The sequence below is a fragment of the Lepus europaeus genome, chromosome 19, assembly GCF_033115175.1.
Source record: "Lepus europaeus isolate LE1 chromosome 19, mLepTim1.pri, whole genome shotgun sequence".
NCBI lineage: Eukaryota > Metazoa > Chordata > Mammalia > Lagomorpha > Leporidae > Lepus > Lepus europaeus.
The window spans coordinates 5,648,110-5,711,072 of NC_084845.1; the positions used below are offsets into that span (position 1 = coordinate 5,648,110).

General features: G+C 60.0%; 6 protein-coding genes across 6 annotated transcripts; all 6 read left to right on the top strand.

Annotated features, from left to right (window-relative positions):
* The first annotated feature begins 8,603 nt into the window (after positions 1 to 8,603).
* Positions 8,604 to 16,678, top strand: KLK13 (kallikrein related peptidase 13). The gene is made up of 5 exons (XM_062176739.1): positions 8,604 to 8,655; positions 12,875 to 13,064; positions 13,330 to 13,598; positions 14,571 to 14,707; positions 15,702 to 16,678. The coding sequence occupies exons 1-5, from the start codon at positions 8,604 to 8,606 to the stop codon at positions 15,888 to 15,890; spliced, it is 837 nt and encodes a 278-aa protein (XP_062032723.1). The 3' UTR covers positions 15,891 to 16,678.
* A 15,559-nt stretch (positions 16,679 to 32,237) lies between these two features.
* On the top strand, positions 32,238 to 36,095 carry KLK12 (kallikrein related peptidase 12). Its single transcript, XM_062176847.1, is given in 6 exon segments — positions 32,238 to 32,278; positions 32,833 to 32,985; positions 33,451 to 33,545; positions 33,548 to 33,709; positions 34,207 to 34,340; positions 35,940 to 36,095. Coding segments are annotated over 6 exon segments (741 nt in total).
* A 2,210-nt stretch (positions 36,096 to 38,305) lies between these two features.
* KLK11 (kallikrein related peptidase 11) lies at positions 38,306 to 40,349 on the top strand. The gene is made up of 5 exons (XM_062176698.1): positions 38,306 to 38,342; positions 38,562 to 38,718; positions 39,204 to 39,469; positions 39,922 to 40,049; positions 40,197 to 40,349. Exons 1-5 carry the CDS (start codon positions 38,306 to 38,308, stop codon positions 40,347 to 40,349), a joined length of 741 nt encoding a protein of 246 aa, XP_062032682.1.
* A 2,233-nt stretch (positions 40,350 to 42,582) lies between these two features.
* KLK10 (kallikrein related peptidase 10) lies at positions 42,583 to 45,202 on the top strand. The gene is given in 8 exon segments (XM_062175903.1): positions 42,583 to 42,624; positions 42,626 to 42,674; positions 43,405 to 43,445; positions 43,447 to 43,586; positions 44,310 to 44,584; positions 44,682 to 44,815; positions 45,051 to 45,165; positions 45,168 to 45,202. Coding segments are annotated over 8 exon segments (831 nt in total).
* Positions 45,203 to 48,493: 3,291 nt separating this feature from the next.
* On the top strand, positions 48,494 to 52,429 carry LOC133748414 (kallikrein-9). The gene is made up of 5 exons (XM_062177200.1): positions 48,494 to 48,536; positions 48,623 to 48,779; positions 50,592 to 50,857; positions 51,856 to 51,992; positions 52,277 to 52,429. Exons 1-5 carry the CDS (start codon positions 48,494 to 48,496, stop codon positions 52,427 to 52,429), a joined length of 756 nt encoding a protein of 251 aa, XP_062033184.1.
* Positions 52,430 to 53,875: 1,446 nt separating this feature from the next.
* On the top strand, positions 53,876 to 58,139 carry LOC133747575 (kallikrein-8-like). Its single transcript, XM_062175904.1, has 5 exons — positions 53,876 to 53,945; positions 54,299 to 54,458; positions 54,815 to 55,077; positions 56,900 to 57,033; positions 57,978 to 58,139. The coding sequence occupies exons 1-5, from the start codon at positions 53,876 to 53,878 to the stop codon at positions 58,137 to 58,139; spliced, it is 789 nt and encodes a 262-aa protein (XP_062031888.1).
* The last annotated feature ends 4,824 nt before the right edge of the window (positions 58,140 to 62,963 follow it).

Consider the following 62,963-nt stretch of genomic DNA (forward strand, 5'->3'; position numbering starts at 1 on the left):
AGCCACAGCGCGCCGGCCGCGATGGCCATTGGAGGGTGAACCAACGGCAAAAGGAAGACCTTTCTCTCTGTCTCTACCTCTCTCACTGTCCACTCTGCCTGTCATAAATAAATAAATAAATAAATAAATAAATAAATAAGAAAATACTATCCTTTCGGGGCCAGCACTGTGGCATAGCAGGTAAAGACGCTGCCTGCAGTGCCAGCATCCCATATGGGCTCCAGTTATGTCCTGGCTGCTCCACTTCCAATCCAGCTCTCTGCTATGGCCTGGGAAAGCAGTAGAAGATGGCCCAAATCCTTGGGCCCCTGCACCCACGTGGGAAAACTGGAAGAAGCTCCTGACTCCTGGCTTCGGATCAGCACAGGTCCAGTTCTTGCAGCCAATTGGGGAGTGAACCATCAGATGGAGGACCTCTCTCTCTCTCTCTGCCTCTCCTTCTCTCTCTATGTAACTCTGACTTTCAAATAAATGAATAAATCTTTAAAAAAAGAAAGAAAATACTATCTTTTCACCACTGTGTGTTATTAGCATCTTTGGTGAAAATAATTTGACCATAAATGCATGAACTTATTTCTAGATTCTCCATTCTATTCTATTGGCCTATTTGTCTGTTTTTTAATACCAATGTCATTACTCTAGAATTTGTAGAATATTTTGAAATCAGGCAGTGTGATGCCTTGATCTTTTGTGATTCTATATGCATTTAGTGATCAGTTTTTCTGTTTCTGTGAAAAAAAATGCCATTGGAATTTTGACAGAGATTACACTAAATCTGTAGATTGCTTTTGGTAGTATGTACATTTTCAACAATACTAATTCTTCCAATTCATGAACATGGGGCACTTTTCCATTGATCTGTTTCATTTTTGGCTACTTTGATCAATGTTTTACAGTTTTCAATGTACCACTTTTTTACCTCATTGGTTACATTTACTCCTATGTATTGTATTGCTTCTGATGCTGTTGTAAATGGGATTGCTTTCTTAACTTTTTTCTGATAGTTCATTGCTAATATGTAGAAACACAACTGGCTTTTGTATGTTGATATTTTTGGTGGACTCTTCAGGGTTTTCTGTAGATTAGATCTACAGAGACCATTTTACTTCCTCCTTTCCAATTTGGGTGCTTTTTACTTCTTCTTCCTGGTTGATTGATCTGGCCAAGACTTCCAGCACCACGTTGAGTAGAAGAGCTAAGACCAGGGACAGGCACTGGGACACCCACTTCCCTTAGAGAGTCCCACGTTTCTGCTCCAATTCATCCAGGAGGCAACAGATGATGTCCCAAGTGCTTGGGTTCCTGCCATGCATGTGGGAGACGCAGATGGAGTTCCTGGTTCCTGGCTCCATCCTGGCCCAGCCCCAGCTGCTGCAGGTATTTGGGGAGTGAACCAGCAGATGGAAGACTTCTCTCTTTCTTTCTCTCTCTCTCTATCTCTCTCTCTCCCCTCCCTCCCTCTCTTCCTCTCTGTCATTCTGCCTTTCGCATAAAAATAAATACATCTTGAAAAAATACGTGAGAGTGGCCATCCTTGTCACAATTGTTCCTGAGCTTCAAGCAACAGCTTCCAAGTTTCTACCCTTGAGTCTTGGCTGTGGGCTGTCAAGTGTTTCCCTGGTTGTGTGGATGTATGTTCCTTCTATGCCTAGTTTGCTGAGAGCCTTTTTCATGAAAGAATGTGTGCTTTGTCCAATAGTTTTTCTCCATCTGTTGAAATGATCATATGGTTTGTTTCCTTCAACTTGTTAAGGTGGTGTACCCTACAGATTGATTTGCATATGTTGGACCATTCTTGTATCCCAGGGATACTTGGCCACTGTGCACGGTCCTTTTAATATGCTTGTGGATTCAGTTTGCGACTGTTTTGTCGAGGCCATTTTCATTTCTGTCCACCAGGAATATTGGTAGATTATTTTTTCGTTCTCCTAACGCCCGTCTTGGTTTGTGGAGGCTGCGCCTTCTGGGGAGGTGAGACACATTGTATCTCTCATGCATGGCAGCCACACAAGCAGCATGGGAGAAAGGAAACAAAAGAAACCCAGCATCTGGATGGCATCAGACTCCCAGTGAGGTGACACAGACCACACTGAAATTCCCAGCCAGCATCCTTCCTCTGCCTGCAGTGCCAGCATCCCATATGGGCCCCGGTTTGAGTCCCAGCTGTTCCACTTCCGATCTAGCCCTCTGCTGTGGCCTGGGAAAGCAGTAGAAGATGGCCCAAGTCTTTGGGCCCCTGCCCCTGCGTGGGAGACCCTGAGGAGGCTCCTGGCTCCTGGCTTCGGATCAGCATAGCTCTGGCCGCTGTGGACATTTGGGGAGTGAACCAGTGGATAGAAGACCTTTCTTTCTATCTTTCCCTCTCTCTGTCCTTAACTCTACCTCTCAAATAAATAAATAAAATCTTTTTTTTAAAAATTGAGTTAGATGAAAAGATTGGTTTAGTCTGATGTCCAGTCCATAGATCCAGCTGTGGAGTTGTGTTCTGCATTGTATTGATTCTAGGATGTACATTCTCTGCCTGATTTTGACATCTCTAAGGCATCCTGTGACTGACTAAGCATCATGTCATAATTTAACTAGCAGCTTCTCTTTCTTTCTTCCTGGTACACAGGATAATCATGTAGGTACAACCAACAGCACTGTGTATCCCACAAAATAAGGTATGAAGGAAGGTAGGTGCAGGTGAGGGGTCAGATATAGTGCTCATTGGACGGTGGGGGCTTACCAAGTGCACTTCCAACAATCAATCCACATCACCCTCCCAGACATGCCCTGTCCAGCGTGGTGGTCACCAGTTCTAGCACATGTGGCCACTGAAGAATGGGAGCTGGTGAGAGACGGCTCCTCCGTTGGAATGCAGAGCTGACAGGGTTTGGTTACAGCACAGATGTGTGGGGTGAGACAAGGAGACCGAGGGCATGATGCAGATCTTCGGCCAGCGTGGCCCTCTGCTGAGAAGCCAGACACCTCGCCAGCTGTGCTCCTGGACGTGAGAGTGGCCGGGAGCAGGAGTGTGGTCCTGAACATGGAGATGTAGAGAAGCAGTTGGATCTTAAGCCTCAAGTTCGTGAGCATGAGACATGAAACTGGCTGGAGACATGAACTTGGGAGTCGTCAGCACGTAGATGGTTTTAAAGACACTGGACCAGATGAGGCCACAGAGGGAGGGAGTGTAGACAGAGGAGAGAGAAGGTCCAGGGGCTGAGCCCTGGGGTGCTCTGCTGTGTAGACGCTGGGAGACGAGGAGGAACCTGCACCAGCAGCCCAGGAGGCAGGAGGAAAACCAGGAGGGCACAGCATCCCAGGAGCTCAGGAAAGAAACCCTTTGGAGGCACAGAGAGAGACCCATGGTTAAAGGCTGCTCACCACCCAAGCAAGGAGCCGCCACTGGGTCCAGCAACATGGAGACCGCCAGTACCCTGGACAGGGGCCGAGAAAGGCTTTGTGGAGGGGGCTCCAAAGAGAGCAGGAGAGGAGTCGTACACAGGGTGGGAAGCGGGCTGTGAGAGCAGGAAGCAGGGCAGGGCAGCAGGGGACGGGTCAGGAGGCGCCAGGGTCAGTTTTTCACTCTTTGAAGGACTGGTGGGGGGGAATTTGTAACGTTCATGGGAGTGTTCCTTGGTGATGCCGGCAGGAGAAGCTGCTGGCCCGAGGGGTGTCCTTGGGAGAAGGGCCGGGAGCCGGGCACAAGCTGAGGGCCCGTCTCCGTGGCAGGCGTGGCAAAGGATGTGAGCATGGGTACAGGTAGGTGGCGAGACTGCCGCTTCTCCTGGGCAAACTCCCGGCTCTGCGTGAATCACACGTGCAGGAGAGCAAAGCCCTGGCCCTCTCGACTACCTGCCTCTCCCCTACCTGCCTCTCCCCCGCCCCACTCCCCCACCGCGGCCCGGCACCTCTGCCTCTCTCTCCCGCCCACTGGGTCTGTGGATCCCTGCCTGTCGTCCTCGGCGCCCCCTCCGTCCTCGGCGCCCCCTCCCTCCGTGTTTGCACAGGGCCCCTCCTCCGGGCCTGGGCGTGGGACCGACTTTCCCAGCCAAGGGCTTCCAACCAGAACTTCCAGTTTTTGCTTGACAAAGAATCCCATTTCGAAGCAAGGGTGGGGCCGCCTGAACCTGGGGCTGCCTCCATCTCATCTCGGGCTCTGCTTACTTAGGCAGCACACCTGTGACCTCCAGGCTCTCCTAATCACCTCCCAACATGAATCCCAGGAACCCTGCTCCGCGAGGGGCCTTGCTCTCTCCACAGTGCCCCTGCACACACTGGCACGGTGAGGCACAGGGCGGCCGGCGCAAGCGTCCCTCATCCTTTCTCCTCTCCCCACAGGGAGAGACCTGGCTCTGTGACAGGGCACAGCTGGACCGGCTCCAGCTGGTGTCCGGCTTTCAGCTGTGGGCTGCTTGTTGCATCATTAGGCGTGTGAGGGGGTGGAAGGTACCCAGCCCTTGGTGGGTCCATAACCTCACTTCCCTGAGAGTCAGCTAGCCCCGGACCTGGCCAATCATAACCCCCAATATCAACAGTAACCCAGCACTCGCCCCTCGGCAAATGCCTAACCGAGCCACCCCCACTCCTCTCCAGCCCTGCCCAAGACTTTTCTGGAAACAGGGACCCAGGCCACACAAGGGCACAGGTACCCCGACTTCCCACACAGCCCTGTCACCTCACCTAACCTGGTATCCTCCCTTCTGCCACCCCACCTGAACCCAACACCGCACAAAAAAGAACGAACTCAGCACCCACTGCGGGCCCTGCCCTGCCGGGAGGAGGAGGGACGCCAGCAGGGTGGAGAAGGCCAGTGGCCTCCCCACCACCTCGAGAGGCACTCGGAGCCGTGGCCCAGCGCCGCCCCACCCCCCACCAAAACCTCCTGCAACATGGGCTGAGTCCAGCCGCAGCCCGGATCCAACCAGCTCCCCATCCAGGATCTCAGGGTTGGACCCACGTCCAGCCCCAACCCCGTCCTCTCAACACTACCAAGGCTCTCGTCAGACCATTCATACATCTAACCATCCACTCCACCGGACTCCTGTATCAACCATCCTCTTCATCTGTAGCCCCCACAGGTGTCTTCAACGGACATTGAAGTATCTCGCCTGATTTGAGGAGGTCTCTGTGCACGGTTCATCAACCCATAACCGTGCGCGTGAACTTTGTTAGGCGGAAGTACAATTATTTTCTCTCTTCCTATTTCCCTGTGTGGTGAGACCCTGAAGCATCGTTTGTAAACTGATCCCAGCATTTCTGTCTATCTGTATGTGGTTCTTTTGCACATTTTTATTTTATTCTATTGTTTGAAAGGCAGAGAGACCCTCCCGCCACTGGTTCACTGTTACCCGCAATAGCCGAGGCTGCACCGGGACAAAGCCAGGGGCCAGGAAGTCCACCTGGATCTCCCCACATGGGCGGCAGCGGCCCCAGCGGTGGAGTCTGCGTGTGCTGCCTTCCTGGGGTGCAGGTGAACAGGAAGTTGGATCAGAAGCAGAGCCAGGCCTGGGACCAGGCGCTCCAACGTGGCAGGCAGGGCGTCCCAGCAGGCATGCCGATGGGCGCGCCAAACGCCCACCCCTGCCTCTCACCGGTCCGTTACGTGTGGATGAGTCCAAAGAGGATCTTTGGGGATTCTCAGTCAGACCTTCTTCAAAGGGAATCTAACTTAGCTCCCCAGCAGAGGCCACAGCAGCTCGGACACGAACCCTCACCCCATCCGCCTGCACCCCGTTTTCTCAGGGACACGGCTCTTCGCTGTCTCTCTCCTGGTCCTCGTATCGCTGGCTTTCTTCTGAATTCTGACCCCACCTCTGTCCTTCCTAATCCCTAATACTGCCCCTCCACCCCCTGGGATTAGCTCACGGCCCCACCCAGCCACAGTTCCAGGAGACGCCTACTCATTCCCAAAACACCACCCCTTCCTCCTTCCTCTTCCCCTCACCCCCCACCCCCCGTCCCAGCCCCGGGGCCTCTGCCTCTCCGCCTAAGTCTGGGCGGACTCAGTCACCCCAGCCGGCTCGGGGCTTGCACTGATCCAAGGTCACGTTCTGCCAGGCCCAAGCCCTGCAAGATCCCAGAGCAGTCAGCACCCAGCTGCCGGCTGTTGACTCCTGCATTGTGCCTGATGGGCGTGAGTGTGTGTGAGTGTGTGTCAATGTGAGTGTGTGTCTGTGTGTGAGTGTGTCAGTGTGTGAGTGTGTCCGTGTGTGGGAGTGTGTGTGTGTGTCCGTCAGTGTGTGTGAGTGTGTCTGTGTGTGAGTGTGTGTCAGTGTGTGTGTGCGTGTGTGTGTGTGTGGGTCAGTGTGTTAGTGTGTGTGTCTGTGTGTGAGTGTGTGTGTGTCAGTGTGTGTGAGTGTGTGTCCGTGTGTGAGTGTGTCAGTGTGTGTCTGAGTGTGTGTGTGAGTGTATCAGTGTGTGAGTGTGTCCGTGAGTGTGTCCGTGTGTGTGTCTATGTGTGTCAGTGTGTCTGTGTGTGTGAGTGTGTGTCAATGTGAGTGTGTGTGAGTGTGTGTGAGTGTGTGTCAGTGTGTGTGAGTCTGTCTGTGTGTGGGAGTGTGTGCGTCTGTCAGTGTGTGTGAGTGTGTGTGTCAGTGTGTGTGTGTCTGTGTGTCCGTGTGTGTGAGTGTGGGTCAGTGTGTTAGTGTGTGTGTCTGTGTGTGAGTGTGTCTGTGTGAGTGTGTGTGAGTGTGGGTCAGTGTGTTAGTGTGTGTGTCAGTGTGTGTGAGTGTGTCAGTGTGTCTGTGTGTGTGTCAGTGTGTGTGTCAGTGTGTCCGTGTGTGTGTCAGTGTGTGAGTGTGTGTCAATGTGAGTGTGTGTGAGTGTGTGTCTGTGTGTGTCAGTGTGTGTGAGTGTGTGTGTGTGTCCGTCAGTGTGTGTGAGTGTGTCTGTGTGTGAGTGTGTGTGTCAGTGTGTGTGTGTGTGTCAGTGTGTGTGAGTGTGTGTCTGTGTGTGAGTGTGTCAGAGTGTGTGAGTGTGTGTCTGTGTGTGTGTATGTCTGTGTGTGGGAGTGTGTGTGTGTCCGTCAGTGTGTGTGAGTGTGTCTGTGTGTGTGCGTGTGTGTCAGTGTGTGTGTGAGTGTGTGTCTGTGTGTCCGTGTGTGTGAGTGTGGGTCAGTGTGTTAGTGTGTGTGTCAGTGTGTGTGTGAGTGTGAGTGTGTCAGTGTGTGTGTGTGTCAGTGTGTCCGTGTGTGTGAGTGTGGGTCAGTGTGTTAGTGTGTGTCAGTGTGTGTGTGAGTGTGAGTGTGTCAGTGTGTGTGTGTGTGTCAGTGTGTCTGTGTGTGTGTCAGTGTGTGTCTGAGTGTGTGTGTCAGTGTGTGAGTGTGTCCGTGTGTGTCCGTGTGTGTGAGCGTGTGTGTCAGTGTGTGTCTGAGTGTGTGTGTGAGTGTATCAGTGTGTGAGTGTGTCCGTGTGTGTGTCCGTGTGTGTGTCTGTGTGTGTCAGTGTGTCTGTGTGTGTGTCCGTGTGTGTCAGTGTGAGTGTGTGTGTCAGTGTGTCTGTGTGTGTGAGTGTGTGTCAGTGTGTGTGCCAGTGTGAGTGTGTCCGTGTGTGTGTTAGGGGAACAGTGCTGCAGTCCCTGTGTCTCAGAAGAGAAGGCTGGGCCCTGGGTGTCTTCTTGAGTCTGATGTGAGATAAGCTCGGGATGAGGCTGGAGGCCGGATTGGGGTTGAGGGTTAGGCTTGGAGGTGGGGAGACACCCGCTGTGCTTCAGGTCTGGAAGGGACCTGGGAACAGGGTGGGACTGAGGTGCACCAGGTGAAGTTAGGCGGTGCATGGAAACCGGCGAGCGGCCGGGGGAGACCCGGGGCTGCAGCTGGGGAAGGGGGCAGGCTTCCCCCTTCGCCTTCCAGGTCGGGTCCAGCCGCCTGCAGGTTCACAGTGGGTTCCCCTCTGGCGTGGGCGGAGCCAGATCTGGGTCCCGGCCTGTCCTCCACGCTCCGCCCCCAGCCGAGGGCCAAGCCCAGGCTGGGGGGTGCCTGTCGCCAGCCTGCTGAGCCACAGGGGGTGGAGAGGGGGAGGCCAGCCACCGGGAAATGCGGAGCGCACTGGGGGAGGCGTTCAGGGGTTAAAAGCATGGGTCGGGGCTGAGGTCCTAGGCAGCTGGCGGCAGAAGCGCTTCGCCCCGCCCCGGGCCCCTCTCTCAGGTAGGGTCGCCTGGGGTAGGGGCGGGATAGGAGGGAGAGGAGAGAGGGAGATGGGGAGCGGGTGAAGCGTTGAGGCGGGGGATGCAGGGGCCCGCGGGAGGCCCCGAGCCGCAGGGCCCTGGAGCCACGAAGCACGCAGGCCATTGAGAACTTCAGAGTGGACCTAGCGCCCGAGGCAGGCCGGAGAGGGGAGAAGGGACCCCCGAGAGGGCAGGGGGCCGCAGAGCGACCCGAGGACGTCGGCCCAGGAGGGCCCGGCGTGGGGCGGCCTCCCGGGGCTGCAGGACTGGGAGGCTGAGCCCAAGGCGGGTGCGCGCCGCCCCCGGGGGTGCAACTGGGGCAGGGGCGCCTCCCAGCCGGAGCGCGCAGGGGAAGCACAGGGTCTCGGACTGGGGACTCCGGGCCCTCCCTCAGCAGCCCCCTCCTCCTCTCCGCAGGCCCCTCCCGCCTGCCCCCCCGACCTGGAGCTGTCATGTGGCCCCTGGCCGCTGTCATCGCCTCCCTGACCGTGGCCTTGTCAGGAGGTAAGAATGCGCGGGGGCGGAGGCGCGGTGGCCGCTGGCGACAATGGCGGGAGGGGTCTGCGGTGGGGGGGAGGAGGGGGCGTGGGAGCCGCGAGCTCCGCCCCCCACCGCCCACCCCTGGGCCGGGGCCGGCGGGGACACTCGGAGCGCATCCTGCTTGTCCCTGCGTGACCTGGATCCGTGGCCTCGGTTCGGGGGGTGGGCAGACCCCTGCCCAGCTCTCCCCGCGGCTCAGAACCTCGGAGGCGTCAGAAGGGCGCAGGTTCAAATCCTGAGGCTGCTGCTTTTTCGAGCCAGTAACAGCCTCCTCCTGCCTCAGTTGTCTTCATGTGTAAAATGGGCTGCTCCAAGCCCTTGTCATCTAGGGTTGCTGTGGGTATGAAAGCAAGGCGAGGCCGGCGCCGCGACTCACTAGGCTAATCCTCCGCCTGCGGCGCCGGCACCCCGGGTTCTAGTCCCGGTCGGGGCGCGGAATTCTGTCCTGGTTGCCCCTCTTCCAGGCCAGCTCTCTGCTGTGGCCCAGGAAGGCAGTGGAGGATGGCCCAAGTGCTTGGACCCTGCACCCCATGGGAGACCAGGAGAAGCACCTGGCTCCTGGCTTCGGATCGGCACAGCACGCGGCCGTAGCGGCCATTTGGGGGTGAACCAATGGAAGAAGACCTTTCTCTCTGTCTCTCTCACTGTCTAACTCTGCCTATCAAAAAAAAAAAAAAAAAAAAAAAAGCAAGGCGCTGTAGGAGGGGCCTGAACCCTGGTCCTCAATTACTTTAATAGCATCCTGTCTTCATTCTTGGCCCCTTCCAGAACCTTCTTACGGGTCTCGCCCACCCACAGAGGGCCCTCTCCTCATTAGGCCTCCTTCCTTGGGAAACCCTGCCTCATTCATCCATTGCACAAACAGCTGTGGAGCACGGGGCACCGCGCAGGCTGCTGTGCAGGCCGAGACACGGGCCCTGCGCCGACGCCCAGAGCCCAGCGGGGACGTTCTTCAATCACCTGCGTAATTAGTTCATCATTAATTACGACCCTGAGGCGACTCGAAGACCTCAGGGAGCCCAGCGGCGAAGACCTCCCAAGCCCCCCTCCCCCCAAGGAGGAGGGTCCTGGGCGCCCGCGCCGGCCTTGGCCTGGGGGTGTGCTGGCTCCTGGCCTTGGCAGCACTCCCAGGACTTAGCCCCATGCCCTTCCCCGTGCCACGCCCTGGGCTCGGAGCTCCACAGGCTGCGGCTTGTGGAGCCCTCAGCAGCCGAAGGCGGTAGGTGCGCTGTCACCGTGCCCGTTTCACGCCTGACAAGCCCAAGATCCAGGGACACAGGCTGCTTCCCTGGAGATAGCAGCCATGCCGGAGTGGAGCGCCTAATCGGGGCTGGCCACCCCACCTGTGCGTCCTGCATCGGACACGCTGAAATCCCGCTTGGTAATCTTTGGTTGCACGCACTTAAAATCCAGTTTTTTAAAAACTGAAATAAAAGCCCATTGAGGCCAGCGCTGCGGCTCACTTGGCTAATCCTCTGCCTGTGGCGCCAGCACCCCGGGTTCTAGCACTGGTTGGGGCGCCAGATTCTGTCCCGGTTGCTCCTCTTCCAGGCCAGCTCTCTGCTGTGGCCCGGGAAGGCAGTGGAGGATGGCCCAAGTGCTTGGGCCCTGCATCCCATGGGAGACCAGGAGAAGCACCTGGCTCCTGGCTTCAGACTGGCGCAGCACTGGCCGTAGCAGCCATTTGGGGGGTGAATCAAGGGACGGAAGACCATTCTCTCTGTCTCTCTGTCTCTCTCTCACTGTCTAACTCGCCCATTGAAAAGTTTATATGACTGTCCTGAGCGGAAAATGCCCTCCTTTGCCATAAATCAAAGGTAAGGACAAAGAAAGAAATTCTGCAACGTAAGAATGAGCAGGCTTCAGGTTGGACACCTGAGGTGGTATGGACCCGTTCCAGCCTCCCTAGGGTTGGAATTCCAGTTGGGGTTCAGCTCAGCAAACGGGAGGCTGCCCGCTGAAGGTGTCCACTCTTGGCCTTGAGGGTGAGGTGTCTGCTTCCTGCGCTGGCTGGGATGGCACAAGCCAAAGTTGCAGGACCTCACTGGGTGAACTGGCGTCTTTTTCTGCTTGACGGCTGGGGCAGCCGGGGCTGTTTACTTGCTCGACAGCACGCAGTCTCGAATGCGCCACTTTCACGGTGGGACTCTGCCACGCTGCTGGCTGCCGGGCCCCCAGGGCCTGCTCCAGACAGTGTTCACTTGCTGTGGACCTACTGTGCGCCAGGAGCTGTTGGCTCTTAGAGACATGGTGCGGAGCACAGCAGCTCCAGTCCCTGTTGTCCGCGGAGCTCACGGCCAAAGCGGGGAGATAAATGCAAAGAGCTGTGGGGTCACTCTGATGGATGCCTGGGCCACTCTGGGGAGGGGACACTTGAGCCCAGCTCTCAGAGTCCAGAAGGACCCAGGGTAGCAGCTACTGACCACCTGGGGCTACTGAGTGTTTGAAATGTGTCTGCCATGACTGAAGAACAGGACCTATCATTTAATTGTAATTTAATGTGAATTTAATGAGCCGTGGGTGGTTAGTGACCTCCGTATTGAACAGAGCAGACATGGTGAGTGAGAGGGCCAGACCTGTTTGTAGAACAGGTGCAGGGGGCAGGAGCAGGGAGTGAAGAGGAGGGAGGTAGGAGGAAGGGTCAGAGGGGACGGTAAGGGTGGGATGACGCACTCCTGCAAACCTTGGAAAAGCTTTGGATTTTACAGGAATGGCATCATCTGACGCTGCTGAATCTTTGTTCAAAGATTCCTCAGGTTGGAGCCGGCGCCGTGGCTCACTTGGTTAATCCTCCGCCTGCAGCACCGGAATCCCATACAGGCCCCAGGTTCTTGTCCTGGGTGCTCCTCTTCCAGTCCAGCTCTCTGCTGTGGCCCGGGAAGGCAGTGGAGGATGGATCAAGTCCTTGGGCACCTGCACCTGCATGGGAGACCAGAGGAAGCACTTGGCTCCTGGCGCAGCGCCAGCCATAAAGGCCATTTGGGGGGTGAACAAATGGAAGGAAGACCTTTCTCTCTGACTCTCCCACTCACTGTCTGTAGCTCTACCTGTCAAATAAAAAAAAAAGATTCCTCAGGCTGCTTTGAGAGAGATGGATTAGAGGGATGTGGAAGTGCACACATTTACGGTGCTGGCATCATTCAGCTAAAGATGGGGCTAAGGGGTGGGGCAGGGGAGCTGTGGAGAACTGGATGTTCAGGAGAGAAAAACACAACATGTTGGTCGTGAATAGCAATGGAAAGAGGGGAAAGTACTGGTGACCCCTGGGAAGGAGCAGTTTTGGCTGAGACAGATCTGATTGGGGATGGATACAACATGTAAGATGTGTGTGAGGCTCTCAGTCAGGGGGGTTGAGTACCCAGCTTAAAGGAAGAGTTGGGCTAGAGATGAGAATCTGGAAGTGGGTCATCTAGGGTGGTACTGAACCCAGGGAAGCGCCCAGTAAATCTATGCTGAAAGGATGGATGGATGATCGATGGATGTATGGACGGATGGATGGGTGGGTGGGTGGATGGATGGAGGGGGGATGGATGGATGAATGGATGGATTGGTACTGCCTGGATGGATGGATGGGTGGGTGGATGGATGGATGGATGGATACTGCCTGGATGGATGGATGGGTGGATGGATGGATACTGCCTGGGTGGATGGATGGATGGGTGGGTGGATGGGTGGATGGATGGATACTGCCTGGGTGGGTGGATGGACTGATGGGTGAATGGATGGGTTGGTGGGTGGATGGATGAATGGATGGATACTGCCTGGGTGGGTGGATGATGGATGAATAGATGAGTGGATGTATCAATGGACACAGCCTGGACAGATTGATCTATGGATGCTGCTGGAGTGGATATGAGGTCATTCTCATGTCCACTTTCTGAAATCCATCCCCTTGACAGAATGACAGAGAAAATTCAAGTGGAGAGAAGTATGGGCTTCTGCCTTCCTATCAGAAACCTCATTCTGTCATCTCGTCTCTTGATCCCCAGTAGAGGATTTGGTACCCTTCTTCCTGACCCATCTCCACTGGACAGAAAATGACAACTCCCAGAAGCCAACAAGCAAATCCTCAGTTCCTGGTCACCCAGATCAATGTCTGGCCCTTCCCCCCGGCTCAGGAGCCACAACTCCAGGCCTCCTCCTCTCCCTGGGGCCCGCCTCTCTAACTACTTTTCTTCACCAGGCATCTCCCGGGAGCATCCCAAGATCCTCAATGGCACCAACGGGACCAACAGGCCTCTCCCAGGTGGCTACACCTGCCTCCCCTTCTCTCAGCCCTGGCAGGCAGCACTACTAGTGCGAGGGCGGCTACTCTGTGGGGGAGTCCTGGTGCACCCCAAATGGGTCCTCACGGCTGCACACTGTCGGAAAGAGTATGTGGGAGCCAGGGGTGCTTGGGGTAGGCATGCAAACAGGACTGGGGATGGGGGCGGGGAGGCGTTGGATTTGAGGATGGGGTTGGAGTTAGGGCTGGGGATGGGCATGGGGGTGAGAGTGGGGGTTGGGTTTGGGGACAGAGTTGAGGGAGAAGGGCGTTTGGATGGGATTGGGGTTGAGGATGTGGAGGAAGCTGGGGTTGGGACGGGGCCAGAGATGGGCTTGCTCTCTGCCCTAACCACCCCCTTCCTGCACCCGCAGTGGGTACAGAGTTTACCTGGGCAAGCATGCCCTGGGGCGTGTGGAGACCGGCGAGCAGGTGAGGGAGGTGGTCCGCTCTATCCCCCACCCCGAATACCAGGTCAGCCCCACCCACCTGAACCATGACCACGACATCATGCTGCTGGAGCTGGAGGTGCCGGTCCAGCCCACGGGCCACATCCGCGTCCTGCCTCTCTCCCACGACAACTGCCTGCCCGCTGGCACCTGTTGCCTGGTGTCTGGCTGGGGCACCACCACCAGCCCCCAGGGTACGTACTGCTCAGGCACGGCAGGAGGAGCTGGGAGGCAGGGCTGGAGGGCAGCTCCTTTATTATGGAAGTGTACATTGATATCTACCCACAACATCAACATACATTGTCTACAGCATGCCCTATAGTTTACATATACTACATACTATATGACCTGTGTGTTGTGCTGTATGTCATAGCCTATATAGTCTATGATTATAGAAATATGTGTTTCACATATATTTATGATTCTATGTTACATATACAGTTGTATGTGTGTGTAATTGTATAATTACACATCCATGTATAATTGTATGACATAAATATATTTTATCAATATTTTATCAATATCAGTGTCTATATTATGCTATGTAATTTAAGTTGTCATTATGTTATATATTTCATGTCTATAAATGTATAGGCACTTATATACTTTTATATAGTGTATATACTGTATATTTACATAGTATGAATATATTTTACAAAATGTAAAATATTTTGTAAATTGTACAATGCTTCTACTGTATTAATGACTATTTGTGGAATGTGTAGGATGTATAGAATGTGACTGTGGAATGTGCAGACTACAAATAGGCCTTTGTGTATGGCTTCCATCTCAGGGGCCGTGGCCCATCAGCGGGAGTCCCTGGTCTCTCCTGCCTCCCCCTCCCCGGGAGTCCCTGGTCTCTCCTGCCTCCTCCTCCCCATGTCTCTCTCCCCACCTTGCCCTGGTCACCACCTCTCCAATGCCCCCCTGCCACCTTCCTTCTCAGCACGGTCTCCTCCTCTACTGCCCAGTTCCCCATCCTGCTCATTGCCTCTCCCCTCTGCCTCTGCCCTGTATCTCTCTGTCTCTCCCATCCCTCCTCCCCCCCTTCTCTCCCCATCTCTACTCCCTACCAGCTCTCGGCCCACCCAACCCCCTGTTTCACCCCCACCCCGTCCATCCGATCTAGGCCAGCTGTCCTTAGACCATCATCTCTCTCCTCCCAGTGAGCTACCCCAAAACCCTGCAGTGTGCCAACATCCAGCTTCGCTCAGACGAGGAGTGCCGTCAGGTCTACCCGGGCAAGATCACCCCCAACATGCTGTGCGCTGGCACCCAAGAGGGCGGGAAGGACTCCTGTGAGGTGAGACTGACGGGCTGTTGGCTCGCCATGGCCAGGATGGAGCTGAGGGAAAATGCCGGGGTGCAGCAAGGATTGCTTCAGCCTTGAGGGAACAACCCCTGCGAGGTGCGCTGGCTCCCAGCATGGGAGGATGGAGACAGTTAGGAGCTTCCCGGGCAATGGCAAAATGGCCCCGGGGGGCCTCAGGCCACCCTCTGAGCAGCCTGTTGGGAAGAAAGCACATCTCCTTTCCAGGGTCTCACACAAGTATCCTGAGCGTGGTTTTCACTAAGTCACACGTCCTGGATGGTCACTCTGGCCCTAGCTGTGGGCTTCTCTGATGGACCAAGTCAAAACCACATGGCTCTGCACGTGAACTGAGGGCTGGGGGCTGGGGGCAGGGCCCCGCTGCCTGGATTGAGGGTAGGTGGGGGTCATTACCAAAATAAGGGCAGGAAACCACCCAACCCCTGTCGCACAGAGGAGACTTTGAAGATAGGGTTTTGGTTCAAGTGGGAAGGAGTTTGCTAACGAATGCATGAGCTCGGGTTTTGATGACTGCTTTGGGCCCCAGGAGGGAGACAAGCAGGTATATTGCACACCCTGTCCAGGTGTGAATGGGTTAACTCAGTAGTAAGGTGGCACAGAGGACCCAGAACACAGGAACAAGGTCAGCTGAGGAGGGCAGGGTGCAAGGAAGAATTTGGCGCCAGGAAACCAAGAACCAAATTAATGAGCCCAAGGAGCACAGAGAGACACAGACACGGCAGTCCGTCCCCCCCTTTGCTGTGTCTCAGTCTCTGTCTCTGTGTCGCATTTTTCTGTCTCTCTGGTTTGTCATCTGACCTCTGTGCCCTACTGTCTCTCTGTCACTCTCTCCCACACAGCGCCTGACCTCAGCTGTCCCACTCTCAGCGTCTGCCTCCCTTCGCCTCGCACTCTCTCCTGCCATCTCCCTGTCTCGGCCTCTGTTTGATTCTGTCATGAGCCCCTCTTCCCTGTCTCTCCAACTCAGGGTGACTCCGGGGGCCCCCTGGTCTGCAACGGAACCCTCCACGGCATCATCTCCTGGGGAGACTTCCCGTGTGGGCAGCCCAACCGGCCCGGCGTCTACACCCGCGTCCCACAGTATGTGCAGTGGATCCGAGACACCATCCGAAAACACAAAGCCCAGGGGCAGAAATGGACGAAGGGCACAGATTGAAGCTGGGTTCGCTTGCCCACCTCCTTCCTTCCACCACGCCCTCCTCGCTTTGTTGGCCCCTTCTTCTCCGCCCACCCATCCCACCGTGCTGTTTCAACCAGTGATTGATGTGCTCAAAGATGTCCAATCCTGACAGATAGTCCATGTTTCAGAAGCATTCAATCTCTTCCAGCCTTGGAACCAAACCTCCCCGTCACCTGAATGCCCCAACCCAGACAATGTCCCAGGCATCCCAGCAAGGCGAGGATGACCTCCACAAACCCAGAGAGCTTGCCGAAGGTTCTTAGCAACACCCATCAGCCCATGGCAACCACATCCTGTCTTGTGAATGGCTCTACCTTGATGACATTCCATCAAATATTCATTCGTTGCCAATATTCCAGATCCTTCTGTGCTTTGCACCAAGAAAGTTCTGGATGCCCATGTTGCATCCTAACAGTATCCTCTGATGCCCAGAGCCTCTGCCCTGATGGTGTTCTGTGCATCTCTGAGTCACCCCTCACAGCTAACGTAAGATCTTCAGAGTGGTTCATTCCCATAATGTTCTGGGTTTCAGGGATGTCCCTACCCCAACCTACGTCCACATCCCTGCCGATACCCCCTCTCTGCCAACATCTGAATCTCCATGCTCACTAATGAACACTGGCACTCCACTCCAGGTGGTCATGGGTCCAGGCCACCAAGGGGCCTCCACACTGGACCACAGTAATACCCCAAATATTCTGTGTCTCCTGGAACATCTTATATAATGTCCCTACTAGAGTGAACCAGTGGATAAGAGAGTGCTGTCTTTTCTCTGTCTCTCTTTGCCTTTCAAATAAAATAAATGCAAAAAGAAGTGTAAAGGTGAATAAAGAAATGGGCTCTCAGGTAGTGTTAACAGAAAACATGAAGCAAGGATGAAGAGTGCTGGGTGCAGGGCAGTGATCGAGTTGGTATTTTATTTGGCTGGGGCTGGGCTAGTCGAAGCCAGGAGCCAGGACCTCCATCCAGGTGGCAGAGTCCCAAGCACTTGGGCCACCATCTGCTGTCTTCCCAGGTGGATTGCAGGAAGCTGGAGCAGAAGAGGAGTAGCTGAGACTCGAACAAGCACTCTGATGTGGGATGTGGCTGCCCCTAGCAGTGACTTAGCCCTCTGCACCACAACCCCCACCCCTAGAGCTGCTGTGTCAAACAGGATGGTCAGGGGAGGGGACCTAACTGAGTGACTTTTAAGGGGAGAATGAAAGGATGGAGGGAAGGAGGCAGGCACAGAGCTAAGCAGAGTAGCGCAGGTGCGAAGGCTTTGAGGTAGGCACTCGCTTGCTGTGTCTGAGGGTCAGTGGGTGGGGTAGGGGGTGAGGGTGCAGAGGTGAGGGAAGAGGGGAAAGACCAGACTGCATGGGGCCTTGTGGTCCACAGTCAAGGTTTTGCTTTGACTCTGAGTCAGCCCGGAGCCCCTGGGGGGCTCTGAGCAGAGGGGGAACTTGAGCTGACGTGGGTGTGAACAAGATTCCTCTGGCTGCTGTGGGTGAAGAGCACAGGGCGGCAACAGACGAGGCAGGAGGTGATGGTTCCTGGACCAGGGCGGTGGCCTGGGAGGAGCGGAGAGGCAGTCACACTCGGGGTTTGTTTGACCAGGTTCTTGGACAGGGTCTGCCAACGTCCAGTGGGAAAATGTGAGAAAAAAGGAATGTCCCAAGTGACGCCAGTGATTTGGCCTGAGCTATGGGAAAGGGCGAGTGGCCATTTATTGAAATGGGAGCAACTTTGTGGGAGAAGATGAGCAGCCTTTGCTTTGGAAGGTCCATCAGACAGCAGTGTGGACGTAAACTCTGCTCCCGGGGAGTTTATAGGAAATTCGCAAAAGCACATACCCAAGACTGCTGGTGGTGACGATTCCTGCGTGATATGATCACAACAAACGTGTGCCTCGCCATGAAGGACATGAACAGGGCTGTGTGTCAGAGAACCAAGGGCGATCGGGGATGGCTTCTTGGAGGAGGTGGAGTGTTTGGAAAAAACAGGGAAATACAAGGGTGCTTCAAAAAGTTCATGGAGAAATGGAATTAGAAGATGACTTTATGTTGGAGCAAAAAAAAAAAAAAGTGACATCCATCCATAGGAGGGAACTTTCCAAAAGTTCATGGAATTGTACACTATGAAAAATAAAAAACTATGCGTGGATTTCAATTTTTGGCACCAAAATAAATTGTATCTTTTAATTCCATTTCTCCATGAACTCTTTGAAGTGCCCTTGTAGCTTTGAAAAAGGAGAGCCAGTAGGGCGTAGATCTTGAGTTTAAACCATTCCGGGACCGGAGGGGGACAGCTCCAGCACAGAGAGGTGCAAGTTCTCCCTTCAACAAAAGCTCTTGCAAACACAGCTGAGTTTGTACTGAGGAAGAATTCTTGGGAGGGCTGACACTTGCAGTCCCACCCCAACCTCAGGGAGGGGAGGGAGGCTGAAGGCTAAATGGACCCCCAATGGCCAACTGCTCAATCAATCAAGCTTGCATGATGAGGGTTCTATGAAAACCCAAACGAACAGGGCTCAGACAGCTTTTGGACCATGGGACTTCCAGGAAGATGAACAAGAACACATCTAATGTGGCAGGTGGCGCCCCCCCCCCCTCGGGGGACGATCACGCCTCAGCCCTTCCCGATCTCTCCTGGTGTGCCCCTTCATCTGGCTGGTGATTTATATCTTTTCAAATATCCTTTGTGACGAATCAATAAACATGTTCCCCAAAGTCCTGGGAGTCACTAGCAAATCAGTCGAACCTAAGGAAGGGGTTGTAGGAACCCGGGGTTTGGGGTCACAGAAGTCCCGTGTTGGCTGTTGTTGGACCACAGCGACAGCCTGGGCTGAACTTGGGTTTTGTATGCCGGAGGACTCAGCTGCAGCCACACACACAGAGCCTTGTTAGGCTGTGCGAAGCGGTTTGTGGGGTGGGAGGGGTCCTCAGAGTGGTTAAGAACCAGGTCTGGGGCCGGCGCCGTGGCTCAACAGGCTAATCCTCTGCCTTGCGGCACCGGCACACCGGGTTCTAGTCCCGGTAGGGGCACCGGATTCTATCCCGGTTGCCCCTCTTCCAGGCCAGCTCTCTGCTGTGGCCCGGGAAGGCAGTGGAGGATGGCCCAAGAGCTTGGGCCCTGCACCCCATGGGAGACCAGGAGAAGCACCTGGCTCCTGGCTTCGGATCAGCGAGATGCTCTGGCCGCAGCAGCCATTGGAGGGTGAGCCAACGGCAAAAAGGAAGACCTTTCTCTCTGTCTCTCTCTCACTATCCACTCTGCCTGTCAAAAAAAAAAAAAAAAAAAAAAAAAAGAACCAGGTCTGGGATCCTTCATTACTCTGGCTCCTGCATGGCAGGTGGAGACAGGAGAGTGGGAGTGGCGGAAGGCGGAGAGGAGCCCGGAGGCCAGCTGTGTATCCAGGTGGGCTGGCAGAGGCGAGGAGGTGGGGACAGATGAAGCAGACTTTGCCGTGACGTCAAAGGCACTTAGGGATACGTCTGACTCCTCCCAAAAACTGAACACAGCTCCTGGGGAAAAACACAGCTCTGGTTGGAGGGGCTTGGGCTCAGGCCAGCACAGTCTGTGGGATTTTTTTTTTCTTCAAGATTTATTTATTTATTTAAAAGTCAGAGTTACATAGAGGAAAGGGGGAGAGAGAGAGAGAGAGAGAGAGAGAGAGAGAGATAGGTCTTCCATCCACTGGTTCACTCCCCAGATGGCTGCAACTGCTGGAGCTGCACGGATTCGAAGCCAAGAGCCAGGAGCTTCCTCCGGGTCTCCCACGCTGGTGCAGGGCCCAAGGACTTGGGCCATCGTCTACCGAATCCATGGGCTTTTAATGTCGGACTTCCTTGTCCATTGGCAAGGTCCCAGGACATTTAAGCTCTGGCGCATGTCAGTTCCGGCAGGGCTCTGGTCTCTTTGGTTCCGCGTATTCGTTTTTTTCCTTCTTCTGCGCATGCCCAGACTTGTGGGTCCCTCCGCGCCTGTGCAACCAGTGCTAAGCCTCTCTCCGAAGAAGGGACTTAAAAAGTTATGCTCAGGCTCATTGGCGGGAGAACTTTCTGGAAAAGAATGGGGAGACACAGCAAGAGGTTTCTGTCTTGGGAGCATCAGAGAAAACCACGTAGAGGGGAAGCCCCGCCCGATAGCAGCATTATGTAACCCTGTTGTGTGTGTCTGTGTGGAAAGATGCCTTATTGAACATAGGTTGTTATTCATGGACATTGAACTCACTCATCAGCGTTGCAGCTGCTGCTCAACAAAGCTTGACCAACACGGACTCTCTGCCCCAGCCTTTCCACGGGCAGCACACCGGCCAGCCAGCGCTCAGCTCTACAGAAGGGACGTTTCAAACAATAAAACTGCAAACAAAAGGCCCCCAGACAGAGGGAACGAGGCACCTAGGAGTCGGCAAGGGGGACACTTGTCTACAGCATAAACCGCAGGCATCAGCCTCAATGAGCTCTGTGGGCCTCAGGCACGTCTGGCAACCCAGATCCTTAACCAACCAGTGCATGCCCACCGATGGTTGCAGAAGCCTCCGGGGCACTGGTTTGGGGTTCCTCATCGATTTTATCAAGCAGGCAACTGGGAAAATGCAAAGCCCATGAGGGTCTACCGTGTCTGTGGGGGTGAAGGCGAGAGAGGAGAGTGTTCCCCCATTGGCCCTGGTTCTTGCAAGGAGACGCACAGCCAAGCCTGCCTGCCTCTCTGTGACTTACACATCTGTGACTCCAACCAACCACGGCTCAAGAATCTTCTTGGAAAAATCGTACCTGGGCAGAACACGGACAAGTTCTTTTTTCTTTTTTTTTAAAGGTTTATTTTATGTATTTGAAAGGCAGAGTACAGAGAGAGGTAGAGCCAGAGAGAGAGAAAGGTCTTCCATCCACTGGTTCACTCCCCAAATGACTACAACGGCTGAAACTGCACCAATCTGAAACCAGGAGCCAGGAGCTTCTTCTGGGTCTCCCCTGCAGGTGCAAGGACTTCGGCCATCCTCTACTGCTTCCCCAGGCCACAGCAGAGAGCTGGATTGGAAGTGGAGCCTCCGGGACTGGAACCAGCGCTCATATGGGATGCAGGCACTGCAGGCAGTGCCTTTACCCGCTACACCACAGCGCCGGCCCCCAGGCTCTTTTTCTCTTATCAATATTCACCAAACAATGTGGTGTAACAATGATCTACATAGCATTTACATTGTCTTCTGTATTATTTATAACCTGGAGATGACTTACAGTACAGAGGGGGATGTGTAGCTGCTATGCAAATACAATGCCATTTTTTAAAAAGATTGATTTTATTTATTCAAAAGGCACAGTTACAAAGAGAGAGAGGGAGAGGGAGGGAGAGAGGGAGAGGGAGGGAGAAAGGGAGAGAGAGGGGGGAGAGGAGGGAGAGAGAGAGAGACAGAGAGAGGGAGGAAGAGGGAGAGGGGGGAGGCGGGGAGAGAGAGAGAGAGAGAGAGAGAGAGAGAGGTCTTCCATCCCCTGGTTCATTCTCCAAATGGCTGCAACAGCTGGGGCTGTGCCAAGCTGAAGCCAGGAGCCCGGAATTTCTTCTAGGTCTCCCACATGAATGCAGGGGCCCAAGCACTTGGGCCATCCTCTGCTGCTTTCCCAGGTGCATTAGCAGGGAGCTGGATCGGAAGTGGAGCAGCTGGGACTCGAACTGGTGCCCATAGGGGATGCCGGCACTGCAGGCTGGGGCTTTACCCGCTATGCCGCAGCACCAGCCCCTATGATGCCATTTTACACATGGGACTTCAGCGTCTGAGGAATTCATCTTTGCCGGGATCCTGGAGCAAATCCCCATGGATACCAAGAGCAAGCTTAGCTCCGAGTTCACAGGTTCAAGAGTTGGGGTGTGAGAGGTTGGCTTTGCCACTGTATTTTTGGGGTGTCTCAGATTCCTCCCCTGGGAATCCCGGGAGCTCCTGCTCAGGGCTCCAGGCAGGACTGTGCAAAAGCGGCTTTCTCAGGCTCCGCCCCCAGCCACTCCTGGATCAAAGACCTGGGTCCGTGGAGAAGCAGCAGGACACAGGACACAGAAGCCAAGGGACAATTTCTGATGCCAGGCTGGCGGGGCGTGACGCCAGCTCTGTCACTCACTGAGTTCTGTCACCTTTGAGTTACTCGCCCGCTTTGTATCTGAGTCACTCAAGTGGTTGTGGCATCGGTACTTAGCACCAGACAGCTGGAATTCCTACAACGTCAAGGTCACACAGCAACACTAATAGAAGATTATCACAGAGAACATTTGTGAGAGTTAGGGGTGAGGTAGGCCAGTTTAGAACTCCAGGATGGGGGCTGGCGCTGTGATGTAGTGGGTAAGGGCACCGCTGTGGTGTAGTGGGTAAAGCTGCCGTCTGCAGCGCCGGCATCCCATATGGGTGTCAGTTGGAGTCCCGGCTGCTCCACTTCCAATCCAGCTCCCAGCTAATGCTCCTGGGATAGCAGTAGAAGATGGCCCAAGTCGCTGGGCCCCTGCACCTGTGTGGGAGACCCTGAAGAAGCTCCTGGCTCCTGGCTCCTGATCAGCACAGCTCCGGCTGTTGCAGCCATCTGGGGAGTAAACCAGTGGATGGAAGACCTCTCTCTCTCTCTCTCTCTCTGCCTCTCCTCTCTCTCTCTCTGCCTCTCCTCTCTCTCTCTCTCTCTCTCTCTCTCTGCCTCTCCTCTCTCTGTGTAACTCTGACTTTCAAGTAAATAAGTAAATCTTTTAAAAAAAAAAAAAAAACTCCAGAAGGAATCATCTAAAGACAACAAAACCTAATTTGGAATATATCAAGGTTAAGGGTTTCTGTCCAGCAACCAGCACTACAGAAATCCCACCGTGGGTAGAGTAACCTGACGGGTGCCGGCCTGGGAGGAGACACTCGCAACTGCTGATCCAGGGTTGCTGACTCAAATATGTGGGGAAACTCTGCAAATGAGAGAAAAACGACCACGGCAATGAACAGGAGATTTAAAGAGAAGGAAACAAAAACAAAGAAACTCACTCGAAAACAATCAGGCTCATCAGTTATATAACAAACGACGCATGGAACAGAGGCCAGCATGTGGTGCAGCCGGTTAAGCTGCCGCCTGCGGTGCCGGCATCCCAAAGGAGCACCAGTTACCCTCCAGGCTGTTCCACGTCCAATCCAGCCCCCTGCGAATGCACCTGGGAAAGCAGCAGAGGCCAGCCCACGTAATTGGGCCCCTGCACCCACGTGGGAGACCAGGAGGAAGCTCCTGGCTCCTGGCTTCAGCCTGGCCCCCTCCCAGCCATTGCAGCCACCCGCACCCATCACTGCCTATCCCATGTCATGTAACATATGTCAGAACGATTTAAAAACTTTGGAAATTAAATAATCCCAAATAGTCCCTCCAGGGATACTCACAGGGGGAACTGGAGTGAGTGTGAATCGGGGTGGTCATTTTGCACAACAACCGGGAATCCTTGGTGGGACTAAGTACAGACGGTCCTCGGCTTACGCTGCCTCAGCTCACCACTTCTCAGCGCTGTGGTGGTGCAGACGCGACACAGGCTCGGCAGGAACTGTAGCTCAGATGGCGACTTCCGACCTTTCCCTGCAGTCCCGGGCTCCGACGTGGTGCTGAGGCTCCGCAGGGCGCTGCGTGCTCAGTATAGGCCAGGGGTGCCGACTGCGAAAATCCCCAACTTGGGCCGCGTTTACCGGGACGCAAGCCCACCGCTTACCCCTAGGAGGTAGTGGCTCCTCGTCCCATCGTCCGCCCGAGGACAGGATAATCAAGCCACAGAGGGACACGTCCGAGGCGTCCGTCTCAGGATTGGTCGTCGATTCGGGTGCGAGCGGCTGGCACGTGTGCTGGAGACCCCCCATGGAACCCTCCGCAGCGGATACAACGCACGTGTGCCTGGCGCCATGAGCCGAAGGTGCTGCCAGCCACAGTGGTGGACGCTGAGGGAAGACTGACAACGCTGAGCACTGGCAAAGACGTGCAGCGACCGGACCACGTGAGATACCACTGGTGGGGGACCGGCACTGTGGCGCAGCGGGTTAACGCCCCAGCCTGCAGCACCAGCAGCCCATATGGGCGCCGGTTCAAGTCCTGGCTGCTCCACTTCCAATCCAGCTCTCTGCTGATGACCTGGGAAAGCAGTAGAAGATGTCCCAAGTGCTTGGGCCCCTGCACCCCTGTGAGAGACCCAGAATGAGCTCCTGGCTCCTGGCTTCGGATCAGCTCAGCTCTGGCCATTGTGGCCATCTGGGGAGTGAACCAGCGGATGGAAGACCTCTCTCTCTGGCTCCACCTCTCCCTGTAACTCTTTCAAATAAATAAAAATAAATCTTTTTAAAAAAAGATACCACTGGCAGCCACGTTAGCAATATCGGGCGAGTCCCCATCAAGTTTCAATGGAGCCGCTGGTGTCGTCCCTGATGTCTGTCCCAGCGAGATGACAACACCCGGCCACACGGTCGTCTGTGTCTATGTTCATGGCAGCGTTCCATGTGACAGCCAGATACGGGAGGCAATGGAGCACAGAGAGGAACACACCAGAGCTCGTTGAGTGCCAAGCTCGGGGGACCCCGCAGGGCTTACACCAGAGGAGGCCAAACCTTGAGGTGACGTTTAGGCAGAACCATGGCGGCAGAACATGGGTCAGCGGCTGCCCAGGGCCACAGTGGGGAAGGGGCGGGAGGCAGCTTGGGGATGGGGCAGCGGAGGGTGAGAGCGGCTGTTTCGTGCTGTTATTTTTCATGTATTTGAGGGACAAAGAGAGCTCCTACCCGCTGGTTCCCTCCCCAGGTGCCTGCAAAGGCTGACACGGGACCAGGCAGAAGCCAGAGCCAGGAACTCTCCCACGTGGGCGTCAGGGACCCAAGTGTTGGAGCCACCGCCTTGCTGCTTCCCAGGCAGCTGGGTCTGTAGGCGGACGCAGGACAGGTCCCAGGCGCCCTGATGCGGGATGCGGGTGTGATGTGGGATACGGATGTCCCAAGCAGTAGTGCAACCTGCTGGGCCACAAACCACAAAGCACCCCCCACCATGCCGGCCGCCACCAAATTGTACACTTGAAAGGGCTCATCTTACAACAGGTTCATTTGGCCCAAGATACACAGTAATAAAGATAGCAGTGAAGCCCACAGGATAAGAAAGATAACAGCCAAAGACACACGAGGAGTAAAATAAATACGAAATAAATACAAAAGATTGCGTCACCGTAGGAACAGCACCAAGAACGCCGTGTCCCTGAGCGGCGGCTGTCATTAGCGTCGTTATTATTCTTGCGGTTGCTCGCCTTATTGGTCTAATTGGTGTGATGCTGTCTCTCCCAGGTCGCCGTGCCAGAGCCACCAGCCCTGAGTGACAGCTGGGGATTTGTGAGTAGGAAGCAGCCGTCCAAATCCTTCCCGTGAAACAGCCAATAGTGACGTAGGAGAGCTGGAGTCCTGCCGGCGCACAACACCTTGATTGAGGAGAGCCGGCTGGCCAGGTGGCCGGCTGCTCCCAGCCAGGGCATCCTCCCTCTCCTGGGATTTCACAGCCACCTGCCCTCCTCTTCCGGTTTTGCCCAGGGCAAATCTAATCACAATAGAAGCCTGTGCAGGGAGGAATTTGGACACCGGGTGGGGCATGGGGTGGAGCCTGGAGGGGCTTTGTCTAGGGGGAGATCCTACTTCCTGACAACTTGGGTCCAGCACACAACCTGCTTGTTTGGCTCTCCCAGGGCCCCGGGGTCAGGGCGTCGGGGTGGAGGGGGGTGAGATGTCACACCCTCCACTTCACAGAAGCAGAGCCCCCATGCCCGGCTGCTGCAGGCAGAGCCCTAAGGTGCCCAGGACTTGGCCTCTGCCCCACTGTCCCCTGTGTAAGAGCTGGGCCAGCACTGTGGCGTAGAAGGTGAAATCGCCGCCTGCAACGTCAGCATCCTGTGTGGGTGCCGGTTCGAATCTCGGCTGCTCCACTTCTGATCCAGCTCCCTGCTGATGCACCTGGGAAGGCAGTGGAAGATGGCCCAGCTGCTTGGGACCCTGAACCCACATGGGAGACCCGGCCACCCTCTCTGGGCTGTGCTGTCTGGAGCTGCTTCTGCCGAGACCCCGAGCCTCTGTGCCACGTTTCACTCACCCAGAGGAGACGCCTGACAGCCAGTGCACGGGGCCAGGCTGAGGAGGGGCTCAGCCCCAGGCTGTGTGTCTTGACTTGAGACCTGTCTGGATGTCACCATAGCTGTGGCTCTTGCTAGATTCAAGGGATGCGTCCCTTGCTGGCTGCGGCTGGGCTCCCTTGTTCCGCTGACGGCTGGGGGGCGGGGGAGCGAGGCTCCGTGGACACCCACGCTCACTGGGGTAGAAGAACCGTCCCAGCTGTGCGCTGGGGTCACGGTCCTGAGGGTGATTCTCGGTGCACTGCCCAGGGGCTCAGTTAAGCCTGACTTAAGCCAGGGGGTCCTGAGGCCCCTGACCGTGGTAACACAGGTGTAAGGCTTGCTGGAGAGAAAAATGTATAAATACGGATGGGGTGGAGGGGGTCACCTCCCCCCCCCGGGAACCATCCGAGCGAAAGGGCAGAGGGTGAGCATTTGGTACAAAGGAGACACCACTTGGGAGCAATGCCTGTTGTCGGCCTGGCTGTCCAGCGCCAAGAGGACTTCCTAAAGCTCAGCTACACGCACACCGGTTCGAGTCCCGGCCGCTCCACTTCCAACTCAGCTCCCTGCACCCGCGTGGGAGACCTGGATGGAATGCCAGGCTCTTGGCTTCACCCTGGCCCAGCCCTGGCCACTATGGCCATTTGGGGAGCAAACCCAGAGAATGGAAAAATCTCTTTCTCTCTCCAGCTCTCTGTAACTCTTTCAAATAAACCTTTTTTTTTTTTTTAAGTGAAGACCCAGAGAAAACTGCTTTCCTGTTTGAGTTCCACGCCAAACGGACAGCGGTGTGGCAACGTTGTTGGACCACAGGGTGCGATCCAGTGGCAACGAAGTGAGGGGACCTGCCGGACCCGTCCGTGGAGATGCTTCATGGCCTCTCTGTGAGACAGTCCATCCTCCAGGGATGGGGCAGGACACCTGCTGCAGGTGAGTCTTCCGGGGCAGAGGGTAGCAGCTTTCCTGGTTTGCTTAAAGGGGCAGGAGTGTTAGTTCCTATGACCAGGTCCGGGGCGCAGCAGGGGAAGGAGAGGGAGTAGGGGGAGGCGAGAGGACCCTGCTTGGTCTCAGCCCCCTCCCAATCTCCTTCAGCTCAGAGTGCAGCCGGGCACTGCCAGTGGCAACCCCGGCGCAGGTCCCTTCCGATGGCAGCAGAGCCGAGGGGACGCAGCCGTCATCACACGCTTGTGCACCAGCCCACGGCACTGCAGATGCAACCCCAGGATGACGCACCGTGCGCGGTCCTTGGTAACAAATGCCCGTCACTGGCTCCTGTGTCTGCTCTGCTGTACTTTCTTCCTTTTTTTTTTTTTTTTATTTTATTTTTTTTTATTTTTGACAGGCAGAGTGGACAGTAGAGGGAGACAGAGAGAAAGGTCTTCCTTTTGCCGTTGGTTCACCCTCCAATGGCCGCCGCGTTAGGCACGCTGCGGCCGGCGCACCGTGCTGTTCCGATGGCAGGAGCCAGGTGCTTCTCCTGGTCTCCCATGGGGTGCAGGGCCCAAGCACTTGGGCCATCCTCCACTGCACTCCCTGGCCACAGCAGAGAGCTGGCCTGGAAGAGGGGCAACCGGGACAGGATCGGTGCCCCGACCGGGACTAGAACCCAGTGTGCCGGCACCGCAAGGCGGAGGATTAGCCTAGTGAGCTGCAGCGCCGGCCATGCTCTGCTGTACTTTCTGCTCTCACACAGCCTCCTACCTGCTTTCTAGGAAGTTTATCACGGAGCCACGCATCGCGATGCTGCTCCGAGAGCAACCGACCTGCTCCATCAGGGTCTGCATGAGCACAGAGAAGCCCCGCATGGGTTCTTCCACAGCGCGTGGCCATTCTCTGTGCCGGAGCTCTGCACGTCGGGGTCTCGCGCTCTGCGCCCCAACACAGGCTCGTTCCCAAGTGCACGTGACTGTCCAGTAGCACAGGTGCGACATCGCACGGATGTGGCCTGCACCCTGGACGGAGGGAATCTATGAGAAACGCTCCTGGGGTGTGCAGACACAAAGGACCTGACACACAGGGAGGGGCCGCAGCCCCACACAGAGCACGAGGTCCTCGACTTCCACCGAGCCCCCGAGAACCACTGGGTAGTGTGAGGACCACCCCTGCCTTTGACGCTCTGAGTCCTGGGGGTAACGTCCTTCAGCCCTAACCTTCACCCAAGCACATGCAAGCTGTTTCTCGCAATCACTCCACCTTGAGCGGGTGCCCAGCCAACAGAAGCTTCCGGAATCTGCCCGCATGGCCACACGGCAGGCACTCCCAACAGTTCTGACCCCTCCCCGCCGACTCCTTTGCCAGCCTCCTTCCTGGAGGCCGTGGGCCACCCATGATGGCCGTCACTGCCCAGGGACTTGATGCACCAGTTTGCTCTTCTCCGACCCCCTCCACATGTCCTTGGAGAGGGCGCCCGGTCCCACACCCTGCAAGCCCAGGGTCTGAGCCTCAGCACCCAGCTGCCCATGATGCCTTGAGTCCTGCAAGCAGCATCCGCAGAGCTCAGCTTGGCTGGAAGCCTGGAAGCTTCTCTCTCTCCCTTCCTCCTCCCTCCTTCTCTCCCTTCCTCCCTCTCTCCCTCCCTCCCTCCCTTCCTTCCACCTTTTCTTTCCAAGGGAGATAGCCAAGCAGAGATCTCCCATTCACTGGTTCACACCCCAAATGCCTTCAGCAGCCCCCTTCCCACCCCTGGGACACTACCAGCTCCCCCACGTGGTGGCAGGGACCCAAGGGCTTGAGCCCTCACTGCTGCCTCCCAGGGTCTGCATGGGCTGGAAGCTGGGGTCAGGAGCAGAGCGAGGTGCGGAGCCCAGGCGCCCAGACGTGGGGCACGGGGCTGCTAGCCAACGTCTTAACTGCCAGCCAGACACCTGCCCTATGGAAGGTCCTCTTAGCACAGGATGGAGCCAGACCCCAGCCCCGCCATAGACCCCACACGCAGGAGAGGGCGCCACGCCTACGCCCCGCCCCTCACCAGGTGCCCAGGTGCGGGAAGACGTCATCCCTTTCCCAGATCCCTTGGCGACCTGGGACTGAGCCGGTGAACAGCCACGGGAGTCCGCAGGCTTCTCGATGGAACGTTCTGGAAGCAGCTGCATTCCAGCCCTTACCCAGAACACCCAGGGGTCGGGAACGAGGCCGGAGCAGCCTGCGGAGCTGCAGGAAGTCCTCTTGCCCAGGCCACGGGTGACAGGTGCACACTCTCCAAGATGCTCCCGACACTCGGCCTCTGGTCCTGGCCAATGGAGGCATCTCGCCTCCCAGATGCACCTGCTGACGGCTCGTCCAGACCCGGCGCTTGCCCTTGGGAGTCCCCCACGGCGGGGGTCCTTGTTTCATGTCTCAAAACGCGGGGTGCCGTTGCCCAACCCAGGACATCCACCTTCTGAGGCCCCAGAGAGCGCCGGAAGTGTAGATTCAAAGTCCAAGCGTGGTCACCTGCGCGTGCGTGGAAGGTGGGTTATCTCCGAGCCCGACAGCCCTGCCTCGCCCAGCCCAGTGCATCCTCAAGGGGCAAGCGGGTAAGGGAAACCCCAGCCAGGGCTCCCTCTCCAAACCACACGACCCCCACAAAACCCCGAGCCCTTCCCTGCCCGTGCACCCCTCAGCCTAGGGAGCCCGCGCCGCCTGCGGTGGGCGTGGCAGAGGCGTGAGCAGGTGCTCAGCGCCCGCATCCCGCCTTGGTCCAAAGCCGCCGCCTACGGCCAGGGCTGCACCGCACTCCGTGGGATCGTCTTCGAGCCCCAACAGCGTCAGGGGCTCAGGGGCTGTGGGGCGCACAGGCTCGGGCGCCGTCCTGCACCTGACCCCAGCTGTGTGCGAGGCCAGGCCTGGGGGCCCTGGCAACGCCTTTGTTTATAAAGGCGGCAGTGCAGGGAAACCAGCTTATTCACCCCAGGAAGCTGGGAAAGAGGAAGAAGTCAAAACCTCGGGGCGCGGGGAAGCGGGGAGAGAAGGAGCTGGGGCGGGAGGGAGAGCTCGGTGGTGCCCAGTGGGACTGAGAGGCTGAGAGGCGGGCAGGGGTGACCGCCGGGGTGGGCAGCACACGCAGAGGAGGAACGAAAGAGGGGGTCTTCCATTCACTGCTTTGTTGCCCAAATGGCCACAAAAGGCAGGGCTGGGCCAGGCTGAAGCCAGGAGCTCCATCTGGGTCTCCCGCGTGGGTGCAGGGGCCCAAGCGCCGTCCTCCGCCGCTTTCCCAGGTGCATCAGCAGGGAGCTGGACGGGAAGTGGAGCAGCCGAGGCTGGAACCGGCGCCCACAGGGGAAGCTGACGTCGCAGGCGGTGGCTTCACCTGCTGCCCCACAGCGCCGGCCCCCAAATCCCTCGTTTCTGCATAAATAAGCTGCTGAGGGCCACCCTGGCGGTGTGTGCACTCAGCCACTTCGCATTCTCATCCGTCTTTGCCTTCTGAATGTTCCAGAGAGGAAGCGGCGTGCAGGTTTTTTAGCCCCACCCCCACTTGTCCCCATTTCTCAGATGCACAAACCAAGGCCAGGGGAAGAGAGTGGCCCAGTGGCCTCCGGAGGTCTCAACCCCAGAACTGTCTGATTCCAAAAGCTACGAGGGCGCTTCCAACAGTTTACAAGGACTAAAAGGTAACATTATTTTGGTGCAAAAAAAAAAAAAAAAGTAAAGACTATGTATACTATTTTCATGAACATTCAAAGACCCCCTAGTTTGCATGAATTCCAAAAAATGAATGTATCTTTGAATTCCATCTTCCACTCCTGGACGTGTCCTCCTGTTTGGCTAATGACAGAACATGCACTCCCAGAGGGCCAGGCCACCTCCCGCCTCACCGACATCCACACCCCATAGCGGAGTTCTGGTTCGAGCCCCGGCTGCTCCACTTTCCATCCAGCTCCCTGCGAATGCGCCTGGGAAAGCAGCGGACGATGGCCCGAGTGCCTGGGCCCTTGGAGGCGCCGACGGGTGCAGCCTGGGTCTACACTGACGACCCAGTGGGCACAATGGACACACGGAGCACAGTTCCATCTGTAGGAAACGCGCACGCAGCAGGAACAGGAGGACGCGTGGTCGCCCAGGGCCGCAGGGGGCAGGGGTGGTAACCCTCTCGGGACCACAGTCTGCCGGTGTGTGGCTTCCGGATAAAGCCAACCCTTGCTTTTGGCAGCTGGAGTAAGGGCCAACAGGGGGTCAGGACTAACTCTTAGCCTGAGTTCTGACCCCCCCCCCCCGGGCCTCCTCCTCCAGGGAGCCCCCAGAGCTTGCACATCCCAGTGTCTCGAGCCTTTCTGCTCGGCCTCATTAGGAGGTTGCTATCCAGAGGGAACTCAGTCGCCTGGACACAGGAGCTGCCCGGGGCCTGGAGAGCCTCGAAGATGTGGAAACTGAGGCAGGACAGAATCGGACTCCGATCTCCTCGGAACCCAGTCTCCTCTCACCACCTCTTCCTTCCTCTCCTCTTCTTTCTGCGTGGGACCGGGGACTCCTTCTGCCCTTGCTATCCCCGCCCCTCACTTCCACTGTCCCAGCTGTGACAGCCTCTCCCGCCCCTCCCAAACCCCAGGTGTCTGCGGCAGCCCCACCCTCCCCGAGCCTTTGTCACTGGAGTCAGGATTAGAACCCAGATCCCCAGTGCCCCTTGAGTCACCCACCAGTCCCAGGAAAGGAGAGGAGGGGACGGGGGGGGGGGGTGTGCCTGGGTCTTCCTCCCCCACCCCCATTGAGCTGCGGGTACTCAATTAAGTCTCATTAGCTGAGCTGAGTCCTAGGGGATTAGAGCCTGCCCCGCCCTGTCTTCCTCGTCCCCTACCCTCCACCCGGAACCTAGATGGGCTGGTACACGGAGGGTTAAAAGCTGTGCCGGCCCGGGCCTGGGGCAGGCAGGCAGAAGGCAGGGGACAGACAGGCGGGGCGGTATGACAGGTGCTGGGGACGCAGGTGGACAGTGGGAGAGCTGAGTGGCAGGGTGGCCGGCGGATGAAAGGGCAGGCAGGTAGGTGGCCTCGCAGCTGGCACGGAGACAGGCTGAACCGGTAACACCTAGAGGATCGGGCAGTGGACGAAGAGCCCAGGTGAGGCGGGGGCGGACCGACGGCAAACAAGGGGGCGGCACACAGGGCCCGGGCAGAGAGGACGCTGGGCCAGGGCCCCCCACCTGCCGGCGGCCAGGGCCTTGATAGGAACCAGAGAGGCCAGGCGGCCACGAAGGGCAGCGCTGAGCCCCCTGTCTTTCCCCAGACCTCCGAGAGGGCCCACACCATGCGTGCCAGCGTCCTGCTCCTGTGCGTGCTGGGTGAGTCGTCCGGGGCAGGGACAAGGCAGGGCTGGGGCCCCGTCCCTCCCTCCCCCATCTCAGCTCTGGCCCTCCGCCTCCAGCTGAGAGGGGAGGGGCTTCCTCCGTGCCCCCTTCTGTCTCTCCGCCCACCCGGTGTCTTGGTCTGACCACTAGGAATCTCCGTGTTTTGCGGGCTGCTGCTGCATCCCCTCCTCCTGGGCCATCTCTCCCTCCCTCTCCCTCCCTCCCTCCCTCCCTCTCTCTCTCTCTCTCTGTCTCCCTCTTTCCCTCTCTCTCTCTCTCCCTCTCTCCCTCTCTCTCTCTCCCTCTTTCCCTCTCTCTCTCCCTCCCTCCCTCCCTCTTTCCTTCTCTCTCTCCCTCCCTCCCTCCCTCCCTCTCTCTCTCTCTCTCTCTCCCTCTTTCCCTCTCTCTCTCTTTCCCTCTCTCTCTCTCTCCCTCCCTCTCTCTCCCTCTCTCTCTCTCCCCCCCTCTCTCTCCCTCTGTCTCTCTCTCTCTCTCCCTCTCTGCCACCCCACAAGCTCCCTGTCTCCGGCCTGCAGCCCTGGCCCCGGGTCTCAGCCAGGCAGACACGGAGAAGATCGTGAACGGCGTGGAGTGTGTTCCGCACTCGCAGCCATGGCAGGTGGGGCTGTTTGAGGGCACACACCTGCGCTGCGGGGGCGTCCTCATCGACCGGAGGTGGGTCCTCACGGCTGCGCACTGCCGCGGCAGGTAAGCCCCGGCTTGGGGAGGCCGAGGGGGCAGAGCGGGCTCTGAGGCCACAGGGGGGCGGAGGGCTGGGGGTGTCCTCTCCCCGCTCCCATTCTCCTCCGCAGCCCCAGGCCATCTGTGTGACCTCACTAATTGTCTCTCTCTGAGCCTCACTGGCCCCCTGTGCCCATGAGGGGTCTGACGTCCCAGATCTGAGCCGCTGGGATTTTTTGGGGGGTAAAGGGATTTAGAGGAATGCGGGGACAGGGAGGGACACTCATTATCCACGCACTGTGTGGTCAGCGGCACTGGCAGCCCTTGCTCTGGGCGGGAAGATCAGAAGTGGCAGGTGCAGGTGCAGGTGCAGTGGGGGGGGGGGGGGGGGGTCAGGAAGAGAGACTGGGAGGGAGGGTGCGGGCAGGTGAGCCAGAGCCGAGACGGTGCTCCGGGGGCCCTGCCCTGAGCCAGCCGCTCCCGCGACCCCAGCAGGTACTGGGTGCGCCTGGGGGAACACAGCCTCAGCCGGCTGGACTGGACGGAGCAGATCCGGCGCAGCGGCTTCTCCGTGACCCACCCGGGGTACCGGGAGCCCCGCAGAACCACGAGCACGACCTCCGGCTCCTGCGGCTGGGCACGCCCGTCCGTCAGACCCGCAGCGTCCGGCCCCTGCCCCTGCCCAGCGCCTGTGTGACCGCCGGCACGGACTGCCACATCTCGGGCTGGGGCATCACCAACCAGCCGTGGAGTAAGGGGGCCAGGGGCCGGGGTCAGAGGTCAGAGGTCATGGGTGCGGGCGGAGGTCAGGATGAGGTTGGGGTCCTCAGACCGGAGCAACAGGCATAGCAGGGTTCTTCAAAAATGGGTGGAAAATGGGGTCCAAAGATAGCTTGGAAGTGGGGCCAGTGACGGGGGCATGAGGTCAGCCAACAGAAGACCCAGGGCCAGCTGGAGTCACAGGGTCGAAGGTCAAAGGTCATGGTATCCAATTGAAGGAGGTCAGGTGCGTATTCATTGTATCTGAGGTTGGAGAGACAAGGAGGATGTCCAGTGAGGATGCTCCAAGTCAGAGGTCAAAGGTCAAGGGGTCATAGAAAGGTGAAACCCTGAGGATTTAGGATTGCAGCAGAGGTGGGGGGTGTGAAGGGGCGGGATGCCAGCTTGGACGGAGGGGCCCTGGGAGGCGGGAGGTGGCCTGGAAGAGGGCAGCTTCGGGGGCTTCTGCAGCGCCCGTCTCCCCTCCAGGCCCATTCCCAGACCGGCTCCAGTGCCTCAACCTCTCCACCGTGCCGGACGCCGCCTGCCGGGCCGTGTTCCCGGGGAGGATCACGGACAACATGGTGTGCGCCGGCGGCGTCGCGGGAAAGGATGCCTGCCAGGTGAGCGGGCAGGGGCGGGGTGGCAGGCAGGCGGCGGGCAGGGACAGAGGGCAGGGCGGTGGGCAGGGGACAGCGGGCACAGCGGTGGGCAGGTGAGAGGGCAGGGGTGGGACAGAAGGCATGGCGGTGGGCAGGGGGCTGGGGGAGAGGCGCAGACCGGGGTCAGGCACAGTGGGCATGGCGGTGGGCAGAGGACGGTGGGCAGGCGGTGGGCAGGGGATGGTGGGCAGGCGGTAGGCAGGGGACGGTGGGCAGGCGGTGGGCAGGGGACTGGGGGAGAGGCGTAGACTGGGGTCAGGCACAGTGGGCATGGCAGTAGGCAGGGGAGAGAGGGCATGGTGGTGGGCAGGGGACAGTGGCCATGGCAGTGGGCAGGGACAGCAGGCATGGCGGCGGGCAGAGACAGAGGGCAGGGCGGTGGGCAGGCACAGTGGGCACGGTGGCGGGCAGGGACAGTGGGCACAGCGGAGGGCAGAAGACTGGGGGAGAGGTGCAGACCGGGGTCAGGGACGGCGGGCAGGGCGGTGGGCAGGGGACAGCAGGCATGGCAGTAGGCAGGCACAGCGGGCAGGGCGGCGGGCAGGGACAGCGGGCATGGCAATGGCAGGCACAGTGGGCATGGCAATGGGCAGGCACAGTGGGCACAGCGGCGGGCAGGGACAGCAGGCACAGCGGTGGGCAGGCACAGTGGGCACAGGAGTGGGCAGGGACAGCAGGCACGGCAGTGGGCAGGCACAGTGGGCACAGGAGTGGGCAGGGACAGTGGGCATGGCAGTGGGCAGGGGACAGAGGGCATGGCGGTGGGAAAGAACAGTGGGCACAGCAGTGGGCACAGCAGTGGGCACAGCAGTGGGCATGGCAATGGGCAGGGGCAGTGGGCACAGTGGTGGGCAGGGACAGTGGGCACGGCGGTGGGCAGGAGACTGGGGGAGAGGTGCAGACCGGGGTCAGGGACGGTGGGCAGGGACAGCGGGCAGGGCGGTGGGCAGGGGGCAGAGGGCATGGCGGTGGGCAGGCTGGGGCGAGAGGAGCAGACCGGGGTCAGGGATGGCGAGGACAACAGGAGCTGGCCAGGATGGGAGCTCAGATCCTCTGATGCCCTGTCCTAGCCCTCTCGGGTCGCCGAGGAGGCCACTCTGCCCTGTCCTGCAGGGACCTCACCATATTGTCCCCAAGAACCCGCTACCTTCGTGAAGTCCCGCCCCCTCAACCCCGGGATTGGCCATTGCATATAGTATTCTCTTCACTCACTGGCCAGAGCCTTAGCATTGCCCTTGGGAGAACCCTGTAGGTTCCATGAAGTCCCGCCTTTCTTGCCTGGGATTGGTCATTGAAGATGGTATTCTCTTCACTCATTGGCCGGAGCCCCAGTCATTGTCAGAGAACTTCCTACCCAGCCGGAGTCCCACCCACCTGCCCTGGGATGCCTGCCTAGGGACAGGGGCCTGTGGGTCCGCCATGGCCGTTGTCGCCTGGCGCCTGGCTGTGCTGCTTTGGAGGCCGGTGGCCAGGCTGGGGCGCACCGTCCTGCAGGCCCAGGCTGGGGAGGAGACGGGAAGGCTATTGCCCGCTCCACCGGCGCCCTCTTGTGTCTTCCAGGGTGACTCGGGGGGCCCTCTGGTGTGCGGGGGCGTCCTCCAGGGCCTGGTGTCCTGGGGCTCCGTGGGGCCTTGTGGGCAGAGAGGCGTCCCGGGTGTGTACACGAAGGTCTGCAGATACGTGGACTGGATACGGACAGTCATAAGGAGCAACTGAGGCCCCCTGGGCGTGGGGGGGCGCCCAGAGCTCACCCAGCCCCCCCCCCCACTCTTGTTGAACTGGGGGTCTTCATCCTGGAACGCCAAGCCAAACCGCCCCTCCGAGACCCATGCCCGGGGCCGGCAAAGTGTGCAACCATCTGGAATAAGTAGGATGCCAGGGGCGCCAGTTCGAGTCCCGGCTGCTCCACGTCTGCTCCCTGCTGTGGCCTGGGAAAGCAGTGGAAGATGGCCCAAGTGCTTGGGCCCCTGCACCTGCGTGGGAGACCTGGAAGAAGCTCCGGGCTCCTGGCTTCGGCCTGGCCCAGCCTTGGCTGTTGCAGCCATCTGGGGAGTGAACCAGCGGAGGGAAGCCCTGTCTCTCACTGCCCCTCAAATAAATAAATCTTTAAAAACAAAGAGGGCCCAGCCTCATTTTCCTGTGGTCGTGTCTCCACCCCCGGGGTTCAGCCTCCCAGCAAGAGAGGGAAGGAGAAGTGGAGGCAGAGGGAGCCCGAACCGCCGGGCAGGCGCGGCTGCTCCCACACCTGCCGCCCCCCGCCCCCCACCCCGGGGCAGGGCCGTGGGCCCCAGGCCGCACAGAAAGAAACTGAGCCTCCTGGGGCGGAGTCCCTCGTCCCACGTCATCCTGCGAGGAAGAGGCAGAGCCCCGGTTTGAGGCCAGGGCCGGCTGCCGCGCTGTCAGAGCCTCGGCCCAGCCCGCCTCGCTCCACATCCTCGTCGGCCAGGGGAGAGACGGGCTTGCACGGGCGGGACCTGCGGCGGCTCAGAGGCCGGGGCCACACAGCGCCGAGTAAGTGCTGCGGCTGCTCTCAGACCTGCCCCGGGATGCGGGGAGGGGGCGGCGGGCCGTGGGCAGGAGGGAGGGGCCGGCAGGGAATCGAGGCCACGAGGGGCCTGGGCCCCCCCCGGCCGGCCGCAAGCTGAGGGTTCAGTTCCCTCTCCCGGGCCTGGGCTCCCGCAGGCCCCGACCTGCCTCTCCCCCTTCGCCTGGGCCCTGCCTCTTCTCCCTCCGCGGGGTCTCGGCCCCCCTCCCCGCCCCACTCCCGGGAAGGGAGGGGCCAGGGGCCCACCCGGGCTGGGGGCTGAAGGGAGGGCGGGGCAGGGCCAGGAGGAGAGACAGAGTTGGAGGGGCAAGGGGCCAGAGACTCAGGGAGACACAAACATGCCAGGGGCTGGGGCAGGGGGCTTGCAGAGAGACGGAGAACAGAGGGGGATGGGGGACTGGACCCAGAAGGAGGACAGGGATCACCACACAGACCCAGAGGGTGGGCTGCCCGCAGACCACCAGAGGCGCAGAGAGAGAGGCGACAGAGGAGGCCCAGGCCTGGCTGCCCAGGGCCCCCCGTACCCCGACCCCAGGGCAAGAAGGCAGGGCTTGGAGGCCAGTCAGCCTGCGCCCGCCCAGGGCCACCCCGTGCCTGCCCGCCTGGCATTTCGACCCAGCCTGGCTGCAGCCTCCACCAGCCTAGAGCCTGTGAGTCCCGGAGGGACTGGGACACCCCTGCCTCTTCCAGGCATCTGTGGTCCCTAGGGTGCCAGTCCCGCCTCGGCTCTGTCCTCTGCTGGGGTGGGGGCTCTCTGCTGTTCCCACCTCCCGCCGCCCCCAGCCCTGACCACTGTTGACCCCAGCTTCGGTCACGGAGTCCAGGTTCCGCCCCCACCCCTGCCTGCTGAGGCCGGCTGAGGGCACCGGCCCTGCCTCTTCTTAGCCACGCCCAGCTGTCCTTCAGAGACAGGGGTTTGGCAAGGTTGGGGGTGGGGTGGAAAGAGCCGATCCAGGCTGTGCCCCCACCACCAACAACCCAGCCTCAGGCAGACCTCCAAGGCCTCATTCCACCCTGCTGGTGGGACCAGGAACACAGCACAGGGGGCCGGCCCACCTGCCGGAGCCAGGCTGGGGCTCAGGTGGGCCAGGGGGAAGAGGCTCCCTAAAACGTGCCTGGGAGCCCCAGGGCTGCCCTGACAAAGTCCCTCCCCGGCATTCTGGAAGCTTCCATCTGTGATGAGGCCCCCGCCAAGGCCACCGTCTCCTCTCAATGCTGAAAATTTAAGAGTCTGGAGTTGGGGTCTTGGAGAACCAGGGGGGAGGTCCACAAAGCTGGTCTCCCCAGGGGTGGGAGGAGATCGGAGAAGTGACTTGGCCCCTGCCTCCCTCCTGTTCCCAGGGGAACCTGCTGCCTGCCCTCCCCCCCCCCCCCCCAGGCCATGATTCTGCTACTCATCACCCTGGCTCTGGTGACAGGTACAGTGGGGGCTGGCCCGCCCTCCCGGCAGGGGGGGGGCATAGGGAAGAGGCGGGGGGGGGGAGCTGGCATGGGCAGGGGGAGCTGGAGGAGCCCTGGGCAGTGTCTGCCCACCCCCAGAGAGCGCTTGGCTTCGGCCACCAGGCCAGGGCCCCGCCCAGCCCCTCCCCGCCCCCTGTGTCAGGGCTGAGCCCCCTCTTTTGCCCCCACCCCTCCAGGGCACGCAGTGGCAGAGACCCGGATCATCAAGGGCTACGAGTGCCCCCCACATTCCCAGCCCTGGCAGGCGGCCCTGTTCCAGAAGACGCGGCTGCTCTGTGGGGCAACCCTCATCGCCCCCAGATGGCTCCTGACCGCCGCCCACTGCCACAAGCCGTGGGTGCGGGGGCGGGGCGGGGCTGGGCAGCTGGACGGAGAGGGTCTGGGGACAGGAATTGGGGGGTGGGGCTGGGCGGGGGCAGGGCTGAGAGCTGGATGGAGCAGGTCTGGGGACAGGAAGTGGGGGGCGGGGCGGGGGCGGGGCTGGGCAGCTGGATGGAGAGGGTCTGGGGACAGGAAGTGGGGGCGGGCCTGAGAGCTGGGTGGAGAGGGTTTGGGGACAGGAATTGGGGGGTGGGGCTGGGCGGGGCTGGGCAGCTGGATGGAGAGGGTCTGGGGACTGGGAGAATGGTGCAGGGACAGGGTAGGGGTGGGTTGGGACAGCAGAGAGAGAGACAGCTGCCATTGGAACTGGGATGGGGCTGGAAGAGGCTTCGGTGGGAGCCGCGGTGAGGCTGGAAGCGGAGCTCTCTCCCTCCCCGCCGCCGCCCGCGTCTCCCCCTCTCTTTCCCCCCCGCTGACCGCTGCCTCTCCCACCTCAGCCGCTACCTGGTGCACCTGGGTGAGCACAACCTGCAGCGCCCGGACGGCTGTGAGCAGACCCGGACGGCCACGGAGTCCTTCCCGCACCCCGGCTTCAACAACAGCCTTCCCAACAAGGACCACCGCGACGACATCATGTTGGTGAAGATGGCCAGCCCGGCCTTCGTCACCCGCGCCGTGCGGCCCCTCACCCTCTCCAGACACTGCGTCGCGGCTGGCACCCGCTGCCTCATTTCCGGCTGGGGCACCACCTCCAGCCCCCAGTGTAGGGGCTGCAGTGGGGGCCGGGGGGAGGGAGGCCAGAGAAGCCTTCCAGGGAGGGCTTCAGGGTGGGGCCGGGGAAGGTCCCCGGGGTGTCAGAAGTGGGGTTCGCTGACAGGCAGAGCGAGAAGTCGGGGGGCCTGGGAGGGTGGAGACCAGAGCGTGGGCCTCGGAATCAGACCCATCAATGGAGCCGTGGGAACTTGGGCAAGCGGCCGGGCCTTGCTGCCCCTGGTTTCCTCCCCCTATAACTTGGGCAGAGCCGCACCCTGCTGCCCTGCTCGGTGCGAGATCATAGCTACAGAGCAGCGGGCACCAAGGTTTTATGTCAGTAGCTCTGCAGATGAGCATTGGAATGGGTGGGCTGTGGGCAGGGCCGGGGCGGGAAGGGGGTCCCCCCAGGCGGGGGCTGTGGCGGGGGGCCCCCTGCCCACTCTGCCTCCTGCGCCTCCGCAGTGCGCCTGCCCCACACCTTGCGATGCGCCAACATCTCCATCATCGAGCACGGTGACTGCGAGAGAGCCTACCCCGGCAACATCACCGACACCATGCTGTGCGCCAGCGGCGGCAAAGACTCCTGCCAGGTCAGAGGGTGGGGCCTGGGCCCCTCCCCCTGCAGCCCCGTCCCCACCCAGGTCCCACCGCAACCCCAACCTCATCACCAAGTGGGTCTGAGCCTCCGCTCCCCTCTCGGCTGGTCTCTGAATGGTTCTCCCTCTCCTCCTGCCCAGGGCGACTCAGGGGGCCCCCTGGTGTGCAACGGGTCTCTGCAAGGCATTATCTCCTGGGGCCAGGACCCCTGTGCCGTCACCAGAAAGCCAGGCGTCTACACAAAAGTCTGCAGATACGTGGACTGGATCCAGGAGACCATGGAGAACAACTAGGGCCTCGGCTTGAGCGCCTGACCTGCGTTCATTCCCCCCACGAGAAGTGCTAAGCCGGGACCCCCAGAGCCGTCCTTGACTTAGAAGCCGCTTCGTCATCGTTAAGTTCCCGGAATCAGCGGGACCTGAGCTCAAACCCTGGCCTGGACTCCCCTGTGACTGTTGGAGGCGGGTCCTTGCTTCCGCCAAGATGTCAATAAAGACCTGCTCAACAGACGAGCCACCGGCTGCTTACTGCGTGCCTGGTCCGAGGGATTTTAACCGTATCGGCTGAGCTGATCCTCGCGAAGCGCCGTCATTACGCCCATATAACAGCGGAGAAAACTGAGGCACACAGAAATGGGCACACAGGCAGTAGGTGCGAGAGCACGGATCTGAAAGCACGTGACCTCTTTTTAGAAATATTTTTAAACGCTCCCATTTATTCATTTTCATTTTACTCGAAAGGCAGAGAGACAGATGGAGAGCTCTCCTTCCACCTGCTGGTTCACTTCCCCACAAATGCCCAAAACAGCTGAGGAAGGAGCAGACAGGAGCCCGGAGCCCGTAACTCAGTCTGCATCTCCCGTGTGAGTGGCAGGGACCCAAGGACCTGAGCCCGCCAGGTGCGCACGAGCAGGAAGCTGGATCGGAAGCAGAGCAGCCAGCTTGAGCCAGGATAGGATGAGGACGTCCAAGTGGCGGCTTCATCACCACACCAAGCGCCCACGTGACCTCTTGGCACTGCCTTGAGGAAGGCTGAAGTGGCTGTTTAAATTCAAATTACATAAACTACAACTACCATGTGTCAAGGGCTTGGTAGCCACACAGGGCTGGCGGCTGCTGTGCCTGACACCACCCACAGATGCTTCTAGAAGCATCAAGGGACAGCCTGTGCCGCTGGCTCCGTTCTCACGGTGGAGGACGCTCCACGGGCAGCCGGGAACTGGGGTCTGTTCTGTCTTCTGCGCGCCTTGCAGAGAGGTGGCCTCCGGTGGTCAGGCAGACTTGGCCAAGTGGGTTGGCCACGGAGTTGGCCACGGAGTTGGCCACGGCCCCTTGGCAGCTCTGGTCTCCCAGGGCCTGTGTCTCACCTGGAGACACGCACACAGCTGGAGGGGGAGGGCGAGACATGAAGCCACAGCCTCCCCCCAGACACACACAGCACACACGTGTGGGCCAGTCCCTGGGACACACGGGGCGCCCACCGCTCCTGCGGCCGGCAGGCGGTGGGGCAGCCGAGCCGCTAAACTCACTCTGCCCCCATAACTCCGCCTCTCCCCCTCTCCAGCCCTTTAAGGCTCGGTTTGTCCCGGTCTCCCGCGTCTCTAAGCCCCTTCCCTAACCCCCTCCCCCTCCCTCCCTGCACGTTGTTCCCTCTTCCCACGGAGGCACCTTAGGAATGCACTTCCCTGTGTAGTTCCTGTCTCCGCTGTCACTACCGCCCACCGCTGGGCTCCCTGGGGCCACCGTGCCCTCTCCCACACACACACCTGCGAAGGTTCCCCAACCGGGTGTTTCAGGCACTCGGAGAAAGAAGTCTGTATTCCAGGGCCCCTCCCAGGGCAGGAATCTGGGGCCCAGGTCGAGTGCCAGCCCCACCCTCGGTTTAATTAGAGAGAGGGAAAAGGAGGGAGGGGAGCCCTCGGGGGGCAGGGTGGGGGAGCTTCCGGGAACTTGGGGGTTAAAAGGAAGTCTGGCCAGGGGTCCCCGGGCAGAGGACTCTGGCGGCCCAAGAGGCAGGGCAGAGGCGCTTCGGGGTCCCCTCCCTCCTTCCCTTCGGCGACTCTCAGGTGAGGCGGGTTGCCCCCCACCCCGGCTGGAGCGGGTCGCCAGAGGATGGTTGGGGACCCCCGTGCCTTGGGCCTCGGGCTCCTCACCTGCGAGCAGCCCCCCCGGGGGGGGGGGTGAGGTGCTAGAAGAGGCTTGGCTCCCCGAGCCTCGGGCCGACCCCCAGGGCACCTGCGGAAGAAGGTGAAAGTCCGCGCTGGAAGCTGGTGGGGCTGGGCCTAGGGGCCGCTGCTCTCGATGTGGGGTGCACGGGAGGAAGCCCCCAGGGACCTCATTAGGGTAATCGCGCCCATCGCGGCCGCTCCAGCCCTGAGCGCCCGCCCTTTCGGTTGTTGACTGCAGGTTTAAACCGGTCCCAGCGGGCTCTACGGTCCCGGGCTGGGCAGAGACCGGCATGGTTGGAGGTGGTGGTGGTGGGGTCTCTGATTTAACCCGCCCCCGGCCCCCAGCACAGGTCACAGCCATGAGATCCCGGCACCTGCACCTCTCCGCCGCCTCCGGCGCCCCGGCCCTTGGGAAAGCTGCTGCTGCCGCTACTGATGGCGCAATTTTGGGGTGAGGCTGGAGCCGGGCCGGCGGGAGGCACCGGGACCGGAGAGAGGGGCAGCGAGTGGCGTCGTCACCAACCCCGCTCCCCGCTCCCACCCCCACTCCTCGCCTTGGGCTTGCAGCGTGCGAGCAGGGGCGCACCCCCCACGGAAGCTGGGCCCCAGGGCGCCCCGCCCCACGCAGACCCCCGCCTCTCTATACCGCCTGGGGCCCTGCTCCCCTCGCCCTACCGCGCCCGGAGCTGCACGTGCCCCCCTCTTTACCCTTTTTCTCCGTCTTGCCTCTTGCCCTACCACGTTGTCTTATTCCCACCCCTTATTCTCACCCCTCAGTTCTATCCCCGCCCCCGTCCCTCCACCGCGTTCTATCCCCGCCCCCCTGTCACTCCGCCGCGTTCTATTCCCGCCCCCGTCACTCCGCCGCGTTCTATCCCGCCCCCTGTCCCTCCGCCGCGTTCTATCCCCGCCCCGCGCGCTCCAGCTCCGCGCACTCGGGTCCCCCGCGCGCGGCGTCCGGCCCTCGCCCCTGCGGACCCGCCCTGCTCCGGCCCCTGCCTCCGCCGCGGCCCCGCGCCTTGCACTTTCACGCCCCTGCTTTTCCTCCCATTCGGCAAACACACGCGACCCCCGGCCCCGCTCTCCCTCGCGCTCTGGCCGCCGACCCCCCGCGGTCCCGGCCCGCGCCCAGCCTCGCCCAGGCCGTGCCTGCTCTGACCCGCGGCCCCCTCTCTCCCCAGCCGCGCAGGCGCTGCTCCCGGGGAACGACACGGGCTCGGACCCGCGCGGCCTCGGGCGCCCGGTGCCCGCGCCGCTCGCAGCCCTGGCAGGTGTCTCTCTTCCACGGGCTCGCGTTCCACTGCGCCGGCGTCCTGGTGGACCAGAGATGGGTGCTCACGGCCGCGCACTGCGGCGACAAGACGTAGGGGCAGCCGGGGGAGCGGCCTGGAGGGGCGGGCGGGGCCGGGGCCCTGGGCAGTCCCGGCCTGGAGGTGGGGTCGGCCTGGGCAGTGATTCCTCTGTGCGTGTTGGGGGGGGGGGGGGGGGGTTGCGCCGCGGCCGCCAGGCGGCGCTGCGGCCCTTCTCTGGGGGCCAGCGGCTTCTCCTTGGGTCTCGGGAATTGGCAACTAAAAGGTTCACTTCGCGAGTCCCCACTAGGGAAGGAAGGACTAGCTGTCCCTGTAGAGAAAGGAAGGGGCAGGCCTACCCAGGAGTCGGGACCCCAGCCCCACTGCCTGAGAATCCAGGAGAAAAACACCCCATTTCTCCTCCCTGAGTCCAGGAGTCCAGGCCCACACTCCTCCCTCAGACCCAGGGGTCCAGGCCCACACTCCTCCCTCAGACCCAGGGGTCCAGGCCCAGCCCCTCCTCCCTCAGACCCAGGGGTCCAGCCCCAGCCTCCTCCCTCAGACCGAGGGGTCCAGCCCCAGCCCTCCTCCCTCAGACCCAGGGGTCCAGCCCAGCCCTCCTCCCTCAGACCCAAGGGTCCAGCCCCTCCTCCCCCAGACCCAGGGGTCCAGCCCCAGCCTCCTCCCTCAGACCCAGAGGTCCAGCCCCAGCCCCTCCTCCCTCAGGCCCCTCCCCCAAGGCTGCACCTTCCTCCCCAGCCCCCCCATAAGTCTTTGCTCTCCTCCGCCCCCTGCAGGCCGCTGTGGGCCAGAATCGGGGACGACCACCTGCTGCTCCTGCAGGGCGAGCAGCTGCGGCGGACCACACGCGCCGTCGTGCACCCCAAATACCGCGGGGGCTCAGGCCCCATCCTGCCCAGGCGGACAGACGAGCATGACCTCATGCTGCTGAGGCTGGCGCGGGCGGCCGTGCTGGGGCCCGGCGTGCAGACCCTGCGGCTGCCCTACCGCTGTGCCGAGCCCGGAGACCAGTGCCAGGTCGCTGGCTGGGGCACCACGGCCTCCCGCAGAGGCAAGAGCGGGCGGCGGGGGGCCTCAGGCAGGAGGGGGCTGGGTCTGCGGGGGGCGCCCGGGTTTGACCGCGTGTCACCTGCCGGTTCTCTCATTAGTGAAATACAACAGGAGCCTCAGCTGCTCCAGGGTCACTCTCTTGAGCCCCCAAGAGTGTGAGGTCTTCTACCCGGGTGTGGTCACCAGCAACATGGTGTGTGCCGGAATGGACCAGGGCCAGGACCCCTGCCAGGTGGGCCCCGCCCCTCCCCAGTCCTGACCCCTCCTCGTCCTCACCCTCAACCCCATTCCCCTCGCCCAGCCCCTCCTAAGCTCCTCTCCGATCCCCGCCCCCTCCCCCACCCGGTGCCAGCCTCCTCCTCACTCCAGCCCCCAAACCCATCGCTGCCCGAGACCCTGAAGTGGCCGCTCCCACGTCGGGGGTGGGGCCGCTCACTGGCTCTCTCCTCCCTCTTTCCCCCACCCAGAGCGACTCGGGCGGCCCCCTGGTGTGTGGCGAGACCCTGCAGGGTGTCCTGTCCTGGGGCGTGTACCCCTGCGGCTCTGCCCAGCACCCAGCCGTCTACACCCAGATCTGCAAGTACCTGCCTGGATCCGGAAAACCATCCTCTCCGGCTGACCCGGAGAGCCCTGCCCCAACCCTGCTGCCCTGGTGGACCCCCCTGCCCTCCCGTTCCCTGTCTGTCCCAAACCCGGGGCAGGGAAGCGAGGGCCCAGCCTGCCTTCCTGTGCCATGCCTGCGGCGTGACCCCCACCAAGCCTTCTCCAACCTCAACGTTCTGGCCTCCAAGATGGGGCAATGAAACACCTACCTCTCACACCCGACGGTGCCTAACGTGTGTGTGTGCGCACGTGTGTCTTTATGGGAGTTACCAGGTGAGCCTTGACCCAGCGGGCTGGCGACGGCACCTGCGGTCACCTGTTGTCACACAGCAGGGGCGGAGCACACGCACACACCCCTCCGCCTCCAAGCCTCAGGGCTGATGGGAAAACCGAGCTCCCCGCCCACCCTCCTCCCAGCTCCCAGGAAGCTCCCCTGGCCACCTCCTTCTTGGCCAAGGTCCCACTTCTAGACCCACCCAACACCAGGTCCTGCTGTCCCGGTGCGAACTGGACCGGCTTGGAGTCATGGGGCCGCTGGGACTCCGGGGACCTCTGGCTGCGTGGAGGTGGGAGCCCACCCCCACCCCCACGGTGATGCCACGATGCTGCCCAGACGCCTCGTGGAACCTACACGGGAAGCTTCCATCCTGCAAACAGAGGAGCTGTCCGCGCAGCTAGTTCTGTCCTGGGGTGACGGGATGGGGGTGGGGCTCCCACACAGCTCCCACGCAGAGCTGACAGGCGTCTGGGGCCTCAGCTCTGCCTGGCCCCCGGCGCTGTAGCCTAACCTGAGCGCGGGCATAGGTTTTGTCTCCCCTTTCAAACCCACGTGTTATGTGCCCGGCCCCCAGCTGGGTGACGGGGACACACTGGTGATCGTGGCAAGATGCCCGTCGCCGCAGAGCCCGCACAAGGTTGGAGTCCGTGATCTGAGCACGTCGTCCAGCCCACGGCCCCTTTGGCTGACCGCTCCCCGTCCCGCCCCCATTCACACACCCAGGAAATGTCAATCAGGCATATCAGCTGGGTTTGTCAGGCCAGGCTCAGAAGCAAAGATGATTCAGAGTGAGCCCTACCCTCTGGGAGCTGCCACTCAGGTCAGGGAGAGAGGCAAGTCGTACATGCTTGTCATTCAGGCCTCCACTCAAAAGTCACTTCCTCCAGGAAGCCTTCCTGATTGCAACTGCTAAGCAAATCCATTTGTGGTCACCAGACCCATTACTCTGTTTATTTCTTTAAAAAAAAAAAAGATTTATTTATTGAAAAGCAGAGAGAGAGAGGGAGAGAGAGATCTTCCATCTGGTGGTTCACTCCCCATATGGCTGCAATGGCCAGAGCTGGACAGGACAAAGCCAGGAGCCTGGGGCACCATTTGAGTCCCCAACGTGGGTGCAGAGGCCCAAGCACTCAGCCCATCTTCCACTGTTTTCCTGGGTGCACTAGCAGGGAGCTAGATTGGAGGCAGAGCGGCTGGGACTCAAGCTGGTGCTCCTGTGGGCTGCCGGCATCGCAGCCCACGATCGCTGGCCCCAGGCCACTGCTTCTGCAGCCCTGGTTGTAGCTGAAGTTGTCTCAGGTGCCTGTGCCCCCTCCCCACCCACAAAACCCCGAGAGAGCCGGGGCTCAGCTTGTCCACTGCAGCTTCTGGGCACCTGCTACAGCGCCTGGCAGGTGAGGTCCACTCACGCACGGGGAGTGGACAGGGAACACCCGCTGATCAGACGGTGCCCTGCCAGGCGTCCCGGGTGACGTGTTAGCCAAGTAGGGGCTCACCAGGTACAGGAGAAAATGCATCCCTGGAGAATTCCAGCAGCTAATACACATGATCCGCTTACCTAACACCAGAAAAAAAATAGCCAATAAAGGTAGCTATTAAATTGCTCTGTTTTTTTCAGATTTGTTTCTTTGAAAGGCAGAGTTAGAGAGCTGGGGGAGAGATCTCCCACTCACTAGTTTGTTCCCCCAATGCCCACAAAAGCCAGGACTGGGCCAGGCTGAAGCCAGGAGCTTGGAACTCCATCCGGGTCTCCCACATGGGCGCAGGGACCCAAGCACCTGGGCTGTCCTGTGCTGCCTTCCCAGGCGCGTTAGCAGATGGCACATGCAGGCGGCAGCCCGGGGCTGTGCAGGAGGCGGGCAGATGCCCGGTCTTCACATTCATGTCCCCTGCAACCCTGGTGGATTTCGCTGTGTAGCCCAAGGTGCACCTAACCATTGCCAGCCCTGGGGTCTGGACAGGGAAGAGACCGGGTCCACGGTCCGAGCTCCTGGCCACGACACCGCCGTGAAGCAGGGCGGACATCCAGCTTGAGACACAGCCCTGTGGGCAGCCGAACGTGGAAGGGGCTGTGAGTGCCGGGCGGTGGGGTCAAAGAGGGACACCACCTGGAGAAATCAGAGCAGGCTTCCTGGAAGAGGGGGGCATTCAGGTTGGGTCTTGAAGGATGAGTAAGAGTCCACCAGGCAGAGAATGATATGGAGAAAGACGTTCACTCATTCCATTAGCATCTCCTGAAGATGCTCCCAAGTCCGGTCAGAACTGGGTGATGCCGGCGACACAGAGATGAGTCAGGGCTGGGGCCCAGCCTTCCAGGCGCTGCCCACCCAGGGAGGACGAGAGCCGGGGGGAGAGATGCGGCTCGGGGTGGGGGTGGGGAGCCCCCCCCCAGGATTTGGCATTGAGAAGGAGTGGGGCACCTGCGTCCCTGGGGCGGTGGGGCTGCAGGAAGGGGCGGGTGGTGACAGGAGCAGGTTAATCCCCATAATCCCCAGGGGGCAGGGTTCTTAGCACTCTGGGAGAAGCCTCTGTCCTGGTGGGGAGGGGGTGGGGAGGGGCCCCAAGCCCCAGGGCAGAGGTGTGCAGGCTCTGTCTGCCTGCCTGGGCTTCTGCTGGTCCCTGCGCCCCTCCCCTCCCTCCTCTTCTCCCTCCCCCCCTCCTCTTCTCTCCCCCAGGCCATGAGACTCTGGGTCCAGGTCCTCCTGACCCTGAATGGGGATACCCCACTCTGAAAGCCCCAAGGGAAGCCCTCACAGCCCGTCTACACCCAGCACCACGCCAGCCGTGTAGACAAGCTCCAGCCCAGCGAGCCAGCTCATCCCCACGGGGACTCCTCCCCGCTCAGGGGTCCCCCTGTGCCCACCTCCCCTCTCCTCCCCTCCCCAGGCCCCTGTCACCGCCCCCAGGGACATTGCCCAGGTCTGAGTAATGGCAGGGGCGGCCCCGGGGAGGAGGAAGGAGCAGGCATGGCTTACCATAAAGAAGCCCGGGCGCCCAGCGCGGGCCCACGGACCCGGGTGCCCGGAGGTCATGAGGCTGGGATGCATCTGGGCTCTGCTCTCTCTCCTGACAGGTGAGCCCCTGCCCCTGCCCCTGCCCCGCGCCCCCAGCCCTCCCAGCCTGCTTGGAACTGACAGCTCTGCCCTCACTCGACCCCAGGGCACGGCTGGGCAGACACCCGCGCTATAGGAGCCGAGGAGTGTCGCCCCAACTCGCAGCCCTGGCAGGTGGGCCTCTTTTACCGCACCCACCTCTTCTGCGGGGCCACCCTCATCCACGACCGCTGGCTGCTCACCGCTGCCCACTGCCGCAAGCCGTGAGTGCCCCGGGGGCCAGGGCTGGGGGTGGGGGCTGGGGACTTGGGGAGGGGGTTCCTCTGTGGGGGGCAGAGGCAGGCAGGAATTCTGACACCTTTCAATGACAAAGCATCTGGCTCTAAAATCTAAGACTCAAAACCGTGAGATTCTAAAATCCCGGCTCCGGGAAATCCCGTGCTCCGCCCCAGCGGCTTCTAGAATCTTAGCAGGCATCAGCTCTGCCCCGTGGAAATCTAACACCAGCCCCAGGTGTAGCTTCAAGTTTTCTAGTGGAAAAAAAAAAAAGCGGGGGGGGGGGGGGGACAAGTACAAATTCACCTGACGTGCCATCGCCATCGTTTGAGGTGCTTGTGAATGACACCTCCTCTCTGATTGGTCCTGAGCCTTCCACATCCAGCAGGTGCACCACGGCCATGGCATCTCACCCTGCGGGCTGGCCACGCGTGCTCCGTGGCTGTCCTGCCCACCTCAGCCCCAGAAGAGCACATTCTGACATTCCAGGCTCATCGAATACAGAGAGGATGGCCCATGACCCTCGGTCACAGCATCCCAAATAGTGTATCTGTATATCTCAGATAGTAAACTGTTTGAGTCCAAAAATTACTTGAATCCTATAGGCTGACAATCTAAAGGCTCAGAGCTACAGACCAATGAGATTCCAGCCTTATTATCCCCAGAGTAACGGGATTCTGAGATCTTACATTTTAGTTCTCATACAGATAATTTAGAAATCCCAGACAATTTTTGATACAGAGAAGTATAGAACATTGGAATCTTGGGATTCATCAGCTCCTATAAGTTGGGTATCCCAGAATCACGGGTAATCGGGTGTTAGGATCTGGTGAGCCCAGAATCCTGCCTTCTAGGCATTCGGATAGAACCCTGGGATCTCCCTGATGCAGGATCCTCCTAGGTCTCTGAGCGGAAGCTGACATTTTTACCTCCAGGAGCAAAGCACACGGGATGCTGACCCAGGAGGCCATGTGGGAACTTCCCATCAGGCATTGTCCCACCATGGGACCTCTTGTAACTCGGGTCTGCACCTCAGGCTGGAAGAGCGATGGGGAGAGTTAGCCACAAAGCCAAAGAGGAGCAGAGATTCGCAGATGGAGAAACCCAGAGACAAAGACGGGGTGGGGGGCAGGGCTACAGCCCAGACCTAGAGTTAGGATGCCAAGGGTGGGAGAGGGGCAGAGATGGAAATGAAGCCTTAAGCTCCCCAAGCTCTGGGCGCTCAGTCATCAGCCTGGTGTCTAAGGCCAGTGGGCCAGGGCTGGGGGGTGGACATAGGGGCCCCCAACAGCCCAGGACATGGACCTGGAGCAGAAGAAGCAGGCCAGGGCTGCAGGGAGAGAGCTTAACGTAAGCCCTTGGGGGAGAAAGGTGCTGGGGCCACAGATGAACCCCAGTGTGGGGAGTTTCCCATCCCTCTCCACCACCCCCCCACACACATACACACACACTGTGCCTCTCCCATAGAAGCCACCACACCTGTGGGGGCAGGGGGCAGGGCTCCCATTGAGTGGTAGGTGGGGCCCCCAGGTGCCTACAGGGGACCCAGATCACCAGCAAGGTTCCAGGTGGGGTAGGGAGGGAGGCGACCCGCTCAGCCCACAGCTGGGAGTGGGGGGTCCTGCTTTCCGTATAAGGCTCCTAAGGTAGTCAGAACAGGGAGCAGAGACCCAGAGAGGGTGTGCACCTTGCTTCAAATCACACAGCACCCAGTGTCAGACACGGGAGTGTGGCTGGCAGAGGGTCAGCAAAAAGACCCTCCCTCGCCCCAGCTTGACCCCGGAGGCCTGTCCCAGCAGGTACCTGTGGGTCCGGCTCGGGGAGCACCACCTCTGGCGGTGGGAGGGCCCGGAGCAGCTGTTCCGGGTCACCGACTTCTTCCCCCACCCGGGCTTCAACGCCGACCTCAGCGCCAACGACCACAATGATGACATCATGCTGATCCGTCTGCCCAGGCGGGCTCGCCTGGGGGCCGCCGTGCAGCCCCTCGGCCTCAGCCAGACCTGCGTCTCCCCCGGCACTCAGTGCCTCATCTCCGGCTGGGGGGCCGTGTCCAGCCCCAAGGGTATAGCCCTGTCCGTCAGACCCCCCCTATGCCTGCCCCTCTGTCTCTGCCACCTTACTCATTCTCTCTCTCTCCTGTGACTCCATTTCAAAGATGCTACCAAGTACAAGATAAGCCATTATCTTCTGGACCATTAAAAACGGGGGCGGGGGGAGATGCTGTTGATGGCTGGACACCAGTTCCTGGAAGACATGGCGTGATTTCGGAGGCATCTACATGGGAAAATGCATGCACTTGGAGAGTCAAAATAGAGTCTTTTTCTCTGGGTGGGACGCAACAGTGGGCTTCAGCTTCCTGCATCACTACTGGCGTCCAGAGAGTCTTGAAAACAAAAGTCCGAATTTTTGCTGCCGAAATCTAAAATCTGGGAGGTTTTACATAAAAGCCAGGTTTCTAAATTTACGCCCCCCCTCAAAAAAATCCAAATAATTGGGCAATCATGGACACACATTCCCAAAATACCCAACACGGAGCAGTGATGGGACTGCCTCCTGCTGTCCGTTCACCCCACCAGCTGCTGCCTCCCAGCAGGGTCCCCTCGCCCAGGTCTGGTCACCCACTGCGTCCTGGACCCCCGAGTGTGCACCTGTGCGTGACACTGGCTGCTGCCTCCCGGCAGGGTCCCCTCACCCAGGTCTGGTCACCCACTGCGTCCTGGACCCCCGAGTGTCCACCTGTGTGTCAGTGCCGCTCCCCACCCCACCCCACCCCCGGTCCCCTCTGTGTCCGTCCTCGTTCTCTGCAGGGTGACGTGTGTCTTCTCTGGCCCCTTGCCTCTTGGGTTCTTTCTGCCTCTTTCCCTCTGGCGTCCCGGCCTCTGGCCTCTCCTCCTCCCCGCCTGTCTCTCTTCTGCGCCTTTGTCGCCGTCTCCTGTGTCGGAGTCCTACCACTCCGCTCTCCGCGGGTGGCCCCCAGAAGCCTGCGGGGCTGGCTCGGGGAGCAGGGCTGGTATGGAGTGGCGGGAGGCGGCCGACCTCTGTGGATCTCTCTCCCAACAGTGCGGTACCCCGTGGTCTTGCAGTGCGCCAACATCAGCATCTTGGAGACCAGACTCTGCCACTGGGCTTACCCAGGCCACATCTCGGACAGCATGATCTGTGCGGGCCTGTGGGAGGGGGGTCGCGGCTCCTGCCAGGTGACAGCCTCCTTGGGGAAGGGAGGCTGATGCAGGGCCTTGGGTCTCGGGGGAGGCGCGAGTTGGGACCCCAAACTTCCTGGGCCCTTATGGGGAGGGGGCTGGGAGTCTGGGCTCAGTCCTGAGGCAGGAGGGGTCTGAGATCGGGGCGGGGGCGGTCTCTGAGCTTCTACCCCGGGGGGTCTGAGGAGGAGACCCGAGCCCGGCCTCCTAGGAGAGGGGCGGGGCCTCGCTGGGGAGGGGGCGTGGCCTGACCGTTGTCTCCGCGCGACTCCCGCGCACAGGGTGACTCCGGAGGACCCCTGGTTTGCAACGGGACCCTGGCGGGGGTGGTGTCTGGGGGCGCAGAGCCCTGCTCCAGACCCCGGCGCCCCGCCGTCTACACCAGCGTGTGCCACTACGAAGCCTGGATCCGCAAAACCATGGAGGACAACTGAGACCCCCGCAGGGCTCCCGCCGGCGACCGCCGCACCTGGCACCGGGACTCCGCCGCCTAGGGCGGGCCTACCTCGCACCAGGTCAATCACGGCGTGGCCACGCCCCCAGGGAACGCGGCAGGGACACGCCTCCGCCGCACGTGGCCCTGTGTGGGTGACGTCACCGCGAGCTGGCGCCAACCCCTCCCCGGAGCAACACAGCCCTGTGGCTCCACCCCCTCGGACCTTGCCCAATAGGACTCCGCCTCCACGGCCCCGCCCCTAGCCAGAAGCCCCGCCCCGTGCACCGCCCACGGGGAGCTCCGGCTGCGCCGGGCGCGTTCTGGGTTTGAATTTCTGGCGGGACCCGGCGGGACCAGGTTGGAGGAGGGTCTCGATCCCTTTAGGGCCAACGGATGTTTTACAATAAAGGCGGGAAACCGCGCCTCGCGTCTGCCTGCGCTGTGGGGTCTGCTGCGCTAGCGGCAGGGGGCCGCTGCGGGGCAGGTGCGGGGCGGGCGCGGGGCCGCTGCAGGGCAGGTGCGGGGCGCGCAGCTCGTCCCGCAGGCCCCCATCCGCCCCGCTGCAGCAGGGCTCCTCCCGAGCTCTGCCGGGGCTGGCCCCGCCGCCCCCAGGGAAGGGGAATCCAGGTCACGGCGCCTCCCAAACCTGCCCTCCCGCATCCCACCTCTCGGGGAGAGCGGGCGAGGCCGACCCGCCCTCGGTGTCGGAACGCCGAGACCCGCCTCTCCTCCGTCCCGGCCTCCCGGCCGCAGCCCCCACAGGAGCTGGGCCCAAGGCCCGGTCCCCGAGGGACTGAGCTGTGCAGCCCCGGCCCCTCCACCCTCGGACCCGGGAGTCCAGCCCCAGCCCCTCCTCCCTCGGACCCGGGAGTCCAGCCCCAGCCCCCACCTCGGTTCAGACCCTGGCGCCCCCTCTCCCAGGCACTGAGCCCCTCCTCCCTCAGACCTCCTCACTCGCGCCCGAGGCTCCGGGTCCCAGGGGCGCCCCCTCCCGCCCCCGCCCCTCAGTTGCGGGAGGAGGCGGAGCAGGGGGCGGGGACTGGAGGTTAAAAGGCTGCAAACTCGGGTACCGCGGATGGAGCAGAAGCGCCCTCCCGCGAGCCCGCAGCCGCCGGTGCCCCGCCCCCCGGATCCTGGAAGGTGAGATGCGCAGTGGTCAGGCCCGGGGACGCCCCTTCCCCGGGGCCCAGGACTCCAACCTCCAGCGCTTGCCCAGCCAGGCCCTCAAGCCCTAGGCCCTAGGAATGCAGCAGGCCACTGCCCCAGCCCTGTCCACACTCCGTCTCGGAGTCTGGGGTCCCTGCCTCCTCTTCCTGGGCCCTGGAGTCTGGTTCCCACCTCTTTCCTCCTGCAGGAACCCCCCCCCCCCACCATGCACTCTGCTCCCTCCCCAATCCCTCCCAGGGAGCTCAGCCTCCCCTTCCTCTGTGTCCCAGCCCCCACCATGGGACGCCCCCCACCCGGTACAGCCCTGACCTGGATGCTCCTGCTGTTGCTGCTGGGAGCCTGGGCAGGTGAGGGGGGGGCAGGAGGCCGCTGGGGGGGGGGGGTGGCACCATGGCTGCGCCCGCGTGGGCTCTCCTGGGGTGGGGGAGGGGTGCGTGTGGCAGCAGGTGGGAGTGGGTTGGGTGATGTTGAAAAATTGCCCAAGCCCAGCTCGCGGCTGCGTTGGCCTGGGACACGCGTGCACACGGGAGCGGACAGGCGTGTGGACGTGTGTGCTTGCGTGTGGAAGCGTGCCCGGGTGTCTGAGTCACGTGTGATGACTCACAGGATTAGACGGGTGTATGTGTGTGCTGTTGGTGGCGCGTGGGTGCCCCGGCGCTGCCCCTGAGGGCCACTGTCCACCCGGTCCCTCCTGCTGCAGGACTGTGCGGGGCGCAGGGCTCCAAGGTGCTGGAGGGGCAGGAGTGCGAGGCCCACTCGCAGCCCTGGCAGACGGCCCTGTTCCAGGGCGAGCGGCTCATCTGCGGGGGTGTCCTCGTGGGGGCCAGCTGGGTCCTCACCGCTGCCCACTGTAAAAAATCGTGAGTGGACGACGGGCGAGCTTGGCTGGGGCCCGACAGGAGCTGGGGCCTAAGAGAGGAGCTGGGGCTTTGGCTCAGACAGGAGAGGGCTGGGGGCCAGGACCCCCGGGTCTGAGGGAGGAGGGGCTGGGAGCCAGGACCCCCGGATCTGAGGGAGGAGGGCTGGGGCTGGACCCCTGGGTCTGAGGGAGGAGGGGCTAGGCCTGGACTCCTGGGTCTGAGGGAGGAGGGGCTAGGCCTGGACTCCTGGGTCTGAGGGGGGAGGGGCTGGAGCTGGACCCCCAGGTCTGAGGGAGGAGGGCAGGGGAGGGAGCTGGTGTCCAGAAGGCTGCCCCAGTGCCCCGCCCCCACCACAGGAAGTACACAGTGCGGCTGGGAGACCACAGCCTGCAGAGCAGGGATGAGCCGGAGCAGGAGCTGTCGGTGGCTCAGTCCATCCAGCACCCGTGCTACAACAACAGCGCCGTGGAGGACCACAGCCACGACCTGATGCTCATCCGACTGCGCCGGCGGGCCTCCCTGGGCTCCAGAGTGAAGCCCCTGCCGCTGGCAGCCCGCTGTGCCCAGGAGGGCCAGAAGTGCACCATCTCGGGCTGGGGCACGGTCACCAGCCCCCGAGGTAGTGGACTCAGCGTCCCGCGGGGAGGGAGCGCAGGAGCTGGTTGGCCCAGCGGACCCCAAGCCACGGGCAGCGCTTGGCCGGTCAAGAGGAGACACAGACGGGAAAGTGGCTGTCCCAGAGGCCCGTGCTGGAGAGCGTGGGGGTCAGGCCATTAAGAGCAGAGGGGAGAGATAACTGGCGGCTGAGCAGGGTCCTCTCACGGAGACACCGTCCTCCGAGACCTTGCCTTGTACGGGAGTCTAGACCAGCTTCCTACCAGACTTGGAATACATGGACTCCGACAGGGCTCAGGGAACGTCCTAAAACAGCCTCTCCCACAGGAGCCCAAGAAACCCGGCCCCTCTTGCCTTAAACCCAGGAGTCAGTCTTCCTGTACCAGGGCCTGGTGGTCTCTGTCCCCAGCTCCCTCCTCCCTCCGGACACAAAAGTCCATGAGAGAGAGAGAGAGAGAGGTCTTCCATCCATCCATCACTCCCCAGGTGGCTGCAATGCACGGGGGGGGGGGGGGGGGGACGCTGAAGCCAGGATCCTGGAGCTCCATCCAGGTCTCCCACGTGGGTGGCAGGGGCACAAGCCCTTCCACCACCACCCCAGGCATGTCCGCAGGGAGCTGGGTGGGAAGCAGAGTAGCCAGGACTCGAACCGTGGCTCCGATTGAGAGCCGGCGTCCCAGGCAGCAGCCTAACCCACTGTGCCACCGCGCCTGTTTTCTTCAGCGTGTGTTCCTGGCGCTCGGGATGCTGCCTGCTACACAGCAGCTCCTCAGTGACTATCTGTTGGATGGATGCATGCAGGCATGAGTGAGATGAATGAACGTATCCCTCCTTCAAAGAGCTATTGTGGCCGGCGCTGCGGCTCACTAGGCTAAACCTCCACCTGTGGCACCAGCACACCAGGTTCTAGTCCTGGTCGGGGCGCCAGATTCTGTCCCGGTTGCTCCTCTTCCAGGCCAGCTCTCTGCTGTGGCCCGGGAAGGCAGTGGAGGATGGCCCAAGTGCTTGGGCCCTGCACCCCATGGGAGACCAGGAGGAAGCACCTGGCTCCTGGCTTCAGATCAGCGCGGTGCGCCGGCCTCAGCGGCCATTGGAGGGTGAACCAACGGAAAAGGAAGACCTTTCTCCCTGTCTCTCTTTCTCACTGTCCACTCTGCCTGTCAAAAAAAAAAAAAAAAAAGCTATTGTACGGATTACACGCGGTTATGATCTTGAAATTCCCAGTGCACGGGCGTGTCCCCAAACTTCTCGAGCCTATGCCTCAAAGAGCAATAAGGCTAATTGCCCCTTCAATCATTAATTCCACACTTATTTGTTGAGCCCCTAGTACGTCCCAGGTGCTGTTGTAGACTCTGAAGATACAGTTGTGAATGGACTGTGCTAAATCCATAGCTTGCCAGTGGGGGCAGTAGGCAACAAACAGACACACGTAAAAGAAAATGGCAGGTGCTTTAATGAAAGATGGGGCATGGTAAAAAGATAGGGTGTGGTGAAGAGGTGTTGTTCTAATTAGTGTGGTCAGGGAAGGCTTCTAGGAGGTGGTGTCATTTGGGACAAGTGGAATTCCATTGAAGTTGAAGACCTGGTGGTTTGAGGGCAGAAAGCCTGGGGAGACAGGGTCAGAGGTGACACCTCCAAAGCTCTCGGTCGCCTGCCCTTGATTTGAAATTGACTCAGGGCAAAAAACTAAAGGTAGGACCCAAGGGTCCCTTCTGGAAGGGAAAGGCGAGTAGTGGTGTCCACTCCCATGGGGCTGTGCATGGACACAAGGGACAAGGGAGGCAGAGAAAGGGCCACTCTTGTCACCTCTCCCTCCTCCTCCTCAGAGAACTTTCCAGACACCCTCAATTGCGCAGAAGTACAAATCATTTCGCAGAAGAAGTGTGAGGAAGCCTACCCGGGAAAGGTGACCGACGGCATGGTGTGTGCAGGCAACAGCAACGGGGCCGACACGTGCCAGGTGAGGGGCTTCCCAGGTGCCCCCTGCGTTCCGCACCCCCCCCCCAAGGTCACCAGCAGAGGGCTCCTGAGCATGGCATGGCCGCTGGCATTTTCTTGGCCACCCTTGCTCGCAGGGCGGGATGTGGAAAGGGAGGCCCTGAGGCCTGAGGACCAAGTGTGGGGCTGGAGGGAGGGGGTGACGCCCCCTGCTGCCTCTCCCACCCTTCCTCCCCGGAGTCTGGCCACTTTGCTGACACCTGTCTGGGTTCCCAAGCCTGGCTCCTGGGGAGCACGGGGAGTGGCGCCAGGGACCTCCCAGTCCCCTCGGTGAGCTCCCCATCCCCTCTCCTGGGCCTCTTTCCTGGTCAAGGCACCTGCTTCCCTGTCCCTGTGCTGGAAGCCCCACCCCCTCACTAACGATTGGTCCCTGGAGATAATATGTTCTTCCCCATTGGCCAAAGATGGAGTCGCTGCCCTGAGTGACACGCAGCGAAAGCCAATCGCTCTGAATTGTTCCCTGGAGACATGGTGTCTTCCGCAAGGATTCCTGACCTTGTCCTTTGGGAATCTGGTGTGTGTGTGTGTGTGTGTGTGTGAGAGAGAGAGAGAGAGAGAGAGAGATCCTGTTCTTTTCTGTTTAGTAACTAGAACCAATGATCCAGTCATCACTGGCCAGGAATGGAGAAGACGTCAGCTCTGTCTCCTCCGTGTAATCTCGGCTGTTTTCTCTCTCGAGCCCTCACTCTCTGCCCTCTGGGTCAGAATTTGAACCATTGCCCTGAGACATCCCAGCTGGGTCCCTGCACCTGGAAGCCCCGCCTCCATATTCCAGATAGAGCGCAGAGGGGCAAAGCTCTCATCCCATTGGCTGGAGGGGGAGCCAATCACGCTAAAGACGTGGCGTGAAGGAGAGGGATTTGGTGTGCATGGTAGCCGACTCCGCTCCCCACTGTCCCCCTCCAGGGCGATTCCGGAGGCCCGCTGGTGTGCGGAGGGGTCCTCCAGGGCATCACCTCCTGGGGCTCAGACCCCTGCGGGCGGCCCGAGAAGCCCGGCGTCTACACCAACATCTGCCGATACCGGGACTGGATCGAGAAGACCATGGGCAGCAGGGCCTGGTCCTAGGACGCGCCCTGGGCCCCCGGAATAAACGCACAAACACAGCCGGCTCCGTGCCTGTTTTAGCCTGCGGGGAGGGGGGAGTGAGGGGAAGGGGCTGCCCCCCTGCTGGACCCCCTGGCCACTCTGACCCCTTGTTTTCTCTGCAAGGACTTGGGAGAGCGTCAGGCTTCGCTTGGGGGCAGGCGGGATTCGAAGACCCTGGGGGCTGGTCTGTGAGTCTTGAAAAGGCTGTTGTTCCGTTCCTCTGAGCAGAGTTTGTAAGATTTGAAGGGAGGGGGCGTTTTCCCTTTTCATTGTGAGACATGAGGCAAGAAATGTAAGAGCTTAGATATTCCCAAGTACAAATGAACACCCATCAATCCACAGCCCAGGCCGGGAAGCACCTGCCAGCTGCCCACGGTCCAGAATCTTCCTCCCGGCTCAGCGCTGCCTGGGGCGGCTGCAGGGAGGCGCCAAGGGCATTTGGGGGAGAACCTGTCCTAAGATGCTTGGGGGGCCAGTTAGGGTAAGGATTTAAATTCCCTCTCCTAGGGCTTCCCAGAGCGCAGACTCATGAAAGGGAATCTGATTGGGCCAGCTCGGCGACGGAATGGCCAATGGTGTGGCTGCATTCTGGTCAGGTGACCAATCCCAGCCAATCAGCGACTGTTTGGAGTCCTGGGATTTGAACTATGGCCGCCGAGGGCCGTGGAAGGGGGTTCTCCGTGAAGAGGGCCGTGTGCCCGTCAGTCAGCCGGACAGTCCGCGACAGTGCACAGAAATCTGTGTGGACTGGTCCGAAATCCCTGGATGCTAGGGGTGCGTTTTTGGAGCAGCTCCTCAAGGGATCTGCCAACCCAAAGATCGGTTTCTAGTTTTTTGTTTTTTTTTGTTTTTTTTTTGTTTTTTTTTTTTTTTTTTTTGACAGGCAGAGTGGGCAGTGAGAGAGAGAGACAGAGAGAAAGGTCTTCCTTTGCCGTTGGTTCACCCTCCAATGGCCGCCACGGCCGGCGCATCAGGCTGATCCAAAGCCAGGAGCCAGGTGCTTCCCCTGGTCTCCCATGTGGGTGCAGGGCCCAAGCACTTGGGCCATCCTCCACTACACTACTGGGCCACAGCAGAGAGCTGGCCTGGAAGAGGGGCAACCGGGACAGAATCCGGCGCCCCGACCGGGACTAGAACCTGGGGTGCCGGCGCCGCTAGGCAGAGGATTAGCCTGTTGAGCCACGGCTTCGGCACGGTTTCTAGTTTTTAGAATGGAAAATTTCAAATACACAAATCAGAGGGCGCGGTCACCCCACACACCATCATCAGACTTCAGCGGCTGGGACGCAAGTCCAGTTCCGTGTCTCCTCACTGTCCCTGCACTGGGGTCTCCCTCCCGTCTGAAAAGGGACTGCAGAGGGAGAAACGGGAAAGACTGATGAATCGGCACCGGCATAGTGAGATGGGGTGGAAGTTCTGCTACTCCACGAGACAGAGTGCAGACAAAATGATAAATATTTGAGGATACATATGTTTACATTTATACTGATTTGGACATTACACAGTGTATACATGTATCAAAAAATCACCTGGTACCCTGTGAAAATGTCCAGGTGCTATCTGTTAAATTATTTTTAATTTATAAAACAGGAACGGCCAACCGCAGCTGGCGGGCCTCGGTGCCGTGAGCTAAAAATCGTTTTTACTATTTGATATGGTGATAGGAGAAAAATAACTTTGAACCAAAATATGCAAAATGTTATCCTCCAAAACGAATCTCATCCTCCTTCTCATTCACGGACCTGTGTGGAAAAACTTGCACTAAGTTGTTACTACTATAGTTTAAATTCCGTCAAGTAAATATGTGGAAATTCGTTTTCCCTTTTGTTATGTAAATTCACATAGAATATCCTTGGTTTTTGATTCTTGGCCCACAAAATCTAAAATACTAAATGGACATTTATAGAAGAAGTTTGCCAGCCCTTCCAAAGGCAGACGATGCCACAACACCCACCTCGGAATGATTTTTTTTTTAAGATTTATTTACTTATTTGAAAGAGTTACACAGAGAGGAGAGGCAGAGAGAGAGAGAGAGAGAGAGAGAGAGAGAGAGGTCTTCCATCTGCTGGTTCACTCCCCAGTTGACCACAACACCCAGAGCTGCACCAATCCGAAGCCAGGAGCCAGGAGCTTCTTCCAGGTCTCCCACAGGGACCCAAGGACTTGGGCCATCTTCCACTGCTTTCTCAGGCCACAGCAGAGAGCTGGATCGGAAGTGGAGCAGCCAGGACTCGAACCGGTGCCCATATGGAATGCCGGCACTGCAGGTGGTGGCTTTACCTGCTATGCCATAGCGCCAGCCCCGGAATGATTTTAAAGCCATAAGCACCTTACATTAGCATGCCTTGCAGCGTGGACGATGGGTCTCAGTTATAACTCAACATCCAGAGGCTGTTTACGTGTCAGCAGAGCCATGTAAGCGGGAGCAGAACTGAAGATTGGCTTCCGGTATTTGGGGGAGGGGCTGAGAGGGGCTGGGAGGGAAAGGACCTTATCCAAGGTCACCCAGCGACTCGCGAATAAAAGTGTGGACTGTGCGGGGAGATGAGAAACAGATACGGCCTGAGAGGCGCCGCCTCATCGGGGGTCCTTGGGCACAGGTGTCAGAGCCCCAGTTCAAACCAGCCTGCACCAAAGAGGGGACCGGCCGGCTGAGGTGGCCTATGGCATCACGGGAAGGAACACAGGTCACTGAGCCCCCAGACTAGAAATAGCAACTCCAGCTCCCGCTGCGCTGCCTTCCCCGCTCTGTCTGGGACTCCCTCTCCGGTGGCATGAGCTGTCTGTCACCCCCGCTGGCCTCGCTCCTGGGAACTCAGCGGTGCCGACACAGCCAGAGAGGCAAACTGAACCTCTGGATATTCATCCCCGGGCAGAACGCCCACTGCACCTGCTCCTTGGACCCATCCTTGTTGCTGGACTCTTCCTGGATTGGTCTGGGTCTCTGGTCCATCCTAGTGGGTGGGTGGGGCTGGAGGGCTATGACGGACAGTTTCGCTAAAACCGCAGGCCACCAGGCCACGAGGGAGCATCTCCCTACAGGAAGTGAGGGTCTGTGCTTGGGAGGCGGGGAAGGGGGATCCAGGGAGTGAGGAACAATGCACCCTCAGAACCCACGGGCTGAGTCAGGAGGCGCCAGGGTCACGGTGGCCAGGATCCCGCGGGGCAGGGCACAACTGGCACGGCAGTCAGATGCCAGGTCTCACATGTGAGCATGAGCTGGGAGGTGAGTCACCGTGCAAGGTGCAGGGCGCAGATGGGAGGGCGAAGGAGGAGGGAGGTTGGGTGTCAGGAGGAAACAGAGCCACGGGTGCTGGCACCGACCCCAGGGGGCAGGGGCACCACAAACAGACTTGGGGCTTCTGCTCCTGCTTTGGGCCAAGGGAGACTCAAAGGGCGTGTGAGGGTATAACTGGGAATTTTGGTTTGTGCCAGGGTTGGGGGGCACCATGGGCTCTTAAATCCCCAGCACCCAACTCTGACCTGGCTGGGACTGGCTTGGGAGCCCAGGTTCCTTCTGCCATACCCCATGGCAGGACGGCTCCGAGCCCCAGCCGGTGGGCCTGTGGATGCCAGCGACCTGCAAGCTGGTTATTTACGGGGGCGCCTCCCAGGTTTCCTGGGCTGGGCGGAGTGGCGAGGAAAACAGCCGTGAGCACGCACGCTCTGCTCACCAACACCGGTGTTTGGCCGCAGAATCAGATTCGGTAATTACGAGCGCAACTCGCAGACAAGATAGGTACCTGGTGATTTCGGAGGGCGAATTCTCGTAGAATGCTGAGAAGGCAGAGGGCTGAGGGATGACAGAACCCAGGGCCAGGCGATGGCAAAGATGCCAGCGACAGATAAGCCGACAGTCTTGCTCCAACTCCCGCATTGGGAAGCCAGGAAGGAGACGGACACCGGCAGGTGGGCGGGCGGATGGCGGACTTGTGCTATCCAGGGGCCTGTGTCTACTCGATTCAGAGGCTCCAAGACCTGGCCAGGACTTGCAGGGTCTGATTTTCGGATCGGATGAGGAGCGAGTGTCTCGGAGCTAGGGACTTGTCTGGGTTAGTGAGCACGGTGCCGATGGTAGGGTGGCGTGAGCGGCAGCCTTTATCTCAGAGTTTGTTTGCAAGGAAGGCTCAACGTGGTACGGGCAATCAGAGGAGTGAATGAAGCTGGTGTTGGAGAAAGAGTTGGAGATGAACACAAGAATGGGACTTCGGATAGAAACTTGGCCAGGATGAGCTCAAGGCCGGATTGGTGTTGGATGTGAGTCGGAGCCAGCTTCTGGGGGGAGACAGAGCGTGGACATCCCGGAACAGGACAAGGAGGGAGACTACAGTCTGGGCAGTGCACAGGGCAGGCTGTGCCCGGGGCTGAGGCTGGGGGGACATCCCGTGTTTGGGTCAAGGGTGAGTTCCGTTGATGGTTAGGGGCTCCGGGTTCAGATCAAGAGTCAGGGTTAGCGTGGATTGATTAGGACTCGGTCGGGGGATGCTATGGTGTAGCGGCTAAACCCACCATCTTCAATGCTGGCATCCCATATGGGCACCGGTTCAAGTCCCGGCTGCTCCACTTCCAGTCCAGCTCTCTGCTAATGCACCTGGGAAAAGCAGCAGGTGATGACCCAAGTGCTTGGGCCCCTACACCCACGTGGGAGCCCCAGATGGAACTCCCAGCTTCTGGCTTCAGCCTGGCTTTTGCAGCCATCTGGGAAGTGAACCAGTGAATAGAAGATCTCTGTGTCTCTTCCCCCCTCTCCACAACTCTTTCAAAATAAATAAGTAAATCTCTAAAATAAATAAAGTACAAGAA

Bases quoted from the DNA above. Each gene is read 5' to 3' on its own strand.
- LOC133747575 (XM_062175904.1), top strand. From the start codon at position 53,876: ATGGGACGCCCCCCACCCGGTACAGCCCTGACCTGGATGCTCCTGCTG. The intron at 53,946-54,298 runs GTGAGGGGGGGG...CTCCTGCTGCAG, and splicing joins GCTGCTGGGAGCCTGGGCAG to GACTGTGCGGGGCGCAGGGC. The intron at 57,034-57,977 runs GTGAGGGGCTTC...GTCCCCCTCCAG, and splicing joins ACGGGGCCGACACGTGCCAG to GGCGATTCCGGAGGCCCGCT.
- LOC133748414 (XM_062177200.1), top strand. From the start codon at position 48,494: ATGAGGCTGGGATGCATCTGGGCTCTGCTCTCTCTCCTGACAG. The intron at 48,780-50,591 runs GTGAGTGCCCCG...CTGTCCCAGCAG, and splicing joins GCTGCCCACTGCCGCAAGCC to GTACCTGTGGGTCCGGCTCG. The intron at 51,993-52,276 runs GTGACAGCCTCC...TCCCGCGCACAG, and splicing joins GGGGTCGCGGCTCCTGCCAG to GGTGACTCCGGAGGACCCCT.
- KLK11 (XM_062176698.1), top strand. From the start codon at position 38,306: ATGATTCTGCTACTCATCACCCTGGCTCTGGTGACAG. The intron at 38,343-38,561 runs GTACAGTGGGGG...CCACCCCTCCAG, and splicing joins CACCCTGGCTCTGGTGACAG to GGCACGCAGTGGCAGAGACC. The intron at 39,470-39,921 runs GTAGGGGCTGCA...GCGCCTCCGCAG, and splicing joins CACCACCTCCAGCCCCCAGT to TGCGCCTGCCCCACACCTTG.
- KLK13 (XM_062176739.1), top strand. From the start codon at position 8,604: ATGTGGCCCCTGGCCGCTGTCATCGCCTCCCTGACCGTGGCCTTGTCA. The intron at 13,065-13,329 runs GTATGTGGGAGC...CTGCACCCGCAG, and splicing joins GCTGCACACTGTCGGAAAGA to TGGGTACAGAGTTTACCTGG. The intron at 14,708-15,701 runs GTGAGACTGACG...TCTCCAACTCAG, and splicing joins GCGGGAAGGACTCCTGTGAG to GGTGACTCCGGGGGCCCCCT.